This window comes from Cyprinodon tularosa, unplaced genomic scaffold (assembly GCF_016077235.1).
Source record: "Cyprinodon tularosa strain WSP-4 unplaced genomic scaffold, ASM1607723v1 ctg8, whole genome shotgun sequence".
Classification (NCBI taxonomy): Eukaryota; Metazoa; Chordata; class Actinopteri; order Cyprinodontiformes; family Cyprinodontidae; genus Cyprinodon; species Cyprinodon tularosa.
Genome location: NW_024039562.1, coordinates 3,090,871 through 3,151,818, shown reverse-complemented (window position 1 = coordinate 3,151,818; position 60,948 = coordinate 3,090,871). Strand labels below are relative to the sequence as shown.

General features: G+C 36.6%; 3 protein-coding genes across 4 annotated transcripts in view; 1 reads left to right on the top strand and 2 right to left on the bottom strand.

Annotated features, from left to right (window-relative positions):
* Positions 1-448: 448 nt before the first annotated feature.
* On the top strand, positions 449-2,598 carry rh50 (Rh50-like protein). Its single transcript, XM_038271362.1, has one exon. The coding sequence runs from the start codon at positions 560-562 to the stop codon at positions 2,042-2,044; it is 1,485 nt and encodes a 494-aa protein (XP_038127290.1). The 5' UTR covers positions 449-559; the 3' UTR covers positions 2,045-2,598.
* A 6,372-nt stretch (positions 2,599-8,970) lies between these two features.
* slc12a5b (solute carrier family 12 member 5b) lies at positions 8,971-50,240 on the bottom strand. Of its 2 annotated transcripts, XM_038271357.1 has the most exons (26): positions 49,855-50,239; positions 26,461-26,564; positions 26,239-26,376; positions 22,080-22,226; positions 21,774-21,828; positions 20,934-21,064; positions 20,038-20,285; positions 19,741-19,952; positions 19,496-19,663; positions 17,755-17,853; positions 17,587-17,644; positions 17,311-17,485; positions 17,076-17,194; positions 16,900-16,998; positions 14,943-15,062; positions 13,832-13,936; positions 13,542-13,710; positions 13,255-13,450; positions 12,189-12,358; positions 11,922-12,053; positions 11,668-11,775; positions 11,373-11,489; positions 10,996-11,183; positions 9,659-9,673; positions 9,431-9,564; positions 8,971-9,287 (listed from the first exon to the last, which is right to left on the bottom strand). In XM_038271357.1, exons 1-26 carry the CDS (start codon positions 49,907-49,909, stop codon positions 9,196-9,198), a joined length of 3,354 nt encoding a protein of 1,117 aa, XP_038127285.1. In that variant the 5' UTR covers positions 49,910-50,239; the 3' UTR covers positions 8,971-9,195. The 2 variants fall into 2 exon arrangements, with proteins under 2 accessions (XP_038127285.1, XP_038127286.1); XM_038271358.1 differs by lacking the exon at positions 9,659-9,673 and having other exon boundaries at positions 9,146-9,287; positions 49,855-50,240.
* An 8,136-nt stretch (positions 50,241-58,376) lies between these two features.
* Positions 58,377-60,948, bottom strand: part of eif2d (eukaryotic translation initiation factor 2D) — a 12,670-nt gene continuing 10,098 nt past the window's right edge. Inside the window, exons 12-15 of the mRNA XM_038271312.1 lie at positions 60,698-60,793; positions 59,134-59,254; positions 58,653-58,827; positions 58,377-58,544 (exon numbers count right to left, since the gene is read on the bottom strand). Of these exons, the coding sequence (XP_038127240.1) occupies positions 58,474-58,544; positions 58,653-58,827; positions 59,134-59,254; positions 60,698-60,793 (463 nt within the window). The 3' untranslated portion in view covers positions 58,377-58,473. The remainder of the gene's footprint in view (positions 58,545-58,652; positions 58,828-59,133; positions 59,255-60,697; positions 60,794-60,948) is intronic.

Here is a 60,948-nt window from a genome sequence, read left to right as displayed (position 1 = left end):
TTATATACATTTATGTCTCACTTTTTTGTTGGCAATTAATTGTATGCTTATACATTTATTGAGCATTTATTTATTTCTGTATTTATTTTTAAATATGGCAGAGTTGGTCCTTCATACAGGAGCTTGTAAATTGTGCAATACCCCTCAGTGATAAGCTCTCATGAACATCTCAGCTAGAAAGAGGAAAATGATCACAAATACTGTAAATGGGGTCAAAAACTGCATATGTCCAGCTGTTGCTATAAATGTTTGTCAAAATGATAATTTTTTGATGAGCAAATTAAGAGTCTGCACTTCAGATGCCGAATTGTTTCATGTTCACTTCCCCTTATATAGCCTGGAACTGGAAATTAGAGATAAAAAGTGCTTAAAGAACTGCTGACTTTCTCAACTGTTTATTACTCAGACAAAGTCCATTCTTCAGGCTGAAAAAGCAGTGCTGTTATTTTCTAAGTGAGAGTAGGTTTTAAACAAGGTCTTTGACCTGTCTTATGTAAACAGAAATATTTAAACCTGGAATAGTAGAGGCTGCTGCAAATAGTTCCAGAGAGCTGACAAGATGAAGAAGCGGTCGACAAACCTTCGAATCAAGTTACCCGTCTTCCTGTTTGTAACCCAGGTGATTTTTGTTGCCCTTTACTTTGCCTTTGTGACTTATGATGAGCACGCTGATGCCCGTTTTCAGACCAATCAGACAAATCCGATGCACAATGCCATCTACAAGGACTACCCCATCTTCACAGATATACAAGTCATGATATTCCTTGGCTTCGGATGCTTGCTGGCATTTTTCCGATTTTATGGCTATGGTGGAATGGTTTTTAACTTTCTGACTGCTACCTTTGCCATCCAGTGGGCCATTCTGGTGCAGGGCTACTTCCAGTTCTACCACAATGGAAAGATCCACCTTGGAGTGATCAATCTGATAAATGCAGAGTTTGCCTGTGCAGTGGTCCTCATCTCTTTTGGAGCCGTGCTGGGGAAGACCAGCCCACTGCAGCTGCTGGTGATGGCTCTGCTGGAGGTCCCAGTGTTTGCAGTCACAGAGTGGATGGTGCTGAAGTATCTGAGGATCAACGATGCAGGAGGATCTATTCTCATTCATCTATTTGCCTGTTATTTTGGGCTGGGTGTCACTTTTGTGCTTTACAGGTCTGGTTTAAAAGAGGGCCATATTAAGGAGAACACCAGTTATCACTCTGACATCCTGTCTGTGATTGGCACCTTGTTCCTCTGGGTGTTCTGGCCATCATTCAACTCAGCGCTCACCCTTAAGGGTGACGACCAGCACAGGGCCATCCTTCACACCTTCATCGGCCTCAGCGCCTCCACACTCACTGCATTTGCTTTGTCTGCGATGCTGAATAAAAACGGAAAGCTCACCATGGCGGATATTCAGAACGTGACGCTAGCTGGAGGGGTGACAGTCGGGGCTTCTGTAGATATGATGATATCACCTGCGGTTGCATATGTGCTGGGTATGTTGGGCTGCACTGCCTGCATGCTTGGCTACAAGTACCTCAGCCCATTCTTAGCAAGGCGCTGTAGGATCCAGGATCAGTGCGGGATACACAACCTGCACGGACTTACAGGACTCATTTCATGTGTCGCAGGGATATGTGCCATTTTGATGGCTGACGAGGAGGTTTACGGTCCCAGCTTGTATGAGATCTTCTCCCACAGAGCTCCTGTGGAGGGAGACCCCAAGCTGCAAGAGCTAAAGAAGCTGGTTCCAGGTTTACAACAGGGTTTGGGAAGGACTGCACAGGAGCAGGCTCTGTTCCAGGTTGCAGCTGTGTTTTCCACAATAGGACTATCAGCACTGGGTGGCATCCTGACAGGTTATGTGTTGAAGGTACCTTACCTAGCATCGCCTCCGGATGACCTCTGTTTCGATGATGTGCTTTTTTTTGAAGTTCCCGCAGATTATAATGCACCTCTTAAACATGGCAACAACATCACATCAGAGGATTCTCCAGCTCTGCAACACCAAAGAGTTTTTATCCAATTAATGGACAATAATGAGGAAATCAAATGGGCCTAACTTTGTTTTTTAAACTGATTGAAGCTGTGTGTGGTATATCACTTACTGTTAAATAAATGTTATATATCCATTAAACTGTAATAATCCCTGACATTTGTTTTTTAAATGCCATTTAGCAATTTTGCTTGATTATTATGCTCTGGAAAAATAGAAGGGTTACTTTCAGCTTCCATGCAAAATACAGTTACTAGTTTAACATTCAATTCAGTATTTAATCTTTTTTTTTTTTTTTTTACAATTTTAAATTTTAGTTGTGTTCAGATTTTAATATCCATGAATAAAATTGAGATTATATTTTCAAAAGGATGAATAAAACAAGGCAGCTGAGAACACGATCAGGAGATTACGATGACAGAGCCAATAGCAAATTTCACAGCTTGGATTTGAGTGCATGAAGCACAGATTATAAGAGAATTTGTCAAGTGAAGAGAAGGAGATTTAACAAACTGGAACCCCATCAAATTTTTTGATATTTTGTTATTTATCTGTGGGGAGCCTAGTGTTGTTGTTAATCCAGTCTGCTTGTGTCCACTTCTTTAAAAAAAAAAAAGAAATAAAGATGAAAAACCTGTCCGCATTTACCTTAACTCTACGCATGGGTATATTCCAGCACTCCTATCGAACTGGTGAACAAAATTTAAACAGAAAATGGAATGTAGTAAACATAGAAAATATATCTAAACTCAAGTACTAAGAGCTAAAACCAATAGGTGTACCAGTGAACCACACATCTTGGCATCCCACATGATAATTATAGAAGAAGGTAACTTGTTTGTATGAATTCTGTATTAATTTTGAAAATTCAGATACTTTTCGCATTAAGTGGCTCAAACCAATGTAACATGCTTTACTAGTGTTGTATCAACACTTTTGATAAAAATCATAATCTTTGTTGAGAAGTAAAATGTTATATGAAATGTAATTATTAAGAAATAGTCAAAAATGTTTTGCAAAAGCATTCATACAACTTCAACTTTAGCTGTTAACAGCTGGAAACTTTTATTGGTATTTTAAGTGACTAACCATCACAAAGTAGTACATCATTGGGAAGTGGAAAAAAATGATATATGATTATTGGTATTATTATTTGTAAAAAAAAAAAAAAAATATGAAATGTGATTAAAGAGACACTTTGTAGAGCCGCATTTAGCTGCAATTACCGAAGTTAGTATTTTCGAAAATATTCTTACTAACTTTGCACATAAAAAATACATGAAGAGAAAATTTCCTATTCCTTGTAATAACTCAAGCTATACAGATCATCTGTGAACAAACATTGTTTAATTATTGACACATGTGAATTGGTTATTCTAAAACAGGAATATGCAACAAAATTAATCCCTGTGTTTGTTTTTCTTTAATTTAGGCCTTAATTGTTGGCCAATTATCCCAGCTGAACCACGATCCTAGACCCAGGTCTACTGCAGCCTGGAAGATGAATTATTCCATTACTGCCCAGTTTTTAGCTCCAATCCTCCAATAGTCTCTGAAAAGCTGCCCTTCTTCACTCTGAAGAGAAGAAACATTGTGATGTCAGGAGAAGATTTTCATTTTGTTTTCATCCATCAGAACACATGTATATTGTTCCGTAGATTTCACTGTTTTGCAATGCTGGTCTATCAGACAAGTTGTGTTCCATTTTGACATAAAGTACCTATGTGTTTCTAATGGACTGTATTGTGTATCAAAAAAAAAAAAAAAAAACAGCAACAAAGGTATTGTCTTGAAACTATACAGTAACATACGTAATTAATAATGGGTTCTTAATTTCACTTTTGACCACATAATAATCAAGTATACTAGATGAAATTCAGGTGTGTCAGTTGAAAAATAAATAAATAACATACAAGTACACCTATAAAAAGATAAATTGAAGAAAAGCAAAAACTGAAAATTGTTGTTTAGCAAACGAAAAAAAAACACATGTCACGGAAAACAAAACACATTAGAGTTTTTTAAATATGGAATCAGACTAAACCAGAAAGATATATATATATAGATTTATGTCTCACTGTATAATTTAATTTATATCTACTTTTATTTGTTTATTGTATTTTTTTTTTTGGGGGGGGGGGAGATTAATTGATTGCTTATTTATTTATTGAGCATTTATTTATTTCTGTATTTATTTTTAGATATGGCAGAGTTGTATGAAGGACCAACTCTGCCATATTTAAAAATAAATACAGAAATAAATAAATGCTCAATAAATGTATAAGCATACAATTAATTGCCAACAAAAAAGTGAGACATAAATGTATATAACTCTTAATAAGCTTCTTTATTTATTTTCCTTTGTAATATTTACCTTATTTATTTTTCTGTCCTTTATAATCTTCAACTTTATTTTTTAATTACTTATATTTTTAAGTATTTATTTATGTGCATGTTATAATATTTTTGTCTGTTTTATTCTTCCTTTGTATTTTTTTACCTTAGTTATTTCTTCGCCGCTGTTTATTTCTCTCTGCCCTTTTTACATTTCTCTCTGCCCTTTTTACATTTCTCTATGCCCTTTTTACATTTCTCTCTGCCCTTTTTACATTTCTCTATGCATTTCTGTCTCATTATGCAAATGAGGAGGGGGTGTGTCCTAGAGAGTCAACTTCTGCTCATTGGTTGGCTTGGCGGTCCATCTTCTTAACTCACATAGCTCAGAGTACTAAGTTAAATGTTCTCTTTTCTGTTGCTGTTGTTCAATAAAAGTACGTTTTAAGATCATTTGAGGCGAGAACCTTATACTTTTAAGCATCACTATATGGCCCATTCACAGATTTAATGCGTAATTTAAAAGAAAATGTGACGAACTTGAGAGGACTGTGGCAACCAGCAAAGCTCCGAAGCTGACGGCAGCCAGGTCTAACCACAGCCCATCTGCAGCGGCCCTCTCTCGGCATAGCCGTGTGTGAAGCGTGTTGGTTAGCATTTTACTACATCGGTCGAATCTACAGGAGGAGAGTCTGATGTCGAGTCTGAAGTCATTAGAACTTGAGTAGGGACTTTGCCAAACTTTGCCAAATACAACAAAAAATCGCCATCATAGCCTGGCTATAGACCTGGCTGCCGTCAGCTTCGGAGCTCCGCTGGTTGCCGCTGTCCTCTCAAGTTCGTCACATTTTCTTTTAAATTACGCATTAAATCTGTGAATGGGCCATATGGTGATGCTTAAAAGTATAAGATTCTCGCCTCAAATGATCTTAAAACGTACTTTTATTGAACAACAGCAACAGAAAAGAGAACATTTAACTTAGTACTCTGAGCTCTGTGAGTTAAGGAGATGGACCGCCAAGCCAACCAATGAGCAGAAGTTGACTCTCTAGGACACACCCCCTCCTCATTTGCATAATGAGGCATAAATGCATAGAGAAATGTAAAAAGGGCAGAGAGAAATAAACAGCGGCGAAGAAATAACTACGGTAAAAAAATACAAAGGAAGAATAAAACAGACAAAAATATTATAACATGCACATAAATAAATACTTAAAAATATAAGTAATTAAAAAATAAAGTTGAAGATTATAAAGGACAGAAAAATAAATAAGGTAAATATTACAAAGGCAAATAAATAAAGAAGCTAATTAAGAGTTATATACATTTATGTCTCACTTTTTTGTTGGCAATTAATTGTATGCTTATACATTTAATGAGCATTTATTTATTTCTGTATTTATTTTTAAATATGGCAGAGTTGGTCCTTCATACTCCTGCTTTATTTATGTATTCTTCAAAAGAAACTGGGTTCCTAGAAATTTCTTTTAACGAAGAAGGGTGACCTAGTGTATAGAAATACCATGAATTTTCACGGGTAGATGTGAACTGACTTTTCTGTTGAATGTATAGCTCTCTGTAATCTTCTCCTATTTTTACCATAAGCTGTAATGTTTATGGTTGACAGAGTACTACACAATTCTTAGATCTTAACTAATCATTCATGTTTTATATTTATATCTGAAAAAAGCACATACTTTGAATAACCACATTTTCTTGGTTCTTCAAGTGTTTTTCTAGCTGCATTCCATATTTAAGGACTGAATATTTTGCTTATTCTTAAAAGCCTGTATGATTTCATCAGTTATTGTAGTGTAGCTTTGGCTGTATGTTGACGTTATCCTGCTGGTAGAAAGTGAGGTTTAAGCTCCACCTTAGTCTCAAGTTTTCTTCATCTTCTTACACGTCTTCCTAGTGAACAGACTTCTATTTAGTGTCCTCTGTCTTACTAACATTTTTGATCATCTTGAAGAAAAGCCTCACCACAGCATAATCCTGCCACCGCTATGATCTGTCATTATCTGGACAGAGCACATTTATGCACAGGGTTGCAGCGTGGATCGAATATCTTGCGGGATAGTGCAACAAATAATTGGAATTGCTTTATAGCTGAACTGATTTTGGCCGTAAATAACCAATACCTGTCCTGCTAATTCTCCCCCTAAGCTGTGACTCTCTGCAGCTACTGTACTCCACCTTTAACTGTGAAATCTTGGCTGCTTCTCTGATTAATCTCCCTTTTGCTTGGTTTGCTGGGTGGATATGGATGTCTTGTAGGTTTGCAGTTGTTTCTTACTATTTCCATAGTTAGGTTATGGATTAACCAATGCTCTGTGAGATATTCAGATGTAAGGATGTATTTTAATAACATTGCAATGCTTTACATGTTTGCACAATTTTATCCCTGGCCTATCTTCACCTGCTTGCAAAGAAAAACAATTTTAAAACCAAAAACATAAAGAAATGGTAACGGTAGTGCAGTTACCTTAGACAGCAATGAATTCTTCAGTGTAAACAGTTTCATATTTTACGGAAAAGTAAAAAACACCAGAGGGCCCAAATTTCCAACTTTTATTAGTTTTTATTTAGATTAATCCATTTTTGCAGACTGTTTTGCAGAATCTGTCAACACTTTTATTTTCACATCTTACCTTCTCATAAATATCAGACCTATTTTGTCTTGTATGTCTTTAGATGTGTCGTCAGTCAAGTAAATGATAGACTTTCAAACAGCCTGCAAGTAACTGTGACTTCTGCAAACAAGAAACCAGTAACTTTAACCTGCAAATTCAACACCTAGTAGAAGCACAAGGTGTGTCACTGCAGCCACTTCTATATACAGTAAAACAAACAGTTCTCTACATAGACATTTATCAATAAAACTATATATAAATGTATCAGGGATGAGGTAAAGTTTTGCAAACTGTATGCAACAGCATCGTAATCAATATGTGTATCTATTGGAAAAAGTAAATAAAGAAAAGCTTAGATAGCAGAAGGTGGTGTGGTAATAGAACAAGTGGGGAGAAAGGAGTCAGTTTGTGCTCTCTTCATAAAACATCTTTACAATGATTCCTTCTTCATAAAGATAACCTATACATGTTATTGGGACCAATTCAGGGAACAGTGACAGATAAAAATGCTGATAGAAATATTCCGGCTATGTTTGGGTCCTTATCAAGTTGAAGAGTCCATTTCTGCTTCAGATTTAGTTTTTGTTGTCTGACGCCAGGAGGCAAAGGGAAATTCAAGGTGGATTCTTCTTAATGAGAATTAATCAAATAATAATATAAATGAATAAAAACAAGGAGGATTTTGTGTCTAATAAAATGTGTTTGCTTGGATTATTTATAAGGAAACTAAACTTGAACACCACTGATATTCTGCTATGGACTTTTAATTAAGTAAACCGTTGAGAACTAACCAAGGAGAAGGTTGAAGAGTTTTCACACAAGCATTAAGAAATGCTGATAAACACTGACCTCTAGTGGTGATAGTTAGTTATGGTAAAGTTCTCCAAAGGGAACATTACTGCTTCCCTGCAATTTGATTCAACAGGAAGATTACTAGAACCCTTAGATTTAGAGAAAACATAACAGAAATATCTTTTGTAGCTGCAGCTATGCAAAAATAAACAAATAAACTAATGCAAACAAACTAACACCAGATTTTCACAGGAGAAGAGTTGCCTATTTGGAGAGCACAGACATGGAAGTTTGCTTTTATTGCATCAGAAACACTGTCATTGTTAATAAAACTATGTTAAAACAGAATACTAGCAAAACATAATCTCCATAAATACAAAATCTACTTAAAAAAAAAAAAAAAGGTAAATAGAAGCCTCAAATAAAAAGTTAAAAAGAATAATGATAAAGACAGATAATTTTTTTTTTACAGAATTAACTATTGGGAAACTTTATTAATTTGAAATTGCTGCTACACAGTGGGGTGACAAATAGTACAACTAAGGATTCCCTTAAAAATTGAATCATTCCCCATATGCGGAAGGGATATGATGACAGTATGGTATGCGGATAGGTTAGGCCTCTCTCCTCCACAGTAATCTGATGGTATTTAAGGCCACATTTCATTATAGACAATTCTCCATGATTTACTATATTTTAAACCCATTTTTGGAAGCTCAATTTAAATTAAAAATCTAAAATAACACAGCTGAATCATGATGAAAACTCTTTTTCCCTTATGAGTTAAATTTATAATTACAGAAATAATTTTGAAATTATAATAAAGAACCTTCCTATCATGGAACACATCATCATCGTGTTTATGAATGTTTCTGCATTTTGCAGATGTTGTGAGGTCGTGAGTGACCTTTGAGCAAAGGAGTTATCTTTGGACAGATGCACAATTCTGCCCGATGTGTCAAAGGCATTGAACCTGATAAATACACCTTGTGAAATCAGCAAACAAAAAAGTCCCAGAAAGTTGCATCTATTATTATGTCATTTAAAGTTGTGCTTGAAAGTTTACATACCGTCTATGTCATTTCTCTGGCTGCATATACCAACAGGTTTATTTGGTGGAGTTTTTTTTTTTCTATTTACGTTCAGGTGAATTTAGTTAATTCGGAAATTGGTGTTTGTTTTGGTTTATGTTAACTAGTCTCTTTTTTGTGTATTTGGTTGATTAATTTATTGTTGTTTGTCAAGTTGTCTGAAATAAATACCTATTCATTCCTTCATTCATTCCTTCATTCCTTCATTCATTCAAATAACAGAAGTGATGTAATGCCAGAGCTTCCTGGAAGCGCTGTGGTTTGTTTGAAGCAGGTGATGGTTTGGGGGAGGAGTTTCCTGGTATCACTGACAGAGAGATGAACCCAAAAGTTCTAAAAATAAAAGTATAGAAGCTGATCAAAGCCCTCAGGAGTAGATGGTGATGACCTCTCGCCCTCCTCCACGCACCAGAAGAACCCTGTTCAGACCTTCAGTGAGAACCTCGAGGAACTCCATGTCTGAGAGACAATCAAAGTGAAGGATTCTCACAATAACTGAAATCAACTTAATGTTACTTTGTTCTTTCTTTGCTCAACTTTTTGTCTTGAAGAAAATTCAGCAGATTAAAACAGAATGCCCGACTAGCTAAGATAAAGGATACAGTTTTCGTCACCCACTCGGTTCTTCGGTGGTCCCGGCATGTTAAGCAGGACAAGTTTTGCCTCTTTGGATTTCTTTGTGATGACCTCATTGAGTCGCATGGCCGTGTGCATACGCCTCACATCCGTCTGGTTCCTAAAATGAGAGAATTTCAGCTCACAGCTAGAAAAGTAGCTTTTCAGCCTCTCCAATCAGGCATCATATCTGATTAGAACATATTAATACTTACAAGCCCTCCCATTCCCTGCAGCATGAGTTAAAAAAATATAATGTAAGTAAAGTTCTAGCACATGCTGTAAGTAGGTACATTAATTGGATGGTTATTAGATAAAAAAAAAATCATCTCTAACATATGAGCCAAAGGTGTTACACAGATTAAAAAGATTCATGTAAAAAGTAATGATGCTGATTCAGCCTGTCAGGATTTCACAGAGGACTAATTTGGTGAAAACGTTCTCCCACCAAGTGGTAGACAAATTTCCTTTTCCATCAGTCCCACATGACCCCACTCTAATTACTCTTCATTATAACTGTTTCATTACCAGGAATCGCTTTTTTATGGCCCTGCTGATGAAAATGTTTGATCGCAGCCTGAAAAAGTATTTTTGCTGGAAGTGGAAAAACAGCAACGAAAATGTTAGGGTGGAGTAGAGCAGTGATTCCCAACTGGGGGTACATGTACCACTAGTGGTCCGTGAATGCATTGCAAGGGGTATATGAAAATATCTTATTTATTAGGTAGTAGATAAAATAGGGCTGGGATCTGTTTTGCTTTGTGAGGATCCAACTGAAAGATTAAACAAGCTTTTATCAACCAACATTTATGTTGTTTTTGTTTGACTTCACCTTCAACTTTGACACACACCAAAACCAAGCAGAAACAGACTGGATGTAGAGAACAGCCTGGGATCAGATGTTTTTCACACTGATCTTTCCGAGCTCATCAAAGCAGCTCAGGTGTCTCGATGAAAACAAAGCAAGACTAATTAAGTCACTCTGACTATTACTTTGTTGTGCATTTTGTTCCCAATTAATCAAGTTTCAATATTAATATCAGGGAGTTACTCAGAGGAGCTCCAGTTTTATAAATATGGGTTTATATTTTTATTTTAATTTTTATTAATTTTAATTCCTTAATAACTTCAAGGCAAAAATATTTATCTTGTTTTTTTTTTTATTTGAGATGGAAAGCATAAAATGCCTAAGAATTAAGTGCTCAAATTGAAAGATGAAGTGAAATAGTTTTTATTTATTTTCAGTTATTGTATGTTTAACTTTAGACAATCATCTATACTTTTGACAGACATACTTATGGTATGACAAAATGCACAACAAGGTTAAAGAAATCAAAAAAGGTTGGAAAACACTGGAGTAGAGACAGGCCAAGTGACGCGTCACAAAAAATAATTATCTAATGCAATACAATTACAAAATATGATGAATAATTACAAAACTGTATTAACTTCTCAGTCAAATCTCTTATCATAAGTCACAACGTTTGACTGTTTTCATGACCATTTGTCATGTGCCACCTGATGAGCTGTAATAAGGGTCTTGGTGACTTACGGCTTCATGCCAAGCGGGTCTCTGCATGCCTCTGGTGCTGATTCACTCATCCCTTTCTGTGCACCCTTGCTGTCTCTACAGGTGACAGTCTTTCCTGTAGGTGAGGTGGGGCTTGTAGGGTTGGTGGATGTGGCTTCATTCTTACTTTGGAAGAGGCGGACCTGTTTTGGATGGGAGTCAGCCTCAGACTGAGAGACAAACAGGTGTAATAAGAGGGTGAAAAAAAGAAAGAGACACCTGTTAGCGTAGAGAGATCTCTGAAACCTGTGATTAATCAGGAAAAATAATTAAAGGCTGCAGAAAGAACAGCCCCTTGGGGGAAGTAGCTTGTTCTTGGACACAGAGGAGGGAGAAACATAGATGTCTGAAGCTTTTACCTTATCTTCTGGGTTTTCTACCAGACTGGCGCTTTCCTCTGTACTATGCTGGGGCTGCAAGGTTGACATTTTCTTACGACGGATGGATCCACGAGATGAATCAGTAATACTTTGGATCTGCAAAAACAAACAGGAAACACCTGTTGGTTCTTGTAAATGGCCTGTGGATTTATGTTATTTTCTTCTCCGAAAAGAAGAATTTGAGTGAATATAAACAGACAGCTGGATAAGCGAGGTGCAGAGCAACTTGATAAATTAGTTTCTTCTGGTGTTGAAACAGTGTTTTGTGATTTACCTCTCTCTCCATCTCATTCTTTGTCAGATGCATCTGTTTGAGGATCTGTGATCTTTGTTCCATAACCAGCGTCTTCTCGTAGGTGTAAGCCGAAATATCACTGTCATGCTTTGAAGAAAAAAAACAAATATTTTTCTTAATAAGTATTATAATGATTTGAGGAGCAGGTTTTATTTAAAGGGCATTGTCCTTTTTTTCTTTAAAACAAAAAAAGCATTTTTTGTGTGAATGTGAGTCCAAGTCAAATCTCTCACCATTTCCACCACCTCTACAGCAGCATCAATGCGCAGGTGATAGAGAAAGGTGATGAGGTCTTTCTTCATCTGGATGCTGTTGTCATCCATTTGTGCCACTGTAAAAATGCGCATCTTGCACTTTCTCCACACCTAAGCAAGCAAACGTTAACTTTGAAGGCTTTGTTGCTCCATAAATGCTATTTTTGGAAACCTCGCTGACATATAATGGACTACTCCGCACAGCAATTTTAGATAATCTAGAATATAAAAAGCGTTACTTCTCACCTTATGCTGACGGAGAAGGAAGGGCAGAAGCATCAACATGCCTCCGTCATGGACAATCCACCACATGTCTATATGGCCTTCAGTGAAGCGCTCTCCATTGGATGGATAACTGGAAATATTCTTAGGAACCAAAAGGGCCAAACTAGCTATGGTTGTCTCTCTAACAACCTCTAAAACAGAAAGAGGAAGGAAGATGTTATGATTTGTAACATATTCGTCGACTGAGTCTTCTCAACTAATAACCCTCTAAATAAAGCTAAATTGATGAATTTATATTCTAATAGTGCTTTGAGATGCTAATAATACATTGTAAATCTGTCCAATTTTATTTTCTTAATAATTGTCTCTAAAAGAATTAGGTAGTCTTTTTTTAACACCTGCACTCCAACAGTGGCATTGGAACCACATGCGCTGTACAACTAAATGTAAAAATAAAAATAAAATCAGACACTGAGGTAGAAGTACAATAAAGGTTAGAGATTAGGGGAGAAATGTGAACCGGGATTAAAGGAAAACTAAAGAAATTGTTTTTTAGACTTGTTTAACTAGTTGCCTTTTTAAATGTTAATCAGCCTTCAGAATCTTTTGCTGCTAAAATATTGCCATATAGCAGGTTTGAGTTTATTTCTCCTATGATTGCATGATTAAATCTTATGATTGCGATTAAAATTGTGTCGCTGCAACATGTGCAAATTTGTCAAGATGTCTACTTAAATTCATTACTTGGTTCTGTGGGATTTTTTTTAGCATTATGCATTTGCAATAAATTAGATTAAGCAATAATGTGAATGTATAGTTGAAAATTGCTACTGTTAAATTGTGATCTCAGATGCTTTTTCTTTCCTTCACTGTGAACAATAAATTATAGGAACACTATGTTTAACTGCAATGAACATATGCACTGCAAAGCTGCTCCTACACTAAGGCTACATTACCTGCTGTAGTTGGAAATGATAAAATAAAATTGCTTCAGAAGCTCTTTTTAATTGAATTTCTATAACTTCATATTGAAAATTGGTCAAATATCCAAAATATGAAGATTTGAACAATAGCAGTTTTATCATACCGATAAAGTTCTTAAACTGCTGGTAGCACTCGGGCTGCTTCCAGTTCTGAGGCCAGCTGACCATCACAGTGTTATGCTTCAGACCCCCAAGTCCTCCAACTTGTATCAGATGGGACGTCCCATCCCTTATATTTGAGGAGACAACCACCTGAGAGAAGCCTTTCACCTTCTCTGTCTCCATCAGCTTACGCAAAGACTGCAGACAAACATAAACATGCGGAAATGAACCTTTATAACTAATAATGTTGGTGGAAAAGCTACAGATTTATAAAAGGAGTGAAAGATACCTGATCTGCTCGCTGGGCCTCAGTATAACTGTCAAGGAAGGTTCCTTGAACAGAAGTGCCGACAATGGTCAGGCCTTTTCCTGCTTTAAGCTGATTGGTCAGAGATAGCAGGCGAGGTTGCTCCACATTCTGCTCAGCATCCATGCTTACCAGCACCAGGATCTGGGGCCTTAAAACAAGCCAGAAATCACAACATCAACACAAATTCATATCAATCAGTAATGAATTGGTTTGAAGTTGATTCATTTTTATTGAATATGCTTATAAAAAAATCTTATGACTAAACAGACCTCCAGTTTTTGGTGTGTGGGGGTCCCTCCTCCAGCCTCATCAGTGCAAATCGTGCCGCACTGAGAGAAATTCCTCGTATGCCATCACCCCACTCCTTCTCAGCTCTGTTTCACCACATCACAAGAGTTAGCAAAATATCTTTTTAAAGCCTTGCAATACTTTGAACAAAAATATTGTTTAAATCTTAAAGAGACTAAGTTATGTACTATGACCTCACAAACCAGTAGCTTGCGTTGGTCGCATATAACAGCTTTATGATAAAAAATGGCACTCTTTTGGTTTATTATATTTTATGTCTGTGTTTTAAACTTTTGTTTTTGCAATATTATGTTGTAAAGTTCAGTGTTTATTATAACAACACTTCAAAAATAGGTAAATCTTAGTAAGTCATTTTTTCTTAAAATATGTGAATTTCTTCTTGCATTGAGCAGGTAAGTGAGACACTATGTCAATGGAATAAGACAATTTGCATTTAAAATAAGAAAAGAACAACAGCAGTCACTTATATCAAGTGTAAAATATATAATTATCTTATTTTAAGGGTAAAAGTACTTATTCCATAGTGAGATCCTTTTATTTACCCACTCGAATCAAGGGTAAATACACCAATTTTAAGAAATTGTTACTTGTTTTTAGATTGTTTTCGCAGTGAAAGCCAGAGTGGAGGTATGATATTGCACATGTGCTCAATGAGTAAACAAAGACATAATGTAGAAAAGCAACTCCCAGCAGAGGTTTGAGAAGAAAAGCCAAAAGTCTAAGATAAAAGTAAAAAAGTGCAAAGAATTATTTGATGTCCATGTTGGATAAACAGGTAGCACTTTGAATACAATATGCATGCTGCCATTTAATGAAGCAGAAGCTAAGCATGCAGAATATGGTAAGTTAATGAATGTGTGAGTAAATGCTGGCAGTAAGTGGTAATGTCTGTGTCTGCTGATCCTGGCTGGTGCAAAAACTCCTCTCAGGTTCAAAAGGGGTTAATTAAACACTATCAGGGTGAACTCTTGGTGTATATTGCATGAATGTGTAGTTTTTTGTCACATTTGGTCAACCTAAAAAGCTTACACAATCAGTGATTGAATAGATGGTGTCATAATGATTACTCACCCACAGAACTCAATATATTTGTAGATGCAGGTGGCAATACCCATGGCAACTATGGCATAATACCAGGAGCAAATAAACATGAGCGACAGGCACAGGCTCATACCCAGGAATGACAGAGCCCTGTGGGTGACAGAATGTCGAATGTATGACTTTTTAAATAACAGCTGGTCCTGTCCATTGCTTTTAAAGACTAAATGTGATGTATTTGAGCCAGAAATCCAAAATATACAGCATGACATATAAAAAGGTTTGCCAGTTTGGACAAATAAATAGCCTTATGCCCTCTACAGAAGGGCCATGATTAAATCTTGGAATAAAAGGAAGGAAAATCCAAACGTGAATAAAGAGGATCTGACACAAATTATGTCAGATCCTTGACAAAGTTTAAGCATAAAGGTATTAGAGAGATCACATACTGCATGTTGGTGATGTGTTACATCACCAACATGCTAACCTTACATCATCTGTTAGTGCTAAATGTCTTCTAACGTCCAAAGAGTATGATAATAATAATGAATTTTATTTTAAATCAAATGTCTGACGGCAGATGATTCCAGAGCTTAGGGGCAGACGAAGATAAAGCTCTGCTCTACATGGTGCTGAGGCAGACAGAGAAGCGAACGGAAAAGAAGGACCTGAAGGAGACACAGGGTCTGTGAATGTGGAGAGGCCTAGACAAGTAAGGAGTGACACAGTTGTGGATGGGTTTAAAAGTATGGAGAAGGAATTTGGAATTTGATATAGTGTCAGTTTAGCTGCTGAAGAACAGGGGTAATATGTTGGAAGGAGGGGTTCAGGATGATGACTGGGGCAGCAGAGTTCTCAACCATTTAAACTTTATTAAGGAGGTCAAGAAAGGTGGTGTTCAAGAAATAGTTGGAGACAGAAGTGGAAATGTTACTGAGGGAGGGACTTTATGGAATAAAGTCAGATATAAGCAGACTCAATGCAGAGCAAGGCATCCAGGAGGACTCAAAGACTCTTTACCTGAAGAGAGGGGGGGAGATTGAGGAATTCTCCCCTGGCAAATACATTTATTGGTTATAGAAATGTTGGACTAAATGTAAATCAGTAATATCTCTCCTACAATCTACATCCAAGCCCACAATAATTAGCTGTAAAAAATACTTTTTCTAAGCATTCAAAGCCAAATATAGGACATTGCAAACGTCTCTTCCAAACACCAATTGCTTTGTTTTGGCCAAAGTGACTTTTTTTTTTAAACACGTAAGAAAAGTAACAGTAAGTAACAGTAGAAGTAACCTTTATTAACATGGCAGAGGTGTCCTGAGAATAGTTTTTTGACAACTGCATTGTTTCTTGGGAAGTTAAACATTCATACGTAAAACACAGGCTGTTTGTGTTGAGAAAAGTTACACTGGCACAATCCCTGCATGTCTTCCTCTCCTAATGTAACATACAGTACAGTATCTTGGTGGCACACTTGACTGGAGAATCTGTAGTGCTCACTCATGCCTGAGCACATAACATTAACAATGCAGGTCAAAAGAGGCACATTAAGGCTTACACAATGTGAATTTTTCAAATTAGTTTTTGGGTAATTGCATTAAGACAGGGCTGGCAACAGAGCACTTTTAAATCATTGTATGGAGTGCTAGATTATTAGGTCTCTGAGTTTGTTAGATACAAATCTCAATTGTTTGGACTCATATTCAAGTTGCATTCATTTAAAGCAATATTTTATGTCTTAAAAATGTGAGAAATAATGAAATATTGTTACATATTTTACAGAACATTTGATTGAAAATCTTGACTGCTTCATCTGCTACTTTTGTTCATGCGTTTCCATGAATAGTTCAGAGTTGGTTGTAAAAATTAATATTTACGGCAATAAAAAAAAAAAAACTGAAAACAAAAAGTTTCTTAAAATGATAATATAGCCTTCAACTTAAAACAAAAAAAATCTTAAAATGATAATATAGCCTTCAACACTCACCAGTGGTAAAATTTAAAGCGTGGCCTCCAGTTCGGTGTCCTCAGAAGGGTCTGCAGGGCACAGGCAAGATTGACAAACATATAGCACATCAAGAAAAACCTAAAGACAAAAGAAAAGAGAAGACAGTAAGTAGCTATAAAATCTTTCTAATAGTTAATTATTGCTTGCATTCTTACATAGACAAGATAGGAGCGACTGAATCCAGGGAGGCAATGATGATACCGATTTCACAGATACTAGCTGTTAGTAACAGTGCCCAGGTTGGCTCTCCATTTTCTTTACCGTGTCCAAAAATCTAAAGGAAATAAGAAAAATGCACAAAATTTGATATTTTAAACCCTTGCTTAGTTTGTTTTAGCATTATATGGAAAGCTAAACAAACTGAGCCTTTGGAAAAACTGTGATACAAACTCTGAGAAATGGGATGATGCCATCTCTTGCAATGGCTTGAAGAAGACGTGGAGCTCCAGTCAGGCTCTGAAGTCCTGCACCACAGGTGGAGAAGAAAGAGCCAAAAACAATGACCCAGGGGGAAGGCCATGCCAGCGTTCCAATCACCAGGTTACCATTAACACCTTCACCAAACCTAGATGAAGAATGTAAAATCACAGTTATACTGTGTTATATATGCAAGGGAAAACATTTTATGCTAATGATCAAATTCAAAATAAAACCAGCCAAACTTACTTGTCTTTTAGTACTACTCCTTCTATACATGCACCAAACAGGACCACACAGGTCATATCTTTGGAAAAAAGTTAAGAAACATATAATTGAGAATAATTTTTTGAATTGTCATCTTACATGTTTGAATCCATGTTTCCTTTCAGTCACAGTTTGACTATTTAAGGATACACACAGTGGAGGTGGTAGTGATGGCTGCGATGGTACCGATGGGGATGGACTTCTGGGCATCTCGAAGGTCCCCAGAGCGGTTTGAGCCAGCCATGATCCCTTAAGTCCACAGATAAGGGTTAAGAGATTCATGCTTTATACATTCAAGGTTTGTCTCTCCTCACAAAATAATCTCACATAAAGTTGAGCTTTCAACTTAATCCTTGGTCAGAAAATCCTAATGATACTAACTTGGTTTGCTCATGTTATGTTAGTCAGTGTTTTATTTTATTCCCCACAATGAGGCAATAAAACAAGCTAGAGATCTGATATAGCTTTACAATGATTTAAGTTTTTTTTTTTTAAAGGTTTCTGCAATAATTGTGCTCAAGCCAAGTTCTGGAGATTGGACCTGTTCTATAGGCTTCTAGTTAAATTATCATCTTTTTAGACCCTGGGGGTGAGAACCTCTGTCATGCATAGGGGAGCTTTAAATAGAGCTGCTTAACCTTCCCAAACATGTAAAAGACAGAACTGGAGACATGTGACATCCCTGTTGTTTTCCAAGCTGTACTTAAATCAGGCTTGACTTTGAATGCACTATTAGGACAAAAAGTACGGTAGTAGTGCATTGCTTTGGAAAGCATCCCTGGTAAATAAACCAAAAACTCCCATTAACCCCTTCAGTGATTCTGTGACGTAATGATATGAGATATGAGTAACTCATATCACGTATGTGATATGAGTTACCCATTGTTCTATGACCTCTTCCTGACTTCAAGTTTCAACAGTCAGACATAAAATACATTACCAGGAGCCTGAGGAACGGGAATTCAGAATAATTGGAAAACCAAAAGGGAATATGGGAAGAGGGCAGCGATTATAATCACACTATATCTAGAACCTTCAGCATCTTGAGGTGAATCTGGACCCAGGAGTGGGTGAAGAAATTTGAAAAACTAACATGGAAGTCCTGGTAGACTTGACTTCCACTGAGTTCTCAAACTGTTTCCTCTATGGAGGACGTTGTGACCCCATTAGTCAACCTGTACAGCTCACCTTTCACAACCTGACAATTCCCTGTGTTTGGATCTGCACTCCCCCTCCTAAACCAAACACTACCTGGGATAGCCCATACGTCCTAAGCATTTGAGAGTATAAACCACAAATTCTTCAGGTCAGGTATTTTTTACTGCCTCACTGAACCAAAATGTTGGCTTCTGCTAGTCTCCCTGGCTTTCCAGTTAGCTGCTTTAGTTGTTCAGAGACAACAAAACCCTGAAGATCCACCTCACCAGCTTGATTGCTTACATAAAACCCAATGGATCCATTGGCGTTCACCTTTACAGCTGTAAGAAAAGCACATCTAAAGTGGAGGTACCAATAATTTCCTAGTCTGATTCAATGATCCCAATCGGCCACAGAACATGAGATAAAGTCTTCTCAAGGTATGAGTAAAGTTGTCTCAATTAGGCACCTCGGCCCAGTTTAGCATCACCTCAGAGTTTCGCAGATCCACCTTATTACCAAGCGGTGCTCAGCTAATAGCTCTGGTCCTCTTTTCATGCTTTTGTTCACAACATAATGTCACAAGGCTGATGCACACTTATAAAACCACCCAAGTTGACCCCAAGGTAAATCTGGAGTATGTTATCAATTAACTAATACTACTCTTTAAATGGGCTGATGTCTCTACAAATTTATACCTATTCTGAAATGCTGTTGGATAAAAATGTTTTTTCAGAACAGTCTCCAAAGTCACCTGTGACCGATGGGAAATAAATCCCCACCAGCAGGGTGAAGAAGCTGGTGATGTCAGCCACAACGTAGCGGTTAGAGTTGGTGGTTGGAATATCAGGATCCACAGTGGATGAGATGCCACGCTTCTCCAGGAAATTACCCTTTTCCAGATAATTTCCAAACAGGTTCTCTGTAAGATAAGGGTGAGTGTACAAAATAGGAGTCTGTAGAGTAAGCATTAAACTGTGGTGCAGATTTGTAACTGACCAGCAAGGATTCCACTATTGACCCCAGGGATGCCCTGTATCTCTGTGACATTGTTGTTGATGAAATATTCATCACATGTTGCATTGAGGGAATCAGAATCACAGAATGATCTCCACATCTGGGTGGTGATTGTCTCATTGTCTATTTCAATGACCTTTGCACAGATGTCATATGATTTAGAGAGAAGTGTTCGATTTCCAAGGAGACAAACACTGCAAAGTAAGAACAAGAAAACCTAAGGAATTTTTTAAAATTCAGAATGTAAAGTAACAAAAAACAAAAAGAAGAGCTACTTACGGAAAGACAGGAGGCTCAAGGGCAGTCTTTATAATCCCAGCGTAAACTGCCAGAATAGATAGGATAACACAGGCCAAGAAAACCAGTGCCAACTTATTAACATATTTGACCCCAACAAAGACCACTATGGCCATGAAGCTCAGCACAAGGGTTCCATACACACGCATGTTATTGAGGAGTGCAATCTCTGCTTCGGGACCCTCCAGGCCCTCAATTTTAAAGATGGCTGCCTGTGGGACGATATAAATCTGAAGGAACGTACAGGGGTAAAGAGAAGGGAAAAAAAGAGGTACCCACAAATGATGTGATGATAAAAACATTTACATGTTAGCACATTCAATTGAATATATACACATATACATATATCTATATATATGCTTACTTACAAAGGTATACAATATACCTATATAAGAAACATAAAAATATATATATTCTTTCCTTTTCAGTTTAGAGATACACCTGCAAGTAATTCTACCAATTAATTAGCCAAGAGTCTTGCTGAGTCACATACTTGTTATTTTATTTTCTGTGTTCCTTCTCTTTTTAAGACGTTGGTCCATATTGAAATCATGTGTGCAAAAACGGCATCTGTTTTCCTTAATTGTTGGGCCAATGGATGAAAACACTGCTTTACAGCGTTTGGAACTTGATAGATTTTTTTTTTCTTCAAAATTTTAAATTAGATACAACATTGTGGGAATTATTAGGTTTTTTTTTTTGTTTAAACAAAAAGAAAGTTTGCACTTCTGTTTTTGACAAAAAGATATTAATTTTAATGCAGCCTGATTTTTTTAGCATAAAATATATGCCACACAGAATGAAGACATGAGGTGTACATTTTTTAATGTTTAAAATTTACATTAAAAATAACATATGTGGAATTTGGATGCACTTACCAGAAGAATTTCAATACAACCAAGTATATACATGGCCCCAGCAAAGGTGGTTCCTAGATAGAAGCAAATCCCCACAGCTCCACCAAACTCTGGTCCCAGGGAGCGAGAGATCATATAATATGAACCACCAGCTGTGGGTGACAAACACACACTAGGCTTAGTCTTTTGATCTGTCAGACTCAGTAAAACATTCCCCTGTAAAAATGCTGATGCCATTTGAAAATGTAATACTAAAACCAGAAACTTCACTTCTCCCCTGGAGCAAATGAATTGCAGAACTACCTCTTGTTGCAATTAAAATGTTTTTCACACATAAACTCCAGATTTCAGCAGCTTGTCCTGGCTTATTACTGGCCTCTTGGTTCTTTTCTAATTAAAGCTCTCTTTCCCTAAACTTGCTGTTTGACTACAATTTTAAGTTTTCTGAACAATAGATTGAATTTTCTTCGTTAAGAGGAAACTTTGAGATTTGTTCCTAGGTCTTTATGAGATTGTTTCTTCTCTTATATCCTCAGAAAAATCTCTGAGGCCTGGACAAGACAACTCAATTTATATTAGATCAAATTACACAAGGGAATTATATTTATCAATTAGATAACTGCTGAAAAAAAATTTGATGCACTAGATTTTAGTTCTGAATAAATAGGGTTTCAAAATGCATGATTACCACATTTTTAGAATTTCTTTTGTAAAAAAATATAGAAAACTCGTTTTGTTGATCTATTATATACAATCCCCATAATGTGCATTGAAGATTGTGATGTCATAAGATGTAGAAAACTTAAAGGGGCAGGGATGTTTTTTTTAAGGGGCTGCACATGCCTGGACATAAACCCTTACCTGGTACAACTCCATTTGTTGCAATGGCACTCATAGAAATGGCTGTGAGCATGGTCTGAAAACAGCAACAATAAAAAAGAACACGTTTTATTTAGTCTCACTGAATGAATTAGAATTTTTTCCATAGATATTTAAATAAAATGCTGGATATGGACATCTGCAGGTTAAGTGTACTGTCAGAAAAAAAAAAATGCTGTAGTTTTATGGATAGAAAATGTTTCCCAAGTGTTACTTGTTTTAAAAAGAAAGAACTTTTCCATCAGACAACAGATGTACCACAGCATGAACATCTGCAGTTTAACATACCGTAGAGCAACACATAAAGACGATTATGAACGAGCCGAAGACTCCTCCAATCCCGACCATCCATGTCATCCTCAGGAAGAGGATCACTCCAAAAATATTCTGGATGCACGGCAAGTAGACTCCCATCAAAGTGCCCAGCTGGGGGGCCTGGAAAGAGCACACCGTAAAAAATGTGGAAAATTAAAGTCAAGTGTTTTCAGGTGTTGTACTTATATATGTCTGATATTTCACAAAGGATTGAAATGATAAAAATGACATGCTTCTCTGATTCCGATCCTCTCTCCAGCTGAGCTCCAGGGATCATATAAGACATTATGACCAAGCCAAGCACAAATGTGGGCAAATGTTTTTATTGCAGTTATGATCTCATGTATTGTGAAAATACCAAATGTTGACAAACTATTTCTGACATTTTGTTTTAATAAAAGCAATTATCTTATGTGCTTTTTTTTTTTTAAAGTTCTGGATGTTCATTGTAAAATAAATTGAACAAAGTATCTTTCATGTAAAGCTTTTGGAATGTCTATTTGTGAAAAACAATATTATTAATGCCAAAAAACTATATTAATACCAGCCAAGAGCTTTGATAATTAGTCAGGGCAATGTGGTAGTAAACAAAGCTTTAATAAGAAAGTTTAACACTTATTGACAAGTAATTTAAAAGAGGCTTAAATATAATCTAACCAAAGGGACCTTTTTTTCCATTTAGTTAACTAAAAAGTGAAAAAAGAAGATACTCATATTTTAGAGGCACATATGTATTATGTACATGGATAAAAAGAAATCAATACAATTCAGTGTTTCCCTTATGCATATTAATCAATACCACATCATAGTAGAACCATGGATGTCCCTTAAAATATCCTGCTGTAACTTGTACTGAATTTGCTAAATGTTTGGGCCGATGCGTTTTTTTAAGATATCGCTTTATCTTAAAATAGCAGGGAAACAATCTGGATGCAGTGTTTTGGGAGGTAGCAACAGTCCAGGCTTACAGAATAATTAAATATCCATTATATCTAAAGAACACATTTTGAATTAAGCCTCCTCCGCGCACAGTCCCAAATTTGGATTTACTATCTATTCGATTGGTTCAGATAATATTTGGCATTAACGCTGTATTTTAAAAATCCTCAAGGCTGTATTGTTGGTACCATTTTTTATTCAATATTTCTTTCTTAACCCTATCTCAAAGCATTTAGTACTATAATATCTCTTATATAATAATATAATAATATCTAACTACTTATTAGACATGAACAGCGTAGACTCCCATGTCATAAGAGACCTTTTCATGCTATGTCATAAAGACCATTGGTCTTGTTTATAAAACTTCCGTTTATAAAAAACAGGGCCTGAAATTTGTGTTGGCTGACTTCAATATAATTTAATTTAACTCAGTTTAATTATATAAAACCAATTCACAAGAGCTACTCTCAAGCACTTTACAAACAATTCAACAAGATCACCCAGGGTTTTTGCCAGAGAGAGAATCAGACATGCATAATATGTTTGAAATGGTAGGTGGCTCTGTCTAGGAAAGAAACAAGTGAAGCAGACAAGCTCTGAGCTAGTTTTGTGTCAAAGGGATTAACGAGAGAAAATACAGTTAGATCCTGTTTTCTCTGGTTATTCTTTGTTGCCCCTAGTGCCCCGTTTTATTTCCCCATAGTTCCTTTTTAGTTGCTAATGTCCACACCTGCTCCCTATCAAATGATTAGCCCATTCATTGTTTGTTTCTCCCATAAATACACCCTCTGTGCAGTTTCTCTTTGCTGAATTTGGTTCATTGCTATGTATGCTCCTCCCCAGTGTCTCCTTGTTTTGGTTCCTAAGCTCCTTGCCTGTTCATTCTGGGTTTATGCTTTTGTTGCCACTAACTTCATTAAACCTACAAGAAACCTTCTCTGCTTCTGTCTCGTCCTTTACAAACATTCACAAAACCTGACAGTTATTGTGATTGGCTAACACTGAACCTTTGCAGGCACGCACCTAGAGTCACTTTACCCAATCACCTCGAAAGCTTCTGCTGAACAACTCTTCTTTCAGCAGATTTGATGGGAGCAGTCCCAGATTAATAATGGGCAGAACTAAACCTGAGTGCTGGATCATCAGTCTGGCTTGCCAAGTCACATATACTTTGGAGACTGGATAAATTGGTGACACACATGGTGAAGTGGGGAACAGAAGCCAGATGGCACATAACTCTCCTCAGAAATTTCATTTTACTTCATCATACCATTTACCATTACCATTATGCACTACTAGGCAGTTGCCTAGGGCACCAAGTTCTTGGGGGTCCTTATATGTATGGTTAATACAACTATTCCTTATTTGAGCACATTAATTATTTTTTTGATAAAAATCCTTTTGCTAAAATGCCATTAGAATGCTTATAATATTAAGTGTGTCTCAGACCCTTCAGTGTCCACATTGGATCACTCCATTTGCCACACATGTTTATAAAGCTTTAAACAGAAAGCAGCAAACCATTTAAAAAAAAGGACGATGCGAAGAGTAGTGTTGCGAACTTAGTGCTTTTGTCGCTATAATTAGTGACTTTTCAGACTCCTATTATAGTACTATTATTTCAAAAAAGCGCCTAGTGCCAAATCTAGCGACTTTTTTCTGCTACTGGAGTCTTTGGCGACAACATATAAAAGCACTGAACTCTGCTGTCCAGAGCAAGAAGATTCGTAACCCCGCCTCCTGCTCTCCTCTGTCTGCTCTCCTCTATCTGCTGTCATGATTCATGCAGCTATTATTTCCTACAAATGAAAAATGGAGAAGAGATAAGCAGATCATGGCTTGTCTACAGTGAAAAGAAGGACTGTGTTATTTAATTTTGCCGTCGCCTTTTTCAAAACACAGAAAGGAGCAATCAGCTAAGTGAGCTTAGTGCGTGGCAAAGATCTTTAATTCCTTTTGAGAAAGCATGAAAACTCAGCTAAGTACAAAACATATAGAGGAAAACAACACGAAAATGGACAAGAAGAGAGGGACAAAAACGTAGAACAAATAATGTATGTCTATTGCATTAAAATTTCTGTATCTGTATAATGGGTCTGTTTTATGCGCTATCTTCTCAATTCAGAGGGCCCCCTGGCTGTCTTTGCTTAGGGCCCAATATTTCCTATATCTGCCCCTGCATATATGCTTGCATTGCTGTCACACACCCAAAAAAAGGTTTATAAGCCAGGTTAAATTGCAAATCTGCATAACATTTAAACATTTCTTCACCTTTACATTCCTCTCTCTGATAACCAACAGCTTGAGTCATAAGAGTTCAATATACAGAACAAGTTGTAAGGAATATACATAGATTGCTCTAAAACATTTAACATACTGGTATCTTAAATGGTGGTAATGGTGCACAATGGATGCTTTAAATAATAATATAATTATTATTAGGCGAGGTCTAATTTCCAGGGATTACCAATATGTCTAGGCCAATGATGATGAATTGCTTATCAGCTGATTAGACTCCCTAGTGGTTGCCATTGGTAATAAATAGATAGCACTGATCAGCTGGCTTCATGTGGTGCTTTGTATGGATCATTTAAGGGTAATTGTAATGAGCCTTGGATGCAAACTTGGATGCAACAGCTTTTACTGTCTGAAAAGTTGTACAAAATGACAATAAAAGTTGTCTAAGTCTAAGCTGTGATCTAATGTATAGTGAAAATTTGCTTGATTATATTTTTCAACGTCGTTTAAGCAATTATCAGTTGTTTGGTGAATGTACACTTTTAGTACGGGTCCTATGCAATATAAAAAAAAAAAAATGAGATTCCAGAACTGAACAAATGGAGGCGGTACTACTGTAGCTTCTCTCCTCCTGCAGTCTGGAACATTCTACGTAAAAACATGAGAAGTGCAAAAACTGGCTCATTTAAAACAGGTGTGAAAACTTTACAGTTTTATTCTCCAAGGTGAAATATTACTTTATTTCTATCATATCCTTAATAAACACAAATGTAATATTATTATTTTCTGTATTACTTGGAAACCTTTTCAGCAATTCAGTAATAGCAAATTGGAAAAGGTAATAACAATATCCAGGCAAGAATAATTTAGAAAGATGTTGATATAAAGTATGAGATAAATAATAAAGCTGTGAAAGGATTTCGTTCCCACTAATACTACGGTAGTGTTCTACCTTTACAGGTTTTTTAGATGGCCTAGCCCCCTCCTCATTCTCAGCCTCTTCATGCTCTTTGCTGCCAGTCGGCAAGTTGGAGTAGTTGGCCAGAGAACTGAGCAGAGAGGAAACCATTGGACTGGTATCAATCTCCTCCTACATTCCAAACAAGAACACATCAGTGAAAGCTGTTAATTTTTACTTAAACAATTGTTGCTGGTTACTCAGGGCAACCCCCACCTCAAATAGAGCCATGCTCTTGCTGTCGTATTGCTGACTCTTTTCGATATCCAAGGATGCGCTGCTGTTGATGAAAGGACTGCTCTCTCTGGGGTGTCCATCACCTGAAACATGGAATCAATGGCTATCATGATGTGTATTGATTCTTCATTCCCTATAGAAATACAATATAAGATTTATTAAATTTTTCTTTACCTAAATAGGTTACTGGATGAGAGATACTTTATAAGCTTCAACTGAGATCCACGCAGATGCTTAAATAGGTTTTATTTTTCTAAAGTAATTTGGGGTACATATTTTCTCCTGTTCTTTTCATCCCAATCTGCCATTGTTTTTAGTGTACTCTTGGCTAACCCTTATTAATCCTCATTTGAACTGGAAAGGAGATAGCGTTGAGTCATGGAGTCAAACTTTCTGCATTCAGCCACGCTCCAGTCTTAAATGCTCTAGAACAGGAAACTGCAGTAGACCTCTCTGTGGTTCCTCCTAAGTATCATGACCTTCATCTGTTTTTTAGTAAGTCTAAGGCTCTCTCTCTCCAGCCTCACTGCACATATGACTATGCTATTGAGCTGCATCCTGGAGGTCCTCTTCCCTCCAGTAGGTTGTATAACCTGTCCAAACCTGATAGAGAGAGTATGCAGAAGTACGTTAATGAGTCATCAATGAGGTAGAGTCGTAGATCATTCTAGCTGCTGGAATTATGCACACCTATACCTCACTTGTTGGAGCATTTTTTTTCTTTGTTGGGAAAAAGGATGGATCACTAAGACCTTGTATTGACTACAGGGGCCATAAACCCTTAGGTCATTTTGAATATCTTTAAATCAGTTTTTATTCATATACCTTGATGACATTGTGAGTTTCTCCAGGACCTTATCTGAACATAAAATCCACATGCCTAAAGTTCTCCAACGTCTTTTAGAGCAGTGATTCCCGACCGGGGATACTCGCACCCCTAGTGGTGGGTGAGTGCATTGCAAGAGTACATGAAAATATTTTATTTTTTTGGTAGTAAAAATAAAATAGAGCTGCAAACTTTTTTGCTTTGTGAGGATCTAGTTACAAAATTAAAAAAGCTTTTATCAACCAAAAAGTGTTTTTCTTATATCTTTCAGTTCTCCTTCAGCTTTGACACACATCAAAACCAAGCAGAGGAACAGACTGGATTCATTTGTACTTCTTTGGGGGCCAAGACTACTCAGTTCAGGTTTTCCTCTCCAAACAAATGGTTGATCCGAGTGCATGAACCTGGAGCTTAAGGCATGAACCTGGAGCTTAAGGCATCCCTCCACTGCCTCTATCAGAACATTATGGAGTACTCAATTGCCTTTGCTCAAATATGCATATCATTTTCAAACTTCTTCTGCCACTAATCTGACTCCATTTGAGTCCTTTCTAGGATATCAAGCTCGCCTGTTTCCATCTGATGAGCACGAAATTGTAGTTACCTTTGTCAAACACCACATTCAGTGCTGCAAACCGGTCAGTGGAAGCAAATCTACGTCTGCCCGATCAGAGAAGGATTCCAACTCCCCAGTACTCACCTGGACCAAAGGTTTGGCTATGAACAATGTTAGGATCTTTGGGTTTTTGCTGTTTTTCTGATGTGACTGAGCTTACTGGAAGCTCCAGGAAGCTCCTTCCTGCAACCCATGTTGCAGCACACCTCAATCAAGATGATAACCCTGTATATAAGGAGGTGAAGGATCGTTACTCTTCACCGGATGATTACCCCTGATGGTATTCCAGCCAAAGACCTAAACTAGGAATATCCTTCTTGTTAAAATATGTCTTGTTGTGAATCTTTTTTAATGGGTTATTGTTACAGACAACCAGTGAATCTCCGATCTTCATAGAAAAAGTCTCACTGTGTGCAGGAGTTCTCAGTCTTCATCACCTGCCTGCCTGCTCTCCACCACAACACTTCTTACAAGTACCAATGTTCTCGAATATCACCCACATTCTCTTGGACTTCTGGGGTGCAGTCTTCAAAGCATGCTAAATAAAACCCCTACAGATCTATGCTACCTACCCTTCATCACTTAAATAAGCAAATCCATCAGTTATCAGTTCTCATCAACCTGATCAGTCCGATTTCTCCTCTCAGACCAACCAGAAAGTTCAGCTGACTTCCTGCAGTTCTCCACTTCCAGATTATTGTTGCTTTTTTGTAAATAAAATGTTAAAACTCACTGGTCCTCCGTGTGATTGTGCATTTGCCTCAAAAAACTATAAACGACAGGGACACATTCAGGTACTGTAATTTGTTTTTAAACGTACCCATCATGTCTGAAAAGAATCACTTTTCACATGGAATAACCTCAGAACATGTGGGAAAATACTCCCTGGGGATTATAAATGTGGAGATTTGTAGCCATACTAGACTGCACCTCATATGGAGAACGCCAAACACATAGTATTTGCAACAATGATTTATACCAACTGTGGGAAGCTGCGGATGCTTGACAGGACAAGAAATGATGCATGTTTGAGAAATCACATTCAAAATGATGTAAGATGTAACTCATGGGATCACATAGTAATTTCAGACAGCTTTTACTGTGATCCATCTTAAGAGTATTAAAACTGACTTAATAAAAATAGTAGAAGGGTTTTAGCAGAGTAGAAGAGGAAACAGCGATACTACCGTAAGCTCATCACTAATTAATTTCTCAGTTCTAAGCTTTTAATACAAGGTTTATATGAATAAGAATTCTGAAATTATTTGACGTAACCTAACATATAAACTTATATGATGTAAAGTTCCTCTTTCTGTCTCCAGTTTAGGATCTTTAGTTTTGCTAAACGTGTTACTTCTTGTGAAGTTTATTCTCCTGTCATTCTCTCACATTAGTTCCCCTAAGGTACTTACACATCTGGTAACATCTGCAATCAGTACACCTACTTTGAACAAAGTGTTATTGAAAAGTAGTTTTATTATTTTGTTCTTTTTCCTTTTACTAAATTAATAGTATTAAGACATATTACTTCTATGTATAATTTCCTTGTTCCTTCTTTTATTATTTTCTACCTGCTGACCTTATCGAGCCATTTGGTAGTCAAGTGAATATACAGTAGAAAGTAACTATTTTTAATGAATATATTTTTTCTGTTTTAACTTACTGTAAATACATTAGTTGCTCTAATTATATGTTTAATTTTTTTTATATTGAAAAAACAAAACCAAAAAAAACTATTAGAAATGCGTCTTTTGCTTGATTTTTTAACTTTGGAACTATGTTTTTCCTTTGTATATAATTTTAGTCTTGAAAATACCGGAATGTAAATATTATTTATATTTTTGTCTGTTAAGATATATAAATTTTCTTTATATTGATATATTAGAAATGTGCTATTTATACTCAAATACAACTTCTACCTACTCTTTTTCCTTCTGCTCCTTAGTACTCTCCCTGGTTTTGTTTACTCAGATTTATTTTTATTTTTTGTTAAATTACCCGATTCTTCAATGTAAAATGTAAATTATAAACACAACAAAAGTATTCAGGATAAACACCCATCTGGCAGTGGAGGGTATTTGTTATGGAAGAAACTTTGACATTCTTAACCCTGAGTTTGGAGAAACTTCTGGAGAGAAACATAGAACTAAACATGTAATAATTTTATTTTCCTTGCTTATTTTTTTGCTATATTCCAATTTTTATTAGATTTTATTAAATTAATCTCTGCCCCCTCATATTTCAATTATCAAAAATCTTAAATATTCCCTTCTCTTTAGCCAGATTTTAGCAATACACACACAGTTTTAAAAGATCTCTGTATTTTAAGACAGTTTTACACATGTTTTTCTTCAGGTCAAAACTTTCCAGGATATGGGTTCCTTGGCTCTTCTGAATAGTACAATGACTCTTGATAGTAAAGACACTCAAGCAAAAACAGATGCACTTATCATGGCAGTTCCTTCACATCATTTCGTGGAGACAGAAGTTATGCTGAGCTAAGGGCAGAAACAGCTAAAAATGCCTTTAGTTTAAAAAAAAAAATTTTTTATCACAGTGATCTGCTGGACTGGAGATGCTATACATCTCCTAAACATTGTTAAGCAGATTTGAATAAATCTCTCCAGTTACAAGATCAAGGACCAATAGAGTAGCCAACAGCTGATGATGATAATGATGATGAAAATTATGCTGTCATGCTGTTATAGACCAAATTGTATACGGTCTTTTAACTCATAAGAGCCATTTTATATTTTGTTGTTGAGTAACATCTGGATGCTCAAAGCAGCACAGCCAAGTCACCTCTCGAATTCCCAAAGCTGCAGCAGCATTACCGCTAATCTCTAAAGTAAAGGGGAAACTCAAAAGCCAGCCAAACTGCTCTGACAAAGCTGGTAATCCTTTCAACCATTGATGGCTTTAAAAGCACACATAGCCTGTTAAACTATAATTTTTTTTGTTTTGTTATTGTTGTATTCTTTAGCTCATTAATATGTAGAAGCATTTCCTGAATAAGGGTCCAAAACAAAAAAATAAATCTTTAAATTTAGAAAAATGTAGGACCATTGATTAATTCTTTGTAACAAAGTAATTTTTTTAGTGTGTTGATCAAGTGCATAATTCTGCACAACAGTGTGTGGCCTTTTAAATCTGTATTTTAATCTAATTCCTGCTCTTAGCTTTGAATAAAATCTGCTTTCTCATGAATACAGTTTGATGATTCTTCATTAAATACATGCACATTATATTGTGCATGTCTGTGTATTTGCGTGAAAATAATTTCTATTCTCTACCCCATAAGCTATAAGGAAACAGGATTTAATTTCTATTTAGGAAGTTAGCTGGTATACTCATAGAAGTAAGTACTTCTTTCAAAAGTTTAGAATACTCTAGAAATAAGAATTTAAACAGTCTCACAGCAAAATAAAAACAAACTGAATCCTAGATTTGGTCTTTGTCACCAAAAGCAATATGAGATAACTGTCTCTGCAGTCAGATGTTAAATGTCATAGTGCAGTCAGCCATGAATACTTGTTAAATTAAAGTCTAGGCTTCGTTCTTATTGCCTCTTGATTTTGTCTGCCATTTGTGAGGAAGTGAGACGACACTTTATAATTTCAGAGTGCAATAGTGGTTGATGCAGTGGTGAAGGGGCTGAATTAAGTTAAGGTATGAAGCAACATCACAGCTCTAGTTCAATACCTGATCTATCAGACAGAAACCTTCTCATGTAATTAACATGGAACTATGTGTCGTGAGTCCCCTGCATTGAAAAAAGTAAACATTAATAACTTTTTTTCCACCACAGATTACTTAAACCTTTTATAAGCAAACAACCTGTATTAACAATGCTGGCTATTTTGTTTTTGTATCTCTCTGACAGTTCAAATGCTCCTGATGGAAGACCATTACAGGATTTTACATTAAGGCTTTTGGACTGCATGATGAAAAAGGAAAAGCCTCAGCTTTATTTTCATAAAGATACTAAAATGATCAAACAGACCTATCCCCATCAGCATCCTAATCCAACATCAAAAAGTTGGATGCATGAGACAGAAAGAGAGATAGAGATGGCGATTGGGGGGGTCAAGTAAATCTGATGGGGCTTTATAGATCCCTGTTTATTCCATAACTGTCTTGCAAAACAAATTCTTCAAATCTTAATTTATGCCCTGTAGTTTTTGGGATTTGTATTACATACATAGGTTGTGTAATCAGAAATTATAAAAAATAGTAAACACAAAATTTTTTGTAAATTTCTAGACTGATCGGAAGAACTCTAATAAACTGATAAGTGCATTTTTAAAATCGAGTAGATTTGTATCGCAACTGAATGACGATCAAAGATAAACAGCTCACTTATGTGGGAGAAAAACTAATATAAAGATTGTTTGTTCCTACTTTACAAAATCTGATTTGAAGGATTACAATGAATCCCAAAATAGCATCGCAGACTGTGGCAAGAGCACGGAAGTGCTGTGAAGGTGCATACAATAAAATTACAAATATTTAGGAGCTATGAATAATCGATGGATTAATTAATCAATGTGTCCCTTCTCACTAGGGGAATGAACAGGGCAGGCCTAAAGGATTATTCTATTCTATTCTATTCTATTCTATTCTATTCTATTCTATTCTATTCTATTCTATTCTATTCTATTCTATTCTATTCTATTCTATTCTATTCTATTCTATTCTATTCTATTCTATTAACTACTAGAAAATACTTCAAATGACATATTGCCATATCAATATCTGTGTGTCCATTGTCAGGTTAAAAGGTTAAAAAATATAAATATTTTAAGGATAATAAAACACACCACTCATTATTTTTCACATTTATGTTTATAATTTGATGACTTTTAAAGTAATCTGATACAATATTCTAAACTTAAAGGCTGTATTTTCTGTAGCTATGAACATAAATCTTCATAATGAACAGAATTAAAAGCTGGAAAATGTGCGTCTGTGTTTCATGTAGTAAACTGAGATAAACTTTTTCATATTGTAATTTTTCAGAGTTCACCATCCCACTGAGGATCGTCTGTACCAGAGTGAGGACCTGTTATTTTTATTTTTTGTTATTACACTATTACAAGTACAGAGCAATGCAATTAACTGTCTGCATTTGACCCATCCCCTTTGGGGAATCTCTGGATTCCAAGCACAATGCCCTAACCACTAGGCTATCCTTCCTTTACTTTTTTACTTGGATTTAAACCCTGGATTTAGAGGTATTATCAGCGTTAGGACATAGAAAAGGTAAAAATGACTGAACATCAATGAAAGTCAGCGGAAGTCAACACTCAATCCTCACTTCATATAGCAAGATGAGGATGCATGTACTTAGGCTCGTGCAAGTCTGGTTGTATCTTCAATCAACAGGAATATGTTGATATTTTGAGAGCCTGTCCTGTTTGAACGGATTCCCACTCCATCCATCCTGCCCGGTGAAATCTCATTGGGTACCCGTTCTCTTTCAATGCAAAGCAAAGCTGCACAATATATCTGGGTGCTGAGTTTCCTACCCCTGAAGGCAAACCTTTTTTTTAACAGCAAGATACCTATGAGATATACTCAGATATTTCATTATAATGAAGGATTTGTAGGAGGTATTTTCAGTTTGTCTGAGAGCCTCAATGTTGTTTTTACTTTTTAACTTTCCCTTTAGGTATCAGCAAATATAGAAATGACTAGCTTTCCCTTTAGGCACTAAAGAACTTGCCCCATAAACAGCCCATAAACCCAGTGTGCCCCACATTTATATTTGTTTCATTAAATATAACCCTTTGGATTCAGACGTTTTTAAGTTCCAGACAAATATGACTACCTTTTAAGCAGCATGTTACATGCAAAAAGGTTCATGCACATGGTAAAACATTTTTAAGACAACAGCCAATATTGTGATGTTCTTTAGAATTTGTTTGCATATGGTATTTTTTTTAGCTCTGGCAAAAAACAATCTCCGTCTTTAAAGTGCTAAACCCAAGTAAATAACGTTAACATCTGCTTAACATCTACAACCTTTGCTCTAAAATGCTAGAAAGACCTCAGTTCCTGTACATGTATATCCTTGTTTTTGAGCAAAGTTATTCAGTCTAGTACCTGAGGGCATTCTAAATCATCTTTGTCTGTCCAAGGAGTTTAGTTTGAGTTCATAACTCTCTTATAAAAAAAAAAACCTAAAGGTAGGCAAGAACTCAAAACAGACATTTGTTTTACTTTATACTTTTGCATGCTGGGGAAACACTAAACTGTTCGCAAATATGCAAAAGTACATGAGATGCACTTTTATTATGCAAATATAGAGAATAACCTTTAATGTGTTATCTTGATGTATGAGTAGGCACCCATCGATTAGTAGTAGTTCTTATCCCAGTGGTGTACTGAAAACAAACTAGTCCTCATCATCACGAAGACCAATGGGCTGATCATCAGCCTCAGGAACAATAAAATAGATGGACATCAATGTAGAAACATTTTTAGCATTCTGCTGTCTGGTTAAACGGATGTGTTTGGCCTGACTCGACGTAACAACCCAAAGAGCTGATAATAAAAGGCCCAGCAAAAAAATGTAAAGGTCATCAATACTCACCAGAAATAATAATAATTTCCAAATGTGAATTAATTTTTCTGCAAATCCTGAAATTTGTTTTTGTCAAACAAGTTTTTTTTGTTCTTTTGCTTACTCTTTTCTGTTGGGATATAAGCTCTTACCTATACAGAACACATCTATATAATCTGCAAACAAAACTAAGGAGATTTTTCATTTAATTCCAAAAAGCAGGAAACAGTTTAACAATCTATTATTTTAAACACCTGTTGTCAGGCTGAAAATGAAGAATAATACTTTTATCCAGTCAAATGAGAGTAAAAACTAAACTTAAAAAAATAAAATCTGAAATAGGGAACATATATGTGGCAGAAAAGATTTGCTGCACTAAGGCCATCACACAGTGAAACATGGTGGTGATAGGATCATGCTGGTGGATGCTTTTCTATTGCAGGGACATTTCAAAGCTTTTATAATGTATAGGATGACAGTAGTTGTGTTTCCTTTCTAATGGGATGTGAAGATATATATATACATGTTTAAGCTAAAAGAAGTAAAGAGCTAAGTTAAAGCTGCAGCAAAACCTATTGTTCATATTGAAGAAGTATATGCTATTTATAATCTAAGGATGGGCAGCAAATTTACTATTCACAGGTGTTAGGCCAAAGTTCGCAGAGGGGAGGATGAAATCTGTAGATAAGAGGGTAGAATGACCTTGCTCGCACACACACGCAGAAAAAGCTGATTAACAAGGTAGAAGCAGAAAGGCAGGAAGCAACTCCACACATGGAGATAGGAATGTAGGGACTATCATCATTCTGTGGGACTGTCTGTGTGAAACTGTAAGATGTTCCCCTATGAAGATAATAAAAAGAGCTGGTGTTGCAGGGGGGGGTGAGAGTTACTGTTCGCAGATGCGTGCTGCTGACGCTCCTCTCCCTTTGCAAAGGCGAATCGAAGCTTTGTTGTCCAGGATGTTTTTGTAACACTCCATCTCAGTTAAGTTACCTGCACTTGATTTAACGGACCCGGGGGGAAAATCATGACGGTGTTTTCAACAGGTGCAAATCTTTAGCAAATAAAAAAAAAATGAAAATGCTATTTTAGACGTGGTTCATCCACTTGATTAAATTAACTAGGCCATACAATGTGCAACATCTTAATACGGTGATCTTACGATCTTTAACTCTACTGTAGTGCACAGGAAGTAGAGTGACCAAGCTAGCATGGACATCAGATCAGTTATGGACCGAGGTTTTAATGAATTTATTTATTATATTAGTTAAGTTTAAAGATGCTACCCACTACCTCAAGTGAGCATTAAAACTTTTTTTCTTCGAAATTTAGTAAGTTGATTTGAAGTTTGCTGTTTCCATCAAAGTCTTTCTAATGTGATACTTCAAAATGTGCTTACAAAATGGTTGATGGAATTATTTACTGTGCAAATTGCAGATACAACAAATATCTCTGCTAATGTATCTTTTTAAGAAATAACCTGACAACAAACATACTACAAATCATCAAAGGAACACCAGAGAAACAAAGCGGTGACAGTCTCATGCCCTGGGATAATGTTTATGGGACCTTTGGATATATTTCTCAAGTAAGAGTGGCCAAATATGCATGAGACTTTAAACTTGTAAAAAGCTTTGTTCTTATATCACTACATGTTTGACAACCAGGTGACGGAACCTTTGTTCCTAAAGAAATCAAATTGCCCCCCACAGTCTGCTACATTTATAAAGACACTTTTGATAATCTGTGAATAAACTAAGAAGACAAGAAACAGTTACTGTACTGCAAAAAACCTGAAACATAAATAAGTATTTTCTCCTTAAAATAAGTATTTGTTCTTGAATTAAGGACCCAAGTGAGACACCTTTGCAATGGAACAAGACAATTTACATAAAAAAAACAAAAAAAAAAACGATTGCATTGTCTTAGTCAGTCGCACATGATATATTTATCTTATTTTAAGAGTAAAAAAATAAAAATAAAAAATCTCATTCCATTGACAAATCATCTCATTCAGTTTTTGCAGTGTAGAAAAAGCTTCTGTATGGACTTTACCCACTTTCTCCTCAGCACCCAATTACTTATGAATATGTCCGGTATAGACGTAAATCTTATTTGCATTACATTTTCTCTTATGAAAGGAAAAACACTACTTTTGTTATTCATCTGTACCATATAGTATTGAATAAAATATACTACATATCTGAAAACAAATTTACACTTTTATTCTCAAATATACCGCAACCAATATGTTACCTATAGAAACTTCTACAAATACAGATATGCCGTTGATGTTTGAAAACAGTAAAAAGATAAGAAATGATAAGAAGTATTTTGCTGTACAAGAGGAATTTTTTGTAGCGAAGCCATTGCTGCTGTTATATTGCATCATGCAGATGAACAGGCAGGGTGGAGATTTGTACCCTTGATGTGACATGGTTATTAAAAATGGACAGTTCATAGCAGCTTTTTAAGCTTAATAGGACACAGGCCCAGAGGGATTATCCAGCAGCTGCTAGAGTCCATAGAGGATCACAGAAATGAACATCTTCACGTGCACCAATCAGCAAGAGGCATCAGCATTCATTTTCACCTTGCCTGTTGTAACCAGGAATTAAGCTAATTCCATAAAATGATTTGCTTAATTTAGTTTTGTCATTTCACTCGCTGTTTTGTTGTTTGTTTGATCCTGTCTCACCCTCCAGAGCAACAGCAGCACAAAGCAGTCTGTAACAAAAAATGTTTTTGTTTGTTAGATTTCATAAAAACAGGACCAATAACAGACATTTCAGCACAGGAACGAAAAAAACAAAAACAAACAAAAAACTGCAACTTTCTTGTTGATGCTTTTAGCTTTTCATCACAGAGCTATAAATCAAAACTTTTGAGATAATGATCATTTGTATTTCTTGTAGCTCATTATTTGTAACTTTTTGTAAAAAGGAAAACAAGCAGCATTTATAGATAATGTCCAAAGAGTCTTGGTGTGAACAGTGTTTATTCAATCTATTTCAAAAATATTTTATTAATACCGAAAGGACATTTTTCAACAACGTGCTGTTGAAAATTTATAAGCTCTAAAGTTAAACTCAAAATTATTAATGACATTTCCTTTAAAGCTACAGTGTGTAATAATTACAGGCATATAAATTCAGAAATTTAATATATTATACATAACTATGTTATTTATCATCACCTATGAGCTCAGCCTTTTAACCATAACATTTGCGTTGCCTTAGAATTTGTTATTTATAATTACATAGGAGCGGGTCTCGCAGCCATGGAGGCTGACATCTTTGCGCTACGGCAGCGCAGAGGCAACAAAATAGCGATTGCGAGATCTCCCATGACGCTCGAAAATAACTACGGCAAGTTGAAAGAGATGAACTGAGACGGTACTGAACAGTAGATGGCAGTATTATGCCTGAGAAGCGTTTAGTCTGCCTGAAACCAAAGAAGAAGAAGAAGCAGGTATACTGCGCCTCGGTAACAAGAAAGGTAAACAAGGCGGCAGGCGTGAGTGACTTGCAAACTGTTTGGCACTGTGTGGCCAAACATCAGACGAATGGAGGATCATGCCTACTCTGTATCACAACGAAAAGCGGCGGACACCGAACCCCCGTCATCTTAGAAGCGGAAACACGACGAGAATAAACGCAAGAGTGACAAGAAACGACAAAAAACACGGATCAACATTGGCACGGCATTTACACGATGGAAGTCACTGATGGAGGAAGAAGGTTTTCAAAGTGACGCTCAAGTTGCCAGTTTTCTCTTGGACAGGTAATTAATCCTATACACACAATTGTCTAATATCACTGCAGTTTTTGGAGTACAGGATGCTCAGACCTGTCTAAAACAATAACATGCTGCGTGATGATGCTGTTACTCTCCAGTATACTTATTCAGCAACGTCCCTGACGTTTCACAGGTAATGATTCAGTAATTTTCTGTAAAATAATTTTCTGGATATATACCTCGGTTACTTCTCTCCGGCTCCTTTGGAGATCTTCAAGCCTTTCCTCCTCTGCTCTCACCCCGCTGGCTCCCCTCTCTCGCCTGGCCCCAGCTGCACGCTCACCCCGGCCTCTCTGCCCTCTTCCTTTCCCTCTTCCTTGCCTTGTAACCCCCGTGCCACAAACAAGACTTGGACTCTGTAAACGGGGAATATATATTCTTCCAGCGAACACAATCTCGCTGTTAAACTAATGACTACAATTACTTCGTCTGTTTATATCACCATGCAAAGCAGCTCACCAAAACGTCACAACGACGTAGAAAAAATAACGGGTATATTTATTATCTTAAGTCTACATGAAATCTATACCCTACACAGACTAATGAAATACTATCTGTAAAATTATCTATGTAAACAAACCTCATCACTTGAGAAGGTAGGTGATGCGGACGTCGTGGAAGACATTTTGTCCCGTAACGCTCGCCGTACTGTTGGGGGGGAGAAGCGGTGGGGGGGAGACGTTCATGTTGCTGCAGTCTGCAGTCTGACCGCTAGATGTCGCTGAAAATTACACACTGTAGCTTTAAAAAAAATACTGCAGAATAATTTTACCAGTCAAATCCATGCTGACCTGCTTTTTGTATGTTTTTACATATGTTTTTTCTGATGAGGTTCAAGTCTGTGGTGTTTGAAGATCTTATTGCAGTAATTTTCAGCTCTTTCCACAGATTGTTTATCAGCTGCAACTCCAGACCATTTCAAAATGTTATTTCTTCCAGTCAGACGAATCATATTAATAAAATTAAGAGTATTTAAAATGTAAATCTGCCAGAGGTATGATTAGTTTTGGAATTAGCTGTAGCTACAGCCTTATAAATAAACCTTACTTTCTGGTGGAACCGAGGATCCAGCTAATTGAGATGCTGAATGAGAAATTGATCTGAAAAGTAAAACTGGCTAATGAGCTTTGTATTTTTTTTTAGTATTTTTTCTTAATTTTTTTTATCTAGGGGCTTTTATTTGCAGAAAGAAAAGAAATAAAGACATACAGCAAAGCCCATAAAGTCAGGAATTAGGTTACGGCCTTTGTTTCAAGTGCTAGCCTCCATATATAGCGCGCTGGTTCGACCTCTACATCCAGAACATATATTATTTTAAAATGTTTCATTGTTTTGGCTTGTAATGTCACTCTGAAATAGTCTAGATCTCCTTTTAAATGGCTGTTGTGATATTAATCACATGTTGCCAGATTATAAAAAAAATCAAGTTTGATATTTTCTTCGCAGAATCTTCATTTGATTAGTTAAAATCTGTTAGAAATGTACATCTATGGCTTGTTTTACCCATATTGTTTTACAGCTTGTAATCAATCTTTATTTATTTCATTTTTACTAGGGTTATTGGTACCTTTGGACTTTAACAAGCACTCTATCTACCATTTCCCTTTAAAGCGCTTGTGACACGCTTTTCCATCAACTGAAAAAAATTGAATAAAAGTGCATTGATATAAAAAAAACAACCCCAGCGTCTCACATTCCCTGGTGATTACAGATGTAACAAAAGACAACTATTACTCAACATTGGAATATTTCTATGAAAATTAAAATAATAAATAAAAATTAAGGGGAACTCTGGGGTCATGCATTGTACCAAGGTATATAAACATTTCAGGTATGCTGCAAAAGCAGTCTTTAAATAAGTTAAATTAAGTGTATTTACCCTTAATTTGAGTACGTAAATAAGATGATTTTCCAATGGAATTAGTATTTTTTCTCTTAAATTAAGATAATTATGTAATATGTACTTGAAATAAAGCAATGCAATAGTTTTTTTTCTTATTTTAAATGTAAATTGTCTTGTTCCTTTGGTAAAGTGTCTCGCTTACTGCACTTACTTAAAGAAAAAAATGACTTCAGGTTGAGTATAAATAGCATTAATATGCTAACACAGCGCATTGCTCCTTAGTTGCAGGAATCCTATGATACCGGACTTAACACAACTTTTATAGATTAAGGAGGAGAAGTGCTGCAAGAAACACATGAATGCACTGGAGAAGTTCTTTCAAAGGGCCTAATATTTATAGACAGATGACCTTCACAGTAGATACTATTTACATGCATTTTAGTGGATCTAAAGTGAAAATCTCATGAAAGAAAAGGCTGTCACCAGAAACATCATGTCTAAGCAGGTAAAGAGATATCAGTGTTGGTAATATTGAACATTTTTAAATAAGAATGATCAGAATAATCAGTTCCAAACACCAACCATGTTCATTTTATTCATATAAATCAATAGAAATGTCACCAGAAACAAGATCTGCCCATAGTCTGTATTATATAGAAGTAATTTAATTATTTCACTGATTCATGCTATTATGTACGTATATGGCATGTAGATATATATGCTTGAGGATGGAGATGTGCTTTGAAGATGAAAACTGTAGTTTAACATGGTTTCTTTGAACAGCCATCCCTTTAAGTGTCTGATTATTAAATGAAAATGAAAAAATATATATCATGTATTACATTATGTACATTAAGTCTGTAACATAAATATTGCAGATTTAAAATAAATGCATCACAACAGATTCTAAGGCTGAAATATATTGAAAAGTCAGGTAATGTCTTCACGTCCTAAAAGGACTTGTGTTTGCTGCTGCTCAAAGTTTCTACCTGTGTTAGCTACCTGTTTTTTGGGGGTTTTTTTTCTGCCACTGTGTGATGCTGTCAGTCTCAGCAGAGCGTTCAACACCCTCTGTGTCCTAGACGTGTTCTCTGCTAACTGATGACATCTGACTTTCTTTGTCTGACTGCTTCATCTCTATACAATAGTGATTGAAATGTATCGTTGTAAACATCCAATTTTTCACCACTGTCTGAGATGTCAGTCACTGTAGCAGCGGTAAGTTTGCTATGGTTCCTTTTCCACTTTGTAAAATAGTGTGACATAATTGCAAAATACTAGTCTGAGAGTGCTTTTCATAGGGAGATTTTAACCATAGTTGTCGACAAATAAGCATTCTAACAGTTTGACATTTATTTCTGTAGTATTTGATATTTTTTTTCAAATAAATCTCTTTATATGGGCCAATTCACAAGTCATACCATGTCAAGGCGCTTTACAGAGACCATTTAATCAGATGTTATCATTGTTATTTAAGAAAAGGATGTCACAACACTGTAGATTTGGACAGTTTCACAGAAACCAGTTTTCTGTGCAAATGTAAGTAAATATTTATTGGGTGCTTTGACAATTAGTATATAGTCTTTTGGTTATGTAGAAGGATCTTGCTACTGTTAAAAGGTTAGGCAGTATTCATTACTTTTAATGTGAAAAAATCCCGACCTGCTGTTTCTAGCATATTCCAACAATGTCTTCATCTCCACTGCAAGGCCGCCTCTTTAAACAGCTCTAATGTTGTGCAATATCTATTTAGTGCAGAACAGTTTTTTCTTTTTTGCCATCTTCCTCTATTGCTTCTCTGTATCCTTAATGATATCTGTACCAAAATCTTGTATTATTTTAATATACATTTATCTCGTTATTTGACTACAATTACTTATAATCAAATCAAACATATTTCAACATTTAAATGTGGATTTTGGTTTAATTATACTTAATTTTAAAATATACTCTATAAACAAAGATTGAATAGTCAACACAATTGCTATTACATGGTAATAACAGAAGGTCAATTGTTTTCCTAAAGTTTAACACACCATAACCACTTGTAAATCTGTTATAGTTTCAACCAAGCTGTCTCAGAGGTAACGTTTGCTGAAGGCCTTAAATTCACTTGGTTTTATGGATTGTCATTTTCAGAACCTCACATATATTCTAAGCTGTTGTGAATTTTCATTAGTCTCTATAAACATTTCAACAGTTTCTAAATGGGAATCAAAACATTTTCCAGATGTGAACAATGAAGTGAAAATACTGTTTCTAATAAAAGCAATTTCCCACCTCGGCAACTTAATCAATTCCTGCTTGACAAAGAAGAACTGTTATTTAAGAAAATTGTTATTGCTTGTTTTGCTCAGCAGCTAATGAGTCCACTCTGTTCTTTTACTTGTTTGCCTCTTTAAACAAAGAGAGAGAGACAGAAGTAGAGAGAGTAGCTATACTTAAAGGGATTTATTACCTGCGATATTTTAACTAGTTCTTTGTCTGTGAGTAATGAAGCATATTGTGAAATATTGTCACCTTTTATGTTTCTTCAGACCTGTGTTTCAGGCTATCATGTTTGATAGTTGGTAACCTGATGCACCAGACAAAATAAAATACTGTTTAAATTAAAGGGTTTTTTTTCTAGATGCATCCATAATCCCCTGAATATAGGAGATATGATGTTGCTGCTCAAAGAAACTACATGATTTGCTAGCTTTGGGAACAAATTCCAACTACAAATCAGTTAAAGCATGTAAAGGAACTAGTTTGAGAAATTTTACAATAAGCTCTGAAAATATAGTAATTATTGTGGTATATAAAGAAGCTGTGATTCAAGAGATGTGTTCAATACTGTACATAAGCTTTTTCCTGTGATAAATATAAAGTACATTAATAGAAATGACAATATATTTTACTTTTGTTTACCTTCAACAGTCAAAGGCAGCTCTAAAGAAATGGGTTTTTAACCCTTTTACAGTCTTCTGGGAGTTTGTTCCAGATCAGTGGAGCCTAGGAACTAAATGCTGCTTCTCCATGTTTTGTTCTAGTTCTGGGTGTAAAGAGTAGGCTTGAACTAGAAGACCTGAGTGATCTGAGAGGTTGATACACTGACAGCAAATCTGTTATGTGTTGAGGTGCTGATCCATTCTGTGATTTTTTAGCATGTTGGACCATGGGTGGTGACAGTGGGTAAACAGACTAGGCTCAAAACACAGCACTCAGAAATATGTCTACCCTGGTAAGGTTAGGTGTGATTATTAGGCCCGAGCAGCAAAGCGCTGCGAAGGTCTATTGTATTTCGAAAGTTTCTTATTATTATTATTCTTTTGGCACTTCGAACGCATTTTACGGGGACTTCGCATATTCAAAAACTCAGGAAAATGTGGCAGTAAATTGTCCCCCGTGTGAAATAGCCGTTCTATAATGGAATCCAAAATGGCCGCCCCCAAATTACGTCACAGCGCCCCCTAACCTCCAACTTGACTTGAGGCATTGGGGATTAAAATTTATCAAAGGAATTTTTCTACATCAAAGCATGTGGGTGTGGCTAGGCGTCAAACTTGGTCATTAGGCAGGGAAACAAAGGGTAAGCCCCATGTCATATTATGACTAGGGCTGGGTACCGAACTTCGGTTCTTTTATGGTACCGACCGAAATGCTTCGGTTCTACAGAGTATCGAAACATGCCTCGTCTTTCGGTACCAAGTTTCGGTGATTGGCTGTAACACTTAACGTGATTGCGTCATCCAGGAAAAATACACAGGTGGTCACGCCTACAGCCAGGGTTCATGTGTATCTGTTGTGAACTGGTTGCGAGCGTCGCGGAACTCCTTTAAAATGCCCCCCAGGTCAAAAGTGCGGCTTCACTTTATTAAGACTGATGCTAATAGTGCAGAATGCAATACATTGTGCACAGAAACAATTTAAGAGCAGAAAGTTGCTCGGTGTTTGACTGCAAGAAGAGCGGACCGCAGCCGGCGCGACCATCCTCCTCTCAGCAGCCCGTGGGCAGAGCAAAGCCAGAGCGGAGTAATGCTGTAATAATGTAATAATGCTGCAATTTCAAACTGGACGCAGCAGGAGAAGCAAAATCACGTCTGCTGCTTCCTTTTTGCTGCTTGTACCAGTTAGTTCTGACGCGCGGCTGAAGAAGCTTTGCTGCTCTGGCTGCGCGGTGCAAAAGTGGCTCTGATGCACGTTGGGCAGAGCTACTCTATCCTTTATTTGCTTTGCAGCTATATTTGCTGTGATCAGTGGGAATAAAGTAGTTTTATTATGTTTTTAAGTGGGAAAATCCACCTGAAAACTTAATCAGTGCAGTCAGTTCATCCGGCCTTCCAATATTTCTGTCGGAGCCGCTCAGACCCCCACATACTAGCGGTGCGCTGTCAGTAGGATCCCATTCAACGGGCTTGTTTGTCAGACATGGTAATTTTTCTAAAGGAAAACTGCTAAGTAAAAAGGTCCTCACAATGTTACAGTGAATATTAGACACTGATTTTTTTTTATGTAAGAGGAAAAATGTAAATGGAAAAATCAGAGCTTAAAATAAAACTCAAGATTTGTACTTTTTTATGTTGAGTAATTTTCTTTTTCTTCGAATTGATATTATAAAACTGGTATCGAAAAAAGTATCGTTCAGGAACCGGTATCGAAGTGAAGGTATCGGTATTGGTACCGGTACCGAAAATTTTTGAACAATACCCAGCCCTAATTATGACTGAGAGTTATGAAACTTGGACCACTTATGTAACCCCTCAGGACCTACAAAAAAGCCTCTTGGAGCCATGGTCCAAACCCCACAGGAAATCGGCCATTTTGAATAAAAGAAAACCCATTGCTTTTTTACCTTCGCGACGTGTTTGAGTGAACTCCTCCTAGAGCTTTTGAGTTACATACTTCAAACTAACTCCACCTTGACTTGAGGTATAGGGGATCAAAAGTTATCAAAGGAATTTTTCTACATCAAAGCATATGGGCGTGGCTAGGTGTCAAACTTGGTCATTAGGCAGGGAAACAAAGGGTAAGCCCCATGCCATGTTATGACTGAGGGTTCTGAAACTTGGAACACTTATGTAACCCCACAGAACCTAGAAAAAAGCCTCTTGGAGCCATGGTCCAAACCCCACAGGAAGTCGGCCATTTTGAATCAAATAAATCCCTTTTATTTTTTACCTTTGTGACATATTTGAACGAACTCCTCCTAGAGCTTTTGAGTTACAGAGTTCAAACTTACTCCACCTTGAGCTGAGGTACGGGGGATCAAAAGTTATCAAAGGAATTTTTCTACATCAAAGCATTTGGGCGTGGCCAAGCGTCAAATGTGGTCCCTTTGCTATGAAACACAATGCAAGCCCCAGGCTATTTTTTTAATGAGAGTTATGTAACCCACCAGGACCTAAAAAAAGTTATATTGGAGCCATGGTCTAAACCCCACAGGAAGTCTGCCATTTTGAATCGAAGCCATCATTAGCTTTTTCATCTTTATATTGTATGTAAGCTAACTCCTTCTTGAGCGATTGGGCTGCAAACTTCTAACTTGCTGAACCTAGACTTAAGACATAAGGGATCCAAAGTTATCAAAAGATTTTTGCTGTGACAAACCATGTGGGCGTGGCCAAGCATCAAAATCTCGCCATTAGAATATGACTATAATGCCTCAGGCCCTGCTTTTATTAAGGATTATTAAATTTGTATAACCCAACAGGACGCACAAAAAAGTCAGTTGGAGCCATGGTCCACACCCAAAAAGAAGTCGGCCATTTTGGATCAAAGATACCATTTTCTTTTTTTAAGTCATGACATATCTTCGTAAAGGGCTCTTGGTTTTTTTTTTAAGTTAGAGACTTCAAATTAACTGTACATGGACTATACTCATAGCAGATTAAAAGTTAGCAAAATTATTATTCTACATGGAAGCATGTGGGCGTGGCTAAGCATCAAACTGTTAACTCCAGTCATACAAAGCCATGCTTTTAGGAGGAGGAGAATGATGATGAGGATGAGAAACAAACAGCAGTAGGAGACACAGTGAGGGCAGCAGCAGGAAGAGGAATATGAAGCGAAGGAGAACAGGGGGATGATTAGGATGATAATCAGCAGAAGCAGAAGTAGAAGGAAGGGGAGGATTAAGAGAAGCAGCAGAAGGAGGAAAAGGATTAATATAGGCAGCAGCAACAGGAGGATGAGGAGAATGAGCAACACAAGGAGGAGGTGGGTGATAAGGATGAGAAACAGCAGAAGGAGAATGGGGGAGGATGAAAAGAAGCAGGATAAGGAAGATGAAGAGGATCAGGAGAAGCAGCAGCAGGAAGGGGATGAAGAGAAAGAGCAGCAGCAGGATGAGGAGAAGGAGACGCAGCAAGAGCGACAGCAGGAGGAGGAGAAGGAGATGCAGCAAGAAAAGCAGCGGCAGGGGGATGATGAGGAGAAGCTGCATTAGCAGGAGGATGAGTAAGATGAGGAGAGGCTGCAGGTGGAGGAGGATGAGAAACAGTGGCAGCAGCAGAATGAGAAGGAGGGGGAGGATAAAGAGAAGCAGCAGCAGGCATAGGCTGAAGAGCAGGAGCATAGGCTGGGAAGGAGCATGGAGGTGGAGGTCGCTTGGTTCCCGCGGTCGCAACATACCAGGCAGTGCGAGCTGCGAGGGCCGTGCAATGCCACTTGTGGCTTTAATTATTATTATTGTTTTTTTTTTTTTTGTGGTAATTTTTCCAATTGTGTCTTCTGGGGCTGCACTGTGGTGAAGAACCACTGCCTTAAAATTAAAATCTTATGGCTTTTAAACTCTGCCAGTAATCTTTCTGTTTGCATGTTCCCATGTGAATGAGCAGGATCTTTCTGTGTACTGACATAACTGTTCTTTCAAGAAATTACATTTTGATATGTATGCATGTGCTCTTTTTTTACCTTGTGTTTCTTTGTTTGCAAGGCGTACAGTATGAGGTACTATATATAATACTGCATATCTGCAGGTATACCAAAGTCATTTTTGATTGTAACCCATATTGAAGCAGGTGCTGTGCAAATATCTCTGTTGAGCACTCTTCATTAATGTATGGACAATCAGACAGATTGATTCAGACCACCAGCAGATGAGCTGACGACATCTGGCAAACCGATTAAATCTAATGAGGGCAGATGTATCAGTCTAAGTTCAAGAACAGGACAACATTTGCTTCTTCACCCTGACATATTAAACATAATACAGCCATCAGAGTTGTTAAAGCTAACTAATTAGCAGATTATATTTCACTCTATAGAAAATGAAAATTAATCCTGATCATGGACGCTTTTAAAGTGTAATTTAACCTTTCACATGGATTAAACAAATGAGATGTTGCGTGTTTAAAAGTTGACCAGGGTAATTTTTTTTATATTCTAATAAATCTATGACAGATTGCCTTGTTTGTTATGTTTTTTGTGTATTTGCACAAATCTATTCACAGCGAGTGAAGGAGCATCAGACATGAAAGACATCCCATGACATTGAACCAACCTTTTGCATTATATGTTACATATATTATAACTACCTCGATGTAAATGTCCTAAAGCACATTTTGTCCCTAGTTTCAGGTATTTCTGTAGGAATTAATTTGTTGTTCTGGGCATAATAATAATAAAAAAAAACTGTGTCTATATTGATTGATTGACTATCTACAGTAGAATTAATATTTATACTTTTTTCATTTTAGTTGTGTATTCATATATATAGCATTTAGTAGATTCAATTATTGTAAATATGTTATGTACACTATAACAGAGTAAGCAGTAGTATCTCCTGATGTATGTAGTCAGGACTTAAAAACACTATTATAGAATAATTATTTTTTTTAAAGGAAAGGAGCATTAAGATCACTCCTTTCTTTTGGCTTTGTTTATTCAATTAAACAAGAGGCAGGGTTCATCCTTATCTCTGTCTATCCACCACAGGCAAAAGTCCCTGCCTGTTAGTGGAGAAATTACGTGCTTATTATTAATGTATAATCGGTTTGGTTTTTACCCTATGTGCTGCAAAACCGTCTGCATTTTAAATAAGTAAATCCTAAATCAATGGCTTGGGAGTATTACTAGAGTTAAATTAGCTTGTATCTTCTGCTATAGTGAACAACAAGTGGAAAATTATAGCTTCATAAAGCTGAGGGGGAAATTCACCGGGAGACAGATAACTGCTGTTTTCTGGAATAATACAAATGTTTAAATCATCCCTTTAATGTTAGAAAGTCACAGATGCAACACTGTGAAAATGTAAACTTTGACATGAATGACCTTCTGTAATGTATCCCTTATTACAGTGTAAGACAGCACAAATAAAGGTGCCATGGCACAATGCTGGTAGTGCATCAACTCATCCATGCATAGAAGATGTCAAACTTCCAGCAGGAAACAATTAAAGAATTGAAAACAGAACCTGCAGTTACCATAGAACGATAACTTTGACTACTGCTCACAAATACGTAACAGCAACTGTGGTTTCTTGGAAGAAGCTTGAATGTATTTGGAATTCCGTATTTATAGGAAATATGATTTTTTATGTTTTTATTTCATATAGAGAAGAAATGTATGTTGGTTTTCTTTATCTAGCAACATAACAAGCATAATTCAATGCAGTGGTGCAGCTTAATGTATACTAGAACAAACCAAATAAATAAATAGTGTCATTGTGTGGTTAAGGAATTAGACATTTCTTCAAGGACTTTTTAAGAGTTTTCTTTACAAAGAAAATCATTATTCTCTAGGTTAATAGCAAATAATTTACTGAAGGAAAAGTATTAGCCAGCTAGTACTAATAGCACTACTACTAATACTTATTATCATTATAAATAATAATAATAATAATATTAGTAATACTGATGCTTTTTACTCTTTTTTTGTCATGCACAAATAAATAAATAACCTTGTTTTGACCCACGGATGTTTGAGCATTTTGTTTTCCTTCACGTTCATATTTCTGTAATTTTTTTAGAACTGTGTGCATTACTTTGATTTGTCTCCTTTGGTTTAAACATCACTGATCACACTATTTTAAGCTCTCTGGTTTTCAACCTAAATGGAGAATAAAGAACTTGGTCTGCAAGAAATCTAAATAACAGCTACTTTAAATCTTATAAATCTGATAAATCAGATCTTTCTGCAAATGTGCTGCACAGTATAGATGATTAAATCTTGCTTGCACATTCATATATCAAACATTATTAGACTAAAAAAACTTGAGATGTCAATTAAAGGGTAATAGATATTCTCCAAGGGCCGATAAATGTGTTCCTTTACCTAAAGTGGCAAGAATAAAGCTGTTTCTGGTTAATACATTTCATTCTTCAAAGTTACCCAAATACGGAACCTTTTGAAGTCCTCAAGTTTCGCTCCCACAAGCATATTTCTACGTAGCAATCACACAGGAAACACATTTTTTCTCTGATGAAGTGTCAAGATCAAGCTGCAGCAACTCCCAACCTAAACCTGTAAGAAAACATGCTTTGCACCTGTGAAGTATGTATAGGCCTTAAATTAACACTGGCTGCCTTTGGTAAGTTTACAATCTTTTTCTATAGTTGTTTTGAATTATCCTTTTTGAGTTTCCTATTAATATTATCTACAAACATAAACACTGAGATCAAAATCTTGATTCTATTTTGCATGAAAAAAGGAGAATAAAACTGATGCTCTAGGCTCACACCAATGCTGATCAGTCACACATGGTCCTCTTACATCAGTCTATCGCAGATTTCGTCACTTACCCAGGCTGGTGGGTCCCCCTTCTCCGTCTTCACAGTCAGTCATGTTGTTCTCCATCCCCTTTACTCAACAGGCTTAGAAAATGCTTGGCAGCTTAGAGTCAAAGGTGAGACTTTTGCGTCCCTCCAAATAGCTCTTCCCTTGCTTTATCTAATTATTATTTTCAGTGCGGAATAAAAAGCTATGTTTTATGTGCTTCTTAACTTGCCTGGTTTCCTCTGTCTGTCATAGAGAGGAGTCCAGGGATACCGAGAGCTGCTGCAAGGGAGAGTGGATGCTGGTGCACGGTGTCACTCACATGCACGCTCTCAGCATCTGCACGCTACTCACCTCCCAGCCAGTTTAAGCCTGGTGTCTACATTTGTGTATTCAGAAGGTTTTATCCCTCTATCCTCCCCCCTGTCCCTCTTTCTCTCCGTCTCATCATGAGAGATCGATGGAAAGGGATTGAGAGACGGAGGGGATACGCGTCAGACCTCGGAGCACAGCCTCCTAAGATTAAGCATCTATGATTTGCTTTCAGCCAGCAGACCATATTGCATTTCATCACTTTGTGTTCATCCCTCTCTTTTACTTTATGTCTCTATTATACTCTTCTTCATGGTCAGGGCCCTTTATCTGTAACTTACCTGGAGGCTACACTTTATAACTCAGTCAACCTATCTCCCACAGTTACCCCCTGCACTGGCTGAACTGTCTGGGAGAAGAGGCTGACTTTTGGACTCCTGGAGTGCATGGGAGACACTTTTCCATTGTTTCCCATTTATAAGCAACTTTAACTCTGTGAAAGTACATTTAGAGAGCAGTGATGGAAAAATAAATAATCTTATACAGAACGTATTCATTATATTTAGTTTATCAAAATACATTTGTTTTAATATATGTTTTTATTGGATAAAATTGGAACACTATTACAATGAAATGTTATATCCCTAAAATGAAATAATGCATTTCCTCATTAATCTCACTCGACTAATCTGCACCTCTTACCTTATAATAAAAATACAACGGGCCTTTAATAGGAAAAAAAAGGATGAAAAATGTTTTTTTTTCTTCTTTCATAATCTTTAGTTTGTTTTCTTGGTGTTATATAATCACAAACAGTGTGAGCATCTCATGGTTAGATGGGTTTAAAAAGACATTTGTTTTTTTTTCAGTCACAAAAACTAGCTATTGGTTTATCTTCTAGTGGATATCCTTATGAATTAAATGTCAGCTCTGTCATTAGGAGGAACAATGCTCTGCAAATATATCTCTTAATATTGATTTTCGCAGTACACAACAACTTTGATAAATGTATGTAGATTTTTCTGTCATGTTTGAAGGTTCATAAAGAATGTGTAATGTGAAATCATTACTAAGTTATAAAGATTCAGGTACTGACAAGCTGGACTACAAGAAACAACAGAAAAATGTAACATAAGAGCAAAAATCTGCAGAAAATGTATTTCAGAGGCGGATGACAGCCAACTGTAAAATACGTTGCAAGGAAATATTACAGATGAGCAGAGGAACCATGACGAGTGTTACAGAACAGAAGCATTGAAGAACTATCCCTAAAATTATAAATAGAACAAAGAGCTTATACTGCAAAAAAAAAAAAAAAAAAAATTATCAACTACAGAATGCAGAGCTGTCAAGAGCAAACAAGAGACCAGTCATAAAGTTGTGGGGAGTTTCTTAAGAGTATGATTAAACCATATTCCCAGCTTCAGATGGCTAATGAAGCACCAAATCTCTGTTGTCCAAAACTAGAGCACAAGAAGATAAAAGAGCCAGGTCAGGAGCTCCTGAAAGAACAGATCTACAGCCTAGGTGATAATCTTTTGACAGGACAGCTTTTAGCTATGCACCCCATAATTTTGGCCCTTATGGAAAAATTCCAACTGTAATATATGTTTGACACAAAGCAATGATTTATAAGAAAGTAGTAAACTCTGCAATAAACTAAAAGTTTGACACAAGCTATAAAGGGAGCAGGGCAAATGTGAAAGAACCGATAATTTAATCTACCAGGAGTATAGATGATTTTGGTTTCAACTATAAACTATTTAAAACATGAGTATTTTTATTTTTAAAAGTATTCTTTTTAAAATTTTAATATTCCTTTTTAAAATTCATTTGAGTCAATCACTAATAAACAAACCCTAAAAAGGTTTGAGAATTTTTTTTTTTAAGAACCTATATCAGTTTTTTTTAAGACTGGCAAAAACAGAAATTAACTTAACTCATCCAAGTACTTTTACTAAATTAAATGTCTATTTTAGTCAAACAATAATGATAATAATGTATATAGGACTTGTTCCTTATTTATGGCTCCTTCTTTCAGTACATCCAGGCTCTTCTGCGCAGCAGGTGTCATAGTTGACATGGAGAGAAATATTTTTCTTCTGAGATCCAAGCAAAATAGCATAAGGTGCAAAACAAGTATGCTCTGTTTGAAATAGTTGCAAAGGACATCAAGATACAGGCTTGATGTTTTTAAACGTCAGTTCTCTCTTCATTTTAAAATACAAATTTCAATCAACTACAAAGTAAAATACTTCATTCAGCCAACTCTATCACCTTATTGCACTCAGGACTTTAAAAAATGACTTAAATGTAAGTTTACTATATCCCTTTTTATTAATTGGAATTAAAAACCTGTCTCCCATACTTAAAAAATATTTAAAATTGCTAATCTTTGTCTTTAGATGTAAGTATGACAATAAGTTCTAAAATTCCAATGGGTTTTTAAACTTCTTTTTCTACACTGGATCTTTGTGGGGTTTTTAAGTTAAATTTTCCCAAGGTAACTTAGAACATTCACATTCCTTTTTGCAAAGTATTAAAGGTATAGTGGAGGATTTTTGCAACAAAGACTTAAAAAAAAATGCACATTCACAACCCTGTACCCACTCCCAAGAGGGAACGCCTAATAAAGAGCATGCACAAGCCCATTTCTCCTCGTGCACGCTCTGTTTAAAAGTTGCTGTTTGCACTGCTCATATAAGCTTGCTTTCCAAAAGAAGATTTGCAATTTTTCCACTATGTCCGACTCACCACCGGTAAGTGAAAATGGGGTAGAGCACGTAGGACGGCCTTACGTAAACATATCACAAGAATGATTTACAATTAGGAGGACCACTTATTTTGATGATCCACCCGGAAAAAAGAACATCCACAATAACTTTAAAGGAAAAGTCCAGTGAAATTCTGAATTCAAACTTCTGAAAGTAATTTGAATATGAAATTATTACATACTTTTCAATAAATGATAAGTGTTTTTAATTCAGAATAATTTTCATTTGACTGTGCTTTACCGGAGACGTCCATGTTTGTCAAAGAACAATACTGCCACCTACAGGGTTGTGACATGACTGTGCGGTATCGGCTGTTGAGCGTTGTTTTTTTACTTTTACCTAATGTATTACAACATCAAACTGTCATTCACGAGGGCATTATCAGTTTAACTACAGTATGGCTCTACAGAATTAAATTGTTGAAGTCCCCTCGAAAACTTAAATAATTGTTGTTGCTTGCAGATTTGTCTAGTAGTTCCCACTGATTTTGCTTGTAAAGCGGAGAGAATGGTGCTAGGCTTTCCACACCGTGACGTCACTGACAGAAGATGTCAGGAGTAAAGTGTTACTATATTTGGACAGAAATGACCAGTCCCAGACTCAAAAATTATTTATTTAAAATTTTTTTTTTTTTTCATTTTATTTTACGGAATAATGCTAAATTCATTGAATCATTCTGAACATATTTGTTTTAGGTATAGATAATGATCCACTGATCATTCCTTGCAGACCAGACTTTTCCTTTGAGTAAAGAAACCTATATACAGGCAGAAAGTAATGTGTCCCTATGTAAAACATTGGCTTTCCAATACATAAAAGATGCACAAAGATCAGTAAAATGTGGAGATGAAAGTCATTTAAGGGACAACAGTTTTAGTCAGGAAAACTACTGCAATCAATAAAATAAATGAATTGATAAGTAAAACAAGTCCCAACAAGAAAAACTTCAAGTTTCAGGTGCTGAAATCCCCTCCGTATGTGTTGTCCGGCAATGCTGAGCTATAATTTAACCCTCACTTTGAACATGTGGTACTGCGGATGCCAAAAACATCAAGCGTTCATGTTAATCTAACTCACCATATTCCTGCCCTGTCAGTGAGAGTGGGATGTTGGCTTCACTTTGATTGGCAGAAAGCCTGAGAGCCATCTTCATCTGGGCCAAGCGGCTTTAGCTCTTAAACTGCAGGCTCCTCCTTTCCTCATCCACCGCTGCTACAAATGTGGCCATAACTACCAGAGGAGTGAAACTCAATCACCCTGCTTGTTGGTTTACAAAAGCAGGCAAGTGAATACAGATTTCACATTTTAATTCAAAAGGTAGTGAAGAAGGGAACATGTATACAAAGGCACATATGCGAACACACCTACTGACAGCCTGGAGTGAACTTTCTGGTGGCCTAATCCAGCAGATTAAGGCCACAGAGGACCAATTGAGCTCAGCTCTCAGGGCTTTCTACTCCAATGGTTGCTAAGCATCCAAATGACAACTGTTGTCAAACAAAGAAAATAAAAGATCCTGTAACTATTTCATAATAAAGATGGCTTAAGGATTTAATAATGTGGGCATGATACCTGTCTGTCTGTCTGTTCATCTATCTATTCTTTACATTACAGGACAAAACAAGCTATTGGATATTTATTAAGTGGAAAGGGATGGATGGATGGTTTTCAACATGTGAATAGGAGAAAAATATCTAAAAAATAGGATTGGCATTTATTTATCTTAATTTAATATGGCCTTCATGGAAAAAAGGAAAAATTGCAAGAAAACAGCAGTAGTAATAAAACCAAGAAGGTCCATCAAAATTTGGTCGTGATCCATCTGGTAAATTGCAATTACAGTGAAACATCTTGGTGGAGATATAACTCAGAACTTTTGAAATTTGCAGCTGAAAAAAATGTGGTTCTATAACCTTTGGGGTAATTAATACAGATGCACGATTTATTCTCAGTTTCTTTTTACTAATGTAAAAAAATCACAGATCATTCTCTTTACGTTTCAAAGCCATAATGAAAATAAAAATTAAATATGGATATGGGAATGTACTTTAAACCTCTGATAAGAAAATAAAATGCTAATCATTTCATAGTATTCACATTCAAAGATAAACCAGAGTGCTCTGAACCTCTGGGATTGGTGATAATTACTTTTAAATATATATACGGCCACACTAACAACATTGATTAATGGGTTTTAAACTGCCCTGACGCAGTGCTAGAACAATGATAAACGTGTCATCAAGATATAAAGAGTGCATCCAACGACATAAATGCTGCTTCCATGTATTTTGATCACTGGGACTCAAATACCCCACTGTGATTAAATCATACAAGGAAAAGGTTTTTTATTCCCTGGCTCTTGGATTAATAGCAATCAGCATTATACTTTTTATTGACATTTCAAAATCATAGAAATTAAACCATTAAGTTTTTTTTTTCTTTTTAGATTATCCTGGTTCACATTTCTTATTACTGTTAACTTTTACTTATATTAGAATATTGGTATGTTCTGTATTCAACCAACCCTTACAGCTCTGCACTAGCTACTGCTTTTGTCCTCAAATGAACTGCATCAATCCAATGTGAGTTCCAAAAATATTACATTGATCTGCTTTTGACATCATTTATTATTTGCTTCAATCAAAATTGGCTAAGCAGTTTAGCAGGGGGGGGGGGGGGGGGGGGGGGGCAGTCAAATGTAATCCCTTTCAGCAGTGAAATCCTCTCAGAATGATGACATGTTGCTTGTGTGAGAGATCAAAAAAACTACTGGCAGGAAAAGATAGAGGAACATAAAGATATTTCTACACAGCCATTTAAAGAGTCTAATCAAATGAATGGTGTTTAATGAAGGGAATAAAACCAATTTGGTCGTGATTAGCCATTAATTTACTGTAAAAGACAAAACAAGAATTCTCATCAAGTTTTAAACAGTATTACAGAACTGACACTTCTCAAATATTCAACTTTGAATTTAATTTAATTATTTAATTGTCAGGAAATGCAGGGACATCTCACAGAGGATAACAAAAAAAAAATAATACAAAACTTAATTCAATGAGGGGTCTTATCTGTATGGCCCTTTACTAATACATTACATCTGCCACTGTACCTTAAGCATAGATTTGCCTATCAGTGACCTTTTGTACAGAAGGCGTTTTAATTATCTACTAAATGTTGATTTGGTATTTTGATAATTGACATATAGGATTTTGTTCCAGGTCCTGCATAGCTGCTCCTCATGGCAACAAACCTGATCTGCTGTACTCTTCGGTAAAGCTTAGGAAAATGTTGCGTGTAAAGTCTAGAGGTAGACGTGAGTTTTAGAGGCGCTTGTTATGATTTGATCACTAAACTCTTGCTTGGACAAAACAATAAGTTATGTTATATAATTGTGAATGGTGCATGTTTATAATTAGTATTTCAGTAGGTCATGTGGAATTTGGTGTAAAGGGAAACTTCAGTTAAAAATGTTCAATTTACATCATATATCCTGCAATGAAAAAACAATAGCAGGGTACTGAGGAAGATTTCAAGCTACATTCCTAAACCGGATGAATATCATAAATGCAGTTAAACAGCAAATTGTGACGCAACACAAACCATATTAAAAGCATGTTCTCTCCACTCCTTCGTCTGGCTTCAAATGTTAAAATGATCTCTCTGATATGAAGTCAGGCCTTTATGATTTGAAGAGGTATTTTTACTGCTTACCTCCTGGTTGGTGTTTAGTTACATAGTGAAACACTCCTGCTGGTTTGACTAATAGCCAACAGATGGCGACATAGACTGGTCTGGTTGTACTTAAGCTGCTTAGACTTGCACCATTTTCTAAAGTGATGAAGAAATCCAGCTTAAAGTTGTTTAGTCTTAAGTGTTACAGTGGTAATCCACACCTCCATGAAAAAAAAATATTCTAAAATATTATTAGATATGTATTTTTGCATTTAGAAATGTGTAGCTTATCTGAGTGGAAAGTGTTGGTCATGGGGGTGGGGTGGTGGGGCTGCAGTTGTAATATGAGTTACCACCGGAACTGTGAGAAACAGAGAGAGAAATCTTCTCATCTCTGTTTCCCGCTGTGCCATGACAAGTCTCAAAGATATGGCCACTTTCTGTGTGCCAGCAGGGAACCACTTTATTATTTTGTGGGAAAAAATAAGGTGTCACGGATAGAGATGTTACATGTTATACAATGGTCTTATAACGCCTTCTGCCTGTTCTGCATTTCCTTATGGTTGAAAAATATATTTACCTTCTCATACTTAGAAATTTGGAAAGTTTATATTACCATAGGTTATCTATAAATCTATGAGTACACGCACACTTTCCTTACACAATAATGCATTGTTCTAAAATTATTTTTTTATCTCTGAAAACAGGCTGGGTGTGAATGAGAGCTAAAAGAGGGGATACAATCTACCACCACAGAGCGGCGCCATTCACACCAACATTAAACTCATAAGGAACCAAATGCAGCATAGTAATGATAATTATCCTTCCGCATAGTCTCCGTGATAGCATAAGTAATCTCTGGACCACCCAGTCCTATTTGTACGTGTTTCTGTTGGCAAAGCATCAGTAAACTGGGATGTTCCTCCAGTGGACTGCTGCAGCGCAGGGCAGGAACTTTGGCTGCACTAAGTCAAACCAGACTGCTGTGAGCGGTCTTAGAGGATGACACAAGGTGTGAATGATTAGATGACCATAATGATTTAGGCAGACATGAAATCTCCTCCAGATGAGTCCTCTCTCTCAGCAGAGAGCAAATCATGTAGCCAAGTACGGACGGCAACAAAGCATCTTTTCTGACACGAGGACCGGCATGTGTTTGAAGATGTTTTCTCACTCCATGCATTCCACCATTTCTCTCTTACCAACTCAGCCAGACAGACACCTCCGCTGTGAAGCTTTGCTTAATGGTGGAAGTGTTCAATAAACTCTTTCAATCCATGTAATTTGGTGAGAAGCCTTTCAACTAATTTCTTAAAAGTAGAGATAAATTACTTCCATGTGAACTTTAAAGCCAGCTGACAGAAACATGAGGTATGTGTGATTCTAAACATCTGGCAGGTATGTTTTAATGCGTTCAGGTTAATAGCTAAACATGATGAACGATGAAAGAAATGTTTTCACCATTATCTATTATATAATAAAGAGTTTGATCAAAACATATACATTAACTCTGGAGACATGCTCCCATATTGAGAATGCACAGCATCTTCTGGGCTGTTCTTTTTCGTGTGTTTTTTTTTTATTCTTCATAAATCACTAAAAGCGGCACTTATATTGAAAGAAAAGTATATATATTTAATGTTTCACCAGAAATAACCTTGCAAAGAAAACAAAATCTGTTCTGGTTTAGCTGAACTCATCAATAACGTCCGACTTGGATCCCAAAGTTAAAGCTGCAGCCAAAAGCTTGAAGGAAGGTAGAAACAATTTAACTTAACATCAGGAAGTGATACGGAATTCAATTTATTAAAAGAATGAGCAAAAATACACCAAATATGATAATGAGGCTTAGAATACGGTGAAAAGTGTCAGCAGAGTTGAATTCTACTTCTTCTTTCCGCTTTTTGCAGCTTTGTCCAGTCCCTGGATGTATTTGCGAGGGATCTGATAATGATCTGAAATTCAATTACAAAAGGGATATCATAACTCAATTTTGTAAATAAATATGGGACGTTACGTTATATTACATTACATTACTACTAACTATTAAAAAAGGTTCTTACCAAGCAACAGACTTCCAACCTGATGAACCTGGTTGCCTTGGATCTGGACCAGGACTCTGTCTTTAGCTCCAGGGAGGAGCTGTAAGACGGTGCTGGCCTGGACTCTGTGCTGCAAGGCAGAGGCAACTACTGCAGGATCCAAACCATACACTTCCAGATTTTTTATTAGAGTCACCTACAGACATAAATATACAAACAAAAATACAGAAAAACCCTAATAAACCTGAATTATGAAAGCCTTTTATTGATAACAGAGCAGGAAAAAAATGCTTATTTCAGACATGCAAGGGATTCATGTTTAGGTCATCAAAGTCCATTCCATTCACCCACTAAGAGCAAGATACAAGTAGTTCATTTTCTTTTAAACTATAGATTTTAAAACTCTCAAAATATAAAATTTGAAAAAAAAAACAGTAAGACTTTAAATATCTAAACAAGTCTACAGCTATTGGTTTCTTAAAACTTTTTTAAAACTAGTTACCTTCTTGTTAGAACCTCTAGAAGCTACAAAGATGTCTATTGGCTCAATGTGACCTTTCTTCACAACTGGGGCTTGTCCAGGAAACACAACCTGATAGCACTCTTGCATTTTTCCCAATGCCCTGTGAAAAAGATGATGATATGGAATAAAACCGGCAGACAGAGATATCACCCCCCCATTTTAACTCCGTCCGTCCATCTCCACCCTACAGCTCATACTGGGGGATCCTGAGGCATTCCCAACTCATACAGACTTAAAGATATCCAAATCCCCCCAACTAAGTCTTTTGGATGCGTAGGAGCATCTGCAGAGAAAGCTTGTTTCATCCGCCTGTATCCAGGATCTCACTCTTTTGGTCTAGAGCCGTATTTCATGACTAAACGTATTGGTCTGAATGTAGACAGACCTGTGAATGAAGAACTTTACTATTTGGTTCAGATCTTTCTTCAACACAACACACCAGAGCAGTGCATGCATTACAGCAGACAAAGCCCCATGCCGTCTGTCCATCTCCCATCAATCATAGCTCATCAACAAGATATATAGCTCCTAACAGTGACGACCAATTGCTGCCTTGAAGCCGGAGCTGACCCACCTATCTGTCTAATTTCCATTTCTTAAAAGGTATAGTGAAGGATTTTCGCAATTTTTTTACAAGACCCACCCTCTCCACTTAAAAAAAAAATGCACATGCACAACCCTGTACACGCTCCCGAAAGGGAACGCCTATTGAACACGAGAGCATGCACGGGTCCATTTCTCCTTGTGCATGCTCAGTTTAAAAGTTGCTGTTCTCATAGCTCATACAAGCTTACTTTGTCCGAACATCCACTCTAACCCCTAAATCTCGTAATCACTATATACATAGAGCGGGGACTATATAGTGGACTTTATAGTGAACTCAGTTAACTTGATCGCTCGGACGGATGGCTACTTTTTGCACCCTGTTGGTCACGTAGCTCCTCCTTCAATGCGCGGTGACGGCGCCATCTTTGTTATTAGTCGCTGGGAGCGGGCCACTGTGACAGCAAATACCATAAAGCATTCCGGGATATAACTGCCTCTTCTGAGGCCTTACTTTTCTTCTCATACACTTCGTCAACACTTTTTTCTTATGACCCTTGGCCTTTTTTAAAGAACTATGGTGAGAAAGGTGAGTTTCACTGACTGTCTGAAACGGTAGCTTACCACATACATGCCTGAAAGCTCGCATGCACAGAAAAAAAAAGCTGACGGCCTTACTTAAACATATCACCAGAATAATTGATAATTAGGAGGACCAAGTATTTTGATGACCCACCCAAAAATAAAAGATCATTCTATATACCTTTAACTGAATTTTAGAATAAAAAAAACAGTTTTACAGGTTGTCTAATTTAATGAGATGTAACCTCAACATCAAATTCCTCAGCGTTTCATCCACACCATCAAGTCATCAATCACCGGTGCATGCAGCATCATAACAGTTAGAAATTTTTTTAAACCAGTTAAACAAGACATGCAGGCAAAATCAGGGCATAACGACATCAACATGAAATTTCATAATCATAATTTGATTGTTTACCTGCTAAAGAGGTCATCCCATTTGAGAGACTCCACCTCTTGGTATTCTGATTTATCCAGTAAGCAGTCGCACAGAGAAGGGTTTATCCTCACGTAACTGGTAAAAAAAAAAATTAAAAGAGGCTTGGTTAAATGGTGGGACCTAAACAAGGAGCATGAGGAGTCGCTACACTCTGTCAGGTCGCAAATAGATTTGATCCAATTACAGAGTTCTTTCAAGACATCTTGAGAAGAACTTACTTCCGCAACATG

Bases quoted from the DNA above. Each gene is read 5' to 3' on its own strand.
- rh50 (XM_038271362.1), top strand. From the start codon at position 560: ATGAAGAAGCGGTCGACAAACCTTCGAATCAAGTTACCCGTCTTCCTG.
- slc12a5b (XM_038271357.1), bottom strand. From the start codon at position 49,909: ATGGAGAACAACATGACTGACTGTGAAGACGGAGAAGGGGGACCCACC. The intron at 19,953-20,037 runs GTAAGTAGCTCT...CTTACTTTGCAG, and splicing joins CTTGAGCCTCCTGTCTTTCC to TGTTTGTCTCCTTGGAAATC. The intron at 13,937-14,942 runs GTGAGTAATCAT...GTGGTGAAACAG, and splicing joins AAATATATTGAGTTCTGTGG to AGCTGAGAAGGAGTGGGGTG.